The sequence below is a fragment of the Nicotiana tabacum genome, chromosome 14 (genome assembly GCF_000715075.1).
Source record: "Nicotiana tabacum cultivar K326 chromosome 14, ASM71507v2, whole genome shotgun sequence".
NCBI classification, from domain to species: Eukaryota; Viridiplantae; Streptophyta; class Magnoliopsida; order Solanales; family Solanaceae; genus Nicotiana; species Nicotiana tabacum.
In genome coordinates, this window is record NC_134093.1 from 102,079,617 (window position 1) to 102,151,705 (window position 72,089).

The 72,089-nt window shown below is 41.0% G+C and overlaps 1 long non-coding RNA gene across 1 annotated transcript; it reads left to right on the forward strand.

The window, feature by feature from the left end:
- The first annotated feature begins 38,602 nt into the window (after positions 1 to 38,602).
- Positions 38,603 to 45,984, forward strand: LOC142168773 (uncharacterized). Its single transcript, XR_012698816.1, has 2 exons — positions 38,603 to 41,969; positions 45,735 to 45,984. It is a non-coding gene; the product is annotated as an uncharacterized LOC142168773 (long non-coding RNA).
- The last annotated feature ends 26,105 nt before the right edge of the window (positions 45,985 to 72,089 follow it).

The window sequence follows — 72,089 nt, forward strand, 5'->3', positions numbered from 1 at the left end:
TTTTATAAGAGTTTGAACAATGGGTTCACCCACCACTTTAGAAAAATCCTTTATGCAGCGCCAGTAGAACCCCGCGTGACCCAAGAAACTTCGCACACCTTTCACCGAAGATGGAGGTGGAAGTTTATAAATCACCTCTAACTTCGCCTTGTCGAACTCTATGCCATTCTTTGAAATCTTGTGGCCAAGGACAATGCCTTCCTAGACCATGAAATGGCATTTCTCCCAATTCAACACCAAGTTTGTTTCTTCACACCTTGCCAATACTCTATCCAAATTTACCAAACAATCATCAAAGGAATCCCCGACTACCGAGAATTCATCCATGAAGACTTTAAGGTATTACTTAACCATATCCATAAAGATCGCTATCATACACCTTTGAAAAGTCGTTGGTGCATTGTATAAGCCAAATGGCATCCGCTTGAAAGCGAAAGTACCATAGGGACATGTGAAACTTGTTTTCTCTTGATCTTCCTGAGCAATAAGGATTTGGTTGTAGCCCGAATATCCATCTAGAAAGCAATAGAAAGAACGGCTGTCCAACTTATCAATCATTTGCTCAAGGAAGGGAAGTGGAAAATAGTCTTTCCTCGTGGCTTTGTTTAGTTTGCGATAGTCCATACACATTCTCCACCCGGTCGCCTTTCTTGTGGGAATCAACTCGTTCTTGTCATTGGTGACCACTATTATGCCCCCTTCTTTGGGACACATTGCACCGGAGAAGTCCATGAACTATCAGAAATAGGGTAGACAACCCTGACATCTAACCACTTGATGATTTCCTTTTTGACCACGTCTTGCATGGCTTCACTGAATCTCTTTTGATGTTAAATGGATGGTTGGTCATCTTCCTCCAAGTTAATCTTGTGCATGCAAAATGCAGGGTTTATCCCCCGAATATCTACCAAAGTCCACCTAATAGCTTTCTTCCTCTTATGAAGTACCGCCAATATAGAGTCAGCATGCACGTTAGTCAAAGAAGAGGAAAGAATAACCAGTAAAGTAGAACAAAGGCCAAGAAATTCATACCTAGGATGTGGAGGCAATGGCTTCAACTCCAAGGTAGGAGGCTCTTCAATTGAAGGCTTTGTAGGAGGAGTTTTCCTATTTTCAAGATCCAAGGAAAGGTTTTGGGGTGCATAGTTATACGACCCCATTCCTTGCAAAGAATTCACACATTCCATGAAGCCATCCATCCCGTCATCATCAAAGTTTAGCAAGACATCCTCCAACATATCACCCACATTAGTGGCACATCGGTCACCAAGTCCACGAAAGTACACAATTCATTGCTATTCAGTTGCCGCATAGTTGTGCACACGTGGAACACTACCTTTTCATCAACAACCCGAAAAGTGAGTTCTCCGGCTTCCACATAAACAAGAGACTTCCTCGTAGCAAAGAAAGGTCTTCCAAGAATAATAGGCACCTCATAGTCCACTTCGCAATTAAGAATAACAACATTCGTCGGGAGAATGAACTTATCAACATGAACCAATACATCTTCAATCACTCCCAACGGTCTCTTCATTGTACGATCGGCCATTTGTAATCTCATAGATGTGGGTCTTGGTTTCCCAATTCCCAAGGTCTTGAAAACTGAATAGGGCATCAAATTGATACTCGCCCCAAGATCACAAAGAGCTTTGAAAAACTCGGCACTTCCAATGGTATAATGGATTGTGAAAGCAACGAGATCTTCTAATTAAGGAGCCATCGAATGCACAATTGCACTCACTTGATGAGTGACTTCGATAGTTTCAAAATTCATCGACTGCTTCTTTGTCACCAAATCCTTCATAAACTTTGCATAACCGGGAATTTTCTCCAAGGTTTCAACTAATGGCACATTTATCGAGAGACTCTTTATCATGTCAATGAACGTTTTAAATTAGTTCTCGCCATATTGCTTGGCGAGCCTTTGAGGATATGGAGGAGGTGGCTTAGGCAATTGTGCCTTAGCCTTTTGCACTACCAGTACCGGTATGTCAATAACATAATCCCTAGACGGGTTTACTTCCTCTTGAGAGTCTTCCACCGTGTCATCCATATCAATCCGCACTTCATATTTTATTTGCACCACATTGTTCGAGATATCTTCTTCTTCTACCACTTGCTCATCATCCACAAGTTGCCTTTGACTTGAGGTGGGTGCATTCCCACCTCTTCCACTTCTTGTAGTAACGGCCATGGCATTCCCCGTGTTGTTCCCACCATTTGGGTTCACCACCGTGTCACTTGGTAATGCCCCCTTAGGGCGAGAATTTAAAGATTGAGAGATTTGCCCTATTTGCACTTCTAAGTTACAGATCGATGTGTTGTGTGAGGCAAGTTGGGCATCAGAATCAACATTCTTCTCCATCATTTGCTTGAACATGTTCTCAATACGGCCCATTTCATTGTTGGAAGAACCAGAACCATGGGAAGGATAATGATGTGGGTTGCTCAGTTGTTGATACATCGGGGGCCTTTGAGAACCCGACCGCCGATTTCCTTAATTGTTTTTCCACCCGCCTTGATTGTTGCTTCCCCAATTTCCTTGGTTATTGTTGTTATGCCAATTCCCTTGATTATTGACTTCACTCCAATTTCCTTGATTGTTGTTGTTATTCCAATTGCTTTGATTTTTCCACCACTCCAATTACCTTAATTGTGAGAATTCCAATTGCCTTGATTATTTTGAGGTGTCCATTGTTGTTGACTTGGGCCTTGGAAGTTGTTTCTTTCCCCTTGAAAGTTGTTCACATATTAGACCTATTCTTCTTGGTCGTTGTAAGAGTCATCTTGATCAAAACCACTATCATCTTGCACAAAATTGTCCACTCTTTGTTGCACTTGCGGGCTTCTTGTTCTTCGCTTGTTTACCATCATACTTACGCTCTCTATTGCATTGACTTGCCTGGGGTTTTGCACTTGTTAAAGTTGAGCCTTTTCTAATTAGTTCATGGTGGTAATCAACTCGGCTATGGCCTAACCATGGTCATGCAACTCTTTGTGAAGAATAATCACATTGGGATCACCTTGTGGAACATTGGCCCAAGATTGCCACGCCAATAAAGTATCCTCCATCTCATCCAAGATATCACACGCCTCCACATAAGGCGTAGTCATGAAGTTCCCACCGGCAAGTTGATTCACTACACATTGGTTGGTTGTATTGATCCCCTGATAGAACGTTTGTTGAATCATGTCCTCCGTCATATCATTTTTGGGGCACTCTTTCACCATTGTTTTATACCTTTCCCATATCTCATGTAGTCATTCATTGGGAACTTGCTTGAATGCTAGAATTTCATCCCGAAGAATAGCCATGTTCCCGGGAGAGAAGTATTTAGAAATAAATTTCTCTGTTAATTCATCCCAAGTATGAATGGAATGATTTGGCAAATATTCCAACCAATCTAAAGCCTTCCCCCGTAGAGAGAAGGGAAAAAATCTTATCCTCAAAGCATCCTCGGAGACATTTGTTTGTTTACTCCCCCAACACGTATCTACGAACCCCTTCAAGTATTTATATACATTTTGACCCGGTACACCGGTGAAGAACCCATGTTGCTCGATCAAAGTGAGCATCACGTTGGTTATTTGAAATTAGCCTATCCTAATATGGGGAGGGACTATTGAACTTGTGTACCTTTCATTCGGAAACAGTCGGTGTAGAGTCGCTCGTGGTGGAGGTGGGGGCAGAGCGGGCACATTATCTTGAGGCACTCGGCTTCGTCTATTGGCTTGAGGTTCAAGAGGGACCTCATCCATTTGATCATCCTAAACGTCCACATACCCCAAAGCTATGTTTTCGAGCTCGTTGTTTTCCATGATTGCACCTACAATAACTCAACACGTTAGTAACAAGAAAGGAAAAGAAGATATTCCCCGACAATGGCACCAAAAAATGATCTCGTCCAATTTCACACCGCAATTCAAGGTTATGAAACGGTCGAATGCAATGATAGTACCCAAAAAGAGTCGGGGTCGATTTCCACAGGGATCTATATATGGTAGTTAGGAGTGTATATTGTAGTATGTGAATTTGACTATCTCAATTTACTCTTTCACAAATTTGAGTTGTTTTTAAGTCTAATTTAAAACTAAGAGGGCACGTTGAGAAATAAAACTAAGAAATTATTTTTGTTGTTTTTCAAGTTTTGTAAAAAGCCTAAGGCTATGACCATCGCCTAGGTGTTTGCCTAATGGGATATAAACCTTAATGCTTGTCTTATTGATCGGGGTGTATTATAGTTATCAACACTCAATTACACACTCAAAACCTCTCAGTCAGAGAGTGATTTTGCCCAATTTGGCTTTCTCAAGTCCAAATTGGTATTGCACAAAACGGTTGATAAAACCTCAAGTCGGGTTATTACTATTTCTAGGTTGAACCCTTTAATTGGATTATCAATCTCTCGATTGACCCAATTTCTTGTTAGACAAGGTTTCCTAGACTAAGCCTGTCTTTTTAAAGTAGAGACCAAGTCAAATAGGCATGAACTAATATTTGCAACCATTAATTCCACAATTTAAAGCATGAACAAGGCTAAATAATAAAGACTCAACCATAAACAAGCATTAAATTTAATACCCATAAGGTTTACACACTAGGGTTGGGTCATAACCCTAGTGAAAATCTAGCTACTCATGCTTGAAATTGAAGAAAAAGAAAAAGAAATGATAATTAAACTCATGTTGCAAGATTAAAATGATAAAATATATGTTAAAATAGCTTAAAATATGAAAAACTACTAAAAGAAGTAAAGAGAAACGGCTACTGTAGCTGCTGATGTCAAAAATTAACCTAAAATTGTGAAACTCGTCTATTTATACAAGGCTGGAAATTTCGGACAAAAATGCCCTTCGAGAGATTCTGCGGCCCCACAATTTCATGTGCGGTCCTCAGATTTCTTCACTTGTAGGAACTGGAGGTCTGCGGCCGCATAATTCTGATTTGCGGCTGCGAGGCCTTCTTTCTGCGGTCCGCAGAATTGTAACTGTTGTGGCATCTTGCTCTTCTGCGGTCCGCATAATTACCTTTGCGGTCACGTAGCACTTCTTCTGCGACCGTACAATTCCTGTGCGCACCGCACTTCTGGGAGACTTGGAATACGCATTCTCTGAACTTTTGTTCCTAGCCATCTTCTGCGGCCGCAAAATTCATGTGCGAACCGCACTTTGCACAAAGATCTGCTGCCCTTTTCTTCATTATCTGCGTCCGCAGATGGTATTGTGCGATCCGCACTTCTAAGCTTTTGTGTATTTTATGGCCTTGAGTTTAGATTACTCCTTTGTTTTGTTGGATTTCATCTCGAGAGTCCATCTTCCAATATTCCTTCAATTTTGCTCATTTTATAAATTTTCGGAAACACAATTAAACGCTTTTGGACAAAAACAAAAGCTAAAAGGTGCTAATAAGTAGTTAAATCCCCACTTATCACTAGCCCAAGTCTGTATCTGTGGAGCCTCAACCGCTTTTGCGAGCGCGCAGATGCAAAACAACCCTTGCACCTGCGACCACCAAGCTCCATCCTCAGGTCCGCTTCTGCGACCGCCGGGCCGGACCTTCGAGTTCGCACCTGCGGCCCTTTCCATGCAGGGGCGATTGCACCATATCTGAAGCAGCAGCAGTTCCATCATGCCAATTGCGAGCCCGATTCCAATCCACTTCACACCCGGGCCCCCGGGATCCCATCCAATCACACTCACACATCCAACAATATAATACGGACCCGCTCGCACGATCGAAACACTAAAATAATATCTAGAATTACGAATTGAACACCAAAACGCATGAATTCAACATGAAACTCAAAAACTTCTAAAAACACTTTCGTTCGTCCGGTTCCTATCAAATCAACTCGGAATGACGCCAAATTTTGCGTGCAAGTCTTAAATCAGCATACAGAGCTATTCCCAGGCTCGTAGTCCCAAACGGACCTCGAGAACACCAAAACCTACATCAAACCAAATTTAAAGAACTTTAAAGCCTTCAATGCGCCAACTTTCAACTTTATATGCTGAAACGCTCCCGGGTCGTCCAATAACCGATCCGAACATACGCCCAAGTCCAAAGTCATCATACGAACCTATTGGAACCGTCAAATCTCGGTTCCTAGGTCGTTTACTACAAATATTGACCCAAGTCAAACTTAACCCTTTTTAAGCCAATAATAAGGAACTAAGTTTTTCGATTTCAACCCGAACCCTTTCAAATCCCGAACTAACCATCTCCGCAAGTCATAAAACAGTAAAAGCACATACGAGGAGTCTTATTTACGGAAACGGGGATCTAGAAAGAAAAACGACTGGTCGAATCGTTACAGGTTGTGCTTACGAGTTCAATAGATTCCAGTAACTTTGGCATAAAAATTGTATTTGCATTAAAAAAAGTTATTTAATATTTATAAAAAAATTATCCAGAACTTAACAAGTTACTCTCTCTAAAATTCAAAATCCTTACCCCATCTCTGCGCAAAAAGTAGTCCTCCATTATTTATTTTGAAAGAAGGTCTCGGGGCGTTTTCTAGTGTTGGTTTTCTTATCTCCCTTTTCTCATATCATAAAATGTATAAATAGATATAAAGGTACGTCAAGTGCTTTCCCAACGAGGGTCTTGTGAGTTGTCTGAAGAAAGTGGCGGCTGTATGTTCACAACTATCAATATGTGTATTAAAAACACAAGAAAATTAATAGTAACACTAAGTTTTAAGCTAAAATAGTTGTAATAAAACCAACCACTGTCCATAAAATAAGGAAATTCATTTTTCCTCTTTTGATAAAATAATATTGTTCTCGATGATATTTTTTTGGTAACCCAATAGGAGTACCAAAAAAAGACCTCTCATGAAAACATTTTCAGGACTTCCATTCTATAAAACACTATTTAGGAGGTAAAATAATTAACCATAAATACTAGATTAGATTACGTACGTGTTTCTCCGCAGCTGAAGTGAATTTATAGCAATCACAACTTGTGTTTCCAATCGTCGAGAATCCTCACAATAAGAGAGGATGAATTTTCTTTGTTTACAGCCTACTACCTCTCTTTAAGATGCAGGGAATCTAACCCCTGCCGTCGTTTGTTTCCCATAAAAAACCTTAGGAAAAAACACATTTTTCTGCAGGTGGACTTGACCCAATAATATTTTTCAACAGGCGAAGGGAAAAGGGATAAAATAGTGAAGTGTTACACCTAAGGAATTAAGAAAAATCATGCAGCACAATCTTTTTGTGAGTTTGTGTTAAATAATTATGAATGATATAAGACTAGTCTATTCCTCCTTTCTGCATGCATTACATATTATTATATCTCATGGGAGTTTTCGACTTTTTATAAGTTGACCACTATTAGAAAAACGCTAAATTTCGATCGAAATTTCCGACTGAATTATTTTGTCGGAAATTTTCGACAGAATCCGTCGGAATTTTAAAAAAAATATCTCCTATATATTTTTTTAAAAATTTCGATCACATTTTCGACCAAATCGATCGCAACCTTTGGCGGAAAATTTATTTTGACTTGTTTGACTTCATTTCCGACCGATTTCAACGGTAGATTTAAAAAACAAAAATTAAAATAACAATTCCGACCAAATCGATCGGAATATTTTTTAAAAATCCCTACACCCCATCCCCAAAAAACAGAAACTCACTTTTCTTCCTCCTTCTTCTCTCATCTCTCCCTCTCGTCCCCAAAAAACAGAAGCTCCTCTCTCCCTCTCGTCCCCAAAAAACAGAAGCTCCTCTCTCCCTCTCGTCCTTCTCCCCCATCCCCAAGAACAATGTATGTTTGCTCTCTCTCGTTTCCTCCTCCCTTCTCCCTCTCCTTCCTCCTCCCTTTTCCCCTTAATTTATTAATTTCTTTTTTTATTTGTTTTGCAGCAGTGGTTGGCGGCGGCGGCAGCAGCTCCTCAGTCGACTTCTCCGGCATTTTTTCAGTCGAGCTAAGTATTTCGTTGACATATACATCTTGTTTTCATTGTTAAATTTATAGTAATTTTCTATATATGAACATCCTAACTGGTTGAAGTCGGTATGGTTGAAATTTTAAGGATTTTAGTTTTTTAATGATTCTTAATATAAAACAAAAAGAGAGTATAATATGTTGAATTAAGTATGGTTGAAATAGTTAAACAAGAATATGTTAATAATAAATGTCCATTGATAAGCCCGGATTTAAATTTTATGTTAAATATTTTCTAAGCTTATAAGCTAATTAAACTAGCTTAATCATATCATAAAGATTAGAAAATTATTTAATCCTACAACTTCACAAGACAAATAATGATTTGTTTAAAGTGACAAAATGACTGATGAAGACATGAAGGTTTTTCTGATAAGGAAATCTATGTAAGATACAAGGCATTATTTTTGTGCATTTCTCTTTATCTATACTATATATACTTCTCATCAGATTCATCATAATTGTTTGGATTTTTCCTTTTGGTTTATTCTCTCTACTTTGGCAAACAAAAATTAAATATTATAATATCCTTAAAAAGATTAATTATGCACCTATTAATCTCTTCATCCCAAAATGATTTGCAAAGTTCAAAATACTTTGATCAAACTATTTATCTAGTTGTGTGAAATCAAACATTGATTCTTTAATATTTTAAAATAAGTTTTAAATATTTAAAACTCACATACAATATTATAAAGTATAAATCATAGTTTTGTATAACAAAACTATGCTATACTTTCAAAAGTATGTGGAATTTTTTCAAAAGGTATAATCAAAGAAACATATAAAATAATATAGTAATATTTCTATATTCACTTCTTTGAATGATATTAAATTTAAATTTTTTCAATTTCAACATTAAGATTAATTTGTAAATTTGAGAAATCATTAGTTAATTTGAATTATATGAACATTTAAGAAGCTATTCAAATTTAATTATTATATTTAAAGACTTATATTATTTAGAATAGGGATTAATGTGAGAATTCAAGTGTTAAAAATATTAATTTAAAAAATAAAATATATCTAAAATGAATCTTTGAAAGAGTATAACTTTGTAACCAGTTTAAATAAATCAAATTATTTTAGATTTCTATTTGTGTAGATGGAATTAGTGCATCGTAGATGGATGTATAATAGTAATTATCCTAATCGTGCGGGGTTGAGGGATGAATTTATTGAAGGGGTTGCTGAATTTATTGCTAAGGCTCAAACACTTGATGATTTTTTTATTGGAGGAAGGATTAGGTGCCCTTGTGTGAAATATAAGTGTGTTAAGATATCGAAAACAGACGAAGTTAAAGTTTATCTCTACAAAAAAGGCTTTGTAAAAAATTATTGTATATAGACTATTAAGTTATTGAAAACAGACAAAATTATTATAGAAACTTTCCAGTCCATCATCATCATCCATTCCCAGCATATCTAGGTTGCTTGTCATGACCCAAAATCTCACATGTCGTGATGGCGCCTATCTCAATACTAGGCAAGCCGACAATCTCAATAAACCACCATACCTTTTAAGTTTGAAAAATATAATATTTAATTTCAGCGGAAGAAAATCTCACAAATATAGATATAAACACTCTCAAAATCCGGTGTCACTAAGTACATAAGTATCTAATATGAATATAAAATCTGACTTATAAAAACACTGTCTAAAAGTATAGAACAATACAATAACTGAAAGAAAGAGAGTCAAGTTTAGCGGACTCCAGGCAGCTACCTTGATTGACTCCAACTGATAGCACTCTGAGATCTAACGGTCGCCATCTCTGATACCAACTTGTCACGACCTCAAATTCCCTCCGTAGAAGGTCGTGATGGCACCTAGTCTGTAAAACTAGGTAAGCCTATCAATGCGGAATAATCATAAATATCTGAAATAAATAAACTACAAACTTTTAAGAATTTATCCTCAATGTCTCTATATAACAGAGTCTAAGAAAATAAGGAAATAACATAACAAGAATAGAAGGGAACTCCGGAATCTGCGGACGCCGGCAGATATACCTTGAAGTCTCCGTGTACGGCTAGTTCACGAATGCCTGGTCTGATAAGAAGTACCTAAATCTGTACAAAAAGATGTGCAGAAGCGTAGTATGAGTACACCACAGCGGTACCCAGAAAGTGCCAAGCCTAATATTGGTAGAGTAGTGACGAGGTCAGGTCAGGCCCTACTGGAAAATAATAATAAATGACATAGTAAAATATTTCACAATATAATAAAATAAAATGACAATGGAAATGAATCAAGTAGTAGGTCACCATTTAATTACACAAATAATGGCAAATAATACCTCGTGGAACAAAACAAAATTTCTTTTCAACTTTAAGAAAAATCAAAACAAAATCAAAGGCAACTACGGCCATAAATCAAAATCAACAAGGGCACTCCCGAGGTATCGCCTCGTAGTCCCAATTCATAAATAAATTCACAATATCTCATATCTTTATCTCACCGTGGGAGCCTTCACAATTTATTTTAAAGAAAATATTTTTTCCCCGAAATAGCATCTCGCGTTTTAGCCATCCTTATCACACAGCATGACTTCTAGTAGTTTCCCCTACTAGCCACGCGTATCAAGCCACCCTTATCTCACCGCCATACGTTTCAATACCCAGACCTTATACCACCGCATGCGTATCAATATCACAATATATCACAATTTGTACCTCAAGTGCTCAAATAATTTAACTTGCCAAAATAATTCAACAATAATTTTTTCCACAATATAGAGCTCACGGCTCATGCCTAAATAAATCATCAATAATATTTTTCCACAATAAAAAGCTCACGGCTCCATCACAATGAGTACGAACATCTTACAAAAATATTCAGGAATAAATAATTCAGCAAAATAATATTTCAAAATTTTTAATACATTGCTTCAATACCAAATTTAAAATGTTAAATACTTCATATTAATAATATTTATTTTAAAGAAAATCAACCTTCAAATAATGCACAGAATAAAAGAAACCAAGTTCTAACTAAACAGGTAAAACAATTAGTAGGAAAAAGGCCAAGCAAATTTAAAGTATATAAATCAAATCAAAGATGGAGCATATAACAAGATATAATAATTTAATTAATATGCAACAGTGATCTACACAATTTAAAAACATAATCCTTCACTTTTAACCAGTGTACACACTCGTCACCTCATGTACACGACTTTCATCATATTACAATTAATACCAATCCTAAGGGAATTTTCCTCACACAAGGTTAGACAAGTCACTTACCTCGACTTGCTCCAATTTAATCAAGTAATATGCCTTTTCCTCGATTTTTCGACTCCGATCGACATAATTAATTCGATACAGTCAACAAAAATTAAAGGAATCAATTTCATAAGAAAATACTATATTTTTTAATAAAATTCGAAATTAACTCAAAAATTGTTCATGGGGCTCATGTCTTGGAATCCGACGAAACTTACAAAATCAGACAAACCCATTCAATTACGAGTCCAACCATACCAGTTTCACTCAAATCTGACTTTGAAAACACTAATTAAATGGTGAAAACAATGATATATTTGTGTATATAGACCAAATCCGAGTTAGAATCACTTACCCCAATGTCTTTCCTTGAAAATTTATCAAACATCGCCTCTGCTCAAGCTCCAGTTTGCTAAAAATGGCGAATGGGACGAATGCCCTCTTTTATAAATCTGCCCATGCAGCCTTCGAAACTGGGCCTCGATCGTGGATTCGATCATGGCCCTCGAGCCTAGTCCTCGATCATGGCTTCGATCGGTCATGGCCTCGATTATGGCATCGAGCCTGGTCCGTCGATCATGGCCTCGATCATTTCATCGATCCCGAGCCTTGTCTCTAGCTTCGACCCTGGCCGTTGACCCTGGGCTCGATATCTGGGCTCGATCTTGGGCTCGATCACAACCCAGAATATCCAGCAGAAGAGGAAAATTGCAGCAGCTTTTTAAGTCTAATTTTGGATCCGCTAACCATCCGAAACTCACCCGAGGCCCTCGGGACCTCAACCAAATATACCAATAAGTCCTAAAACATCATACGAACTTATTTTAAACCTCAAATCACATAAAACGACGCTAAAATCGCGAATCATGCTCCAATTCAAGCTTAATGAAACATAGAATTTCCAACTTCTACATTCAATGTCGAAACCTATCAAATCAAGTCCGATTGACCTCAAATTTTGCACACAAGTCATAAATGACATAACAGATCTATGAAAAGTTTTGGAACTGGATTTGAACCCCGATATCAAAAAGTTAACTCCCCGGTCAAACTTCCAAACTTAAATTCATATTTTAGCCATTTCAAGCCTAATTTCACTACGGACTTCCAAATAAAATTCCGACCATGCTCCTAAGTCCAAAATCATCATACGGAGCTGTTAAAATCATTAAAGTTCTATTTCGTGGTCGTTTGCATATAATTCGACATCCGGTCATTATTTGATTTAAGCTTTTAAAACCTTTAATTTTTTATCAAAATTTCATATCTCGGGCTAGGGACCTCGGAATTTGATTCTAGGCATACGCCCAAGTCCCGAATCACGATACGGACCTACCGAAACTATCAAATCACTGATCCGAATCTGTTTGCTCAAAATGTTGACCAAAGTCAACTTAGTTGAGTTTTAAAGCTCTAATTCACATTTTAATCCATTTTTCACATAAAAACTTTCCGGAAAATTTTACGGACTATGCACGCAAGTCGAGTAATGATAAATAGTATTTTTTGGTGTCTTAGAATATATAATTAATTATTAACTTTAAAGATGACATTTTGGGTCATCACATTCTCCACCTCTAAAACAAACGTTCATCCTTGAACGGAGTTAGAAAAAGTACCAGAGCTGATGAATAAGTGTGGATAACAGCTGCGCATATCATGTTCGGTCTCTCAAGTCCCCTTCTCGACCGGATGACCTCTCCATTGAACCTTCACTGAAGCAATATTTTTTGACCTCAGCTTTCGAACCTGCCTATCTAAAATAACCACTGGTTCTTCAATATACCTAGGGCTCAACTTGCCCTTCTTCCCGAACCTCATCACCCCCTTCATAGGCGAAACTCGGAGTAGGACCCGCTCACTAACCATGAATGCAACATCACGAACCTTCGATCCGCATAACTCTTTGTCTAGATTGGGATGTACGAAGTCGATCCTGAATCAACTTAACCTTTTACAGGGCATCCTGAACCAAGTCTGTACCCAATAGCCTAGCCTAGCCCCGTTCGAATCAACCCACTGGACACCGGCACTGCCTACCATACAAGGCCTCATACGAAACTATCTGAATGCTCGACTGGTAACTGTTGTTGTAAGCAAACTCAGAAAATGGTAAGAACTGGTCCCAAGCACCCCCAAAATCTATCACACACGCACGAAGCATATCCTCCAGTATCTAAATAACGCGTTCAGACTGCCCGTCTGTCTGAGGGTGACATGTTGTACTCAACTCCACATGAGTACCCAACTCTCGCTGTACAGTCCTCCAAAACCGTGAGGTAAACTGTGTACCCCGGTCAGAGATGATAAATTCCGGTACGTGAAGTCAGACAATCTCACGAATATAGATTCGAGCTAACTGCTCGGAAGAGTAGGTAGTTATCATAGGAACGAAATGAGCTGACTTGGTCAACCTATCCACAATAGCCCAAACTGCATCAAACTTCCGCTGAGTCCGTGGAAGTCCAACAACGAAATCCATAGTGATCCGCTCCCATTTCCATTCTGGAATCTCTATCTTCTGAAGCAATCCACCCGGTCGTTGATGCTCATATTTCACTTGTTGGCAATTTAGACACCGAGCTACATATTCCACTATGTCTTTCTTCATCTGCCTCCACCAATAGTGATGTCTCAAGTCCTGATACATCTTCGCAGCACCCGGATGAATGGAGTACCGCGAACTGTGAGCCTCTTGGAGAATCAACTCACGCAAACCATCTACATTAGGCACACATAGCCTGCCTTGCATCCGTAATACAACGTCATCTCCAATAGTGACTTCCTTGGCATCTCCGTGCTGAACTGTATCCTTAAGGACAAGCAGATTGGGGTCATCGTACTGACGTTCTCTGATCCGATCATAAAGAGAAGACTGAGAAACTACACAAGCCAAAACTCAGCTCGGCTTAGAAATATCCAACCTGACAAACTGGTTGGCTAAGGCTTGAACATCCAAGGCTAAAGGCCTCTCTGCTACCTGTAAATATGCTAAGCTGCCCAAACTCTCCGCCTTACGACTCAAGGCATCGGCCACTACATTGGCCTTCCCGGGATGATAGAGAATGGTGATATCATAATCCTTAAGCAACTCCAACTATCTCCGCTGCTGCAAATTAAGATCCTTCTATTTAAATAGATGTTGTAGACTCCGGTGATCGATGTATACCTCAAAATGAACACCGTATAAGTAATGCCGCCAAATCTTCAAGGCATGAACAATAGCTGCTAATTCAAGGTCGTGGACCGGATAATGTTTCTCATGTACCTTTAATTGTCTGGACGTGTAGGCAATCACCCTACCGTCTTGCATCAACACTGCGCCCAGACCAATACGCGACGCGTCACAATACACAGTATAAGACCCTGAACATGTAGGTAATACCAATACTGGAGCTGTAGTCAAAGCTGTCTTGAGCTTTTGGAAGATCTCCTCACATTCCTCGGTCCACCTGAACGGAGCACCCTTCTGGGTCAATTTGGCCATAGATGCAGCAATAGAAGAGAAACCCTTTACAAATCGGCGATAATACCCTGCCAAACCAAGGAAACGCCGGATTTTCGTAACTGAGGATGGTCTGGACCAACTCTACACTGCCTCAATCTTCTTCGGATCTACCTTGAGCCCCTCGCACGAAACTATATGGCCCAAAAACCCCACGGAATCAAGCCAGAATTCACACTTTGAAAATTTTGCATATAACTTCTTTTCTCTCAAAATCTGAAGCACAGTCCTCAGGTGCTGTTCATGATCTTCCCGACTACGGGAATATACTAGAATGTCGTCAATAAACACAATGATGAAAGAATCAAGATAGGGCTGAAATACACTATTCATTAAGTGCATAAATGTTGATGGGGCATTGGTCAGCCCAAAAGACATCATAAGGAACTCGTAATGACCGTACCGAGTCCTAAAAGCAGTCTTCGGAATATCTGGCTCCCGAATCCTCAACTGATGATAGCCTAACGTAAGTCGATCTTAGAGAACACTCTGGCACCCTGAAGCTGATCAAATAGGTCATCAGTACGTGGCATTGGATACCTGTTCTTCACTGTAACCTTGTTCAGCTGGCAGTAATCAATACACATCCGCATAGAACCATCCTTCTTCTTTACAAATAAGATAAAAGAACCCCAAGGCGATACACTAGGCCTAATGAAGCCCTTATCCAGTAATTCCTGTAATTGTTCTATTAATTCTTTCAACTCTGCTGGGGCCATATGATATGGTGGAATATAAATGGGTTGAGTGCCCGATAACAAATCAATACCAAAATCAATATCCCTTACTGTAGAAACTGACTCCACGGTATGAGTATCAATACTAACATCTCTCACATAGGCCAGATACGCATCACACCCCTTCTCAACCATTCGTTGAGCTTTAAGAAATAAAACAACCCTGCTAGGAACATGATCTGAGGTACCTTTCCACTCTAGCTGCGGTAGACCTAGCATTGCCAATGTCACCGGCTTGGCGTAACAATCAAGAATGGCATGATAGGGCGACAACCAGTCCATGCCCAAAATAATCGAAATCCACCATACTGAGCAATAATAAATCAGCTCTGGTCTTAAAACGACTAATAACAATTAAACACGACTGATACACGCGGCCCACAATAATAGATTCACCCACGGGTGTAGATACATAAATAGAAGAACTCAAGGAATCACGTGATACGCCCAAATACGGGGAAAAATAAGATGACACATAAGAATAAGTGGATCCTAGATCAAATAAGACTGATGCATCTCTATGACAGATAGGAATAATACCTGTGATAATAGAATTAGATACAACGACATCTGTCCTAGCATGAAGGGCATAATATCTGGTCTGGCCTCCCCCTCTAGGGCGACCTCTACCAGCCTGACCTCCACCTCTAGCTGGTTGTGCAGGTAGAGTGGCAACTGGTGCAGTAATCATGGCCTGAGAAACCTAAGGGCCCTGTGGAATAGGTGGGGTTTGAGAAATCTGTGGAGGTGCACCCTCCTAAATCTGGGGCAATCTCTCATAATACGACAAGTGTCACTACACTCAAAATAATCCCTCAGAAGACATGGCTGCTGGGACTGGCTCGGGCCTGATCGACTAGATTGTCCGCTGAAAGCACCCCGTACAGGAGGTACAGTAGACACTGGCGGTGCATAATATAGAACCTGAGGTCTGGGAGTAGCCGCAACACCACTGGAAGCTGGAAGTGCTGAATGAATAGGATGGCTCACATAACTTCTACCATGACGGGCTGCAACTGGGGCACGAGAATTATTATATGTGCCAGAATCCCGGGGTCTCTTAGCTTCCCTCTCCCGAGTCCGCATACCTTCAAATCTCTTAAAAATTAACACCACCTGTTGGTATGTGATGTCCATCTCTAACTCTCGGGCCATACTGTATCTGATAGTAAGGTGGAGACCCTCAATAAATCTACGAACCCGCTCTCGAATAGTAGCAACTAAGGCTGGTGCATGCCTAGCCAAATCACTGAATCGGGCTGTATACTCTGACATGGTCATAGAACCCTGGCGCATCTGCTGAAACTCTGCGCGCCATGTATCTCTAAGACTCTGAGGAACATACTCCCTTAAGAACATATCTGAAAATTGAGTCCAAGTGAGTGAAGCTGCCTCAGCCGGACTATCCAACTCATATGCCCGCCACCACTAGTAGGCTGCTCCTCTAAACTGGAATGCCCTGAAAGAAACCCCACTGGAATCCACAATACCCATAGTACGAAGGATACAATGACATTCCTCCAGAAAACCATGAGCATGCTCTGAAGCTAAACAGCTGAAAGTGGGAGGGTGGTACTTCTTGTACCTCTCGAGCTTGAGTTGCTCCCCCTCTGAAACTGTTGTCCTAATCTCAGGCCGAACTGGGATAACTGGCTACACTGGTATAACCTTTGGGGCATGGTCAACTTGGGCCCGTGGCTCTGGAGTACGGGCAGTGGGAGTCTGTACTCCTCCCTCGGCCTGGGATGTGGCAGAAGCAAGTGGAACTAACCCTGCCTGATCTAGAGCGCCAAACATGCTCAAAAACTGGGCAAGAATCTCCTGAAGTGTAGGAGTAGTAACAGGCGTCTCAGGTGCCTGCTCTCTAACTGGAGCTACTGGTGACTCTACTGCAGCAGCTCGTGCAGGTGCTCTAGCTGCACCATGTGGTCTTCCTTGGCCTCTGGCTCGACCTCTGCCCTGACCCCGGCCTCTTGCGGCTCCAACAGGGGGCACGGGTGTCTGATCATCGGATCGAGTTGTGCGTGTCCTCACCATCTGTGCGAGAAAAGAAAGATAATGGTTTAGAACTTTGAATTCAATAATTGTGCACGATAAGGAATCAAAGAAGTGAATATTTTTCTAACAGTTCCATAGTCTCTCGAAGATAAGTATTGACGTCTCTGTACCGATCCGCTAGACTCTACTAAACCTGCTTGTGACTCATAACACCTATGAACCTGTAGCTCTGATACCAACTTGTCATGACTCCAATTCCCTCCATAGGAGGTCGTGATGGCACCTAGTCTCTAAGACTAGGTAAGCCTATCAATGCGAAATAATCATAAATATCTGAAATAAATAAACTACAATTCAAATAATCATGACTCCCAAAACCCGGTAGAAATAAGTCACAAGCTTTTAAGAATTTATCCTCAATGTCTCTATATAACAGAGTCTAAAAAAATAAGGAAACAACATAACAAGAATAGAAGGGGACTCCAAAGTCTGCGGACGCTGGCAAATATACCTCAAAGTCTCCGTACACAGGTACTCACTGATGTCTGGGCTGGTGTGAAGTACTTGAACCTGCACAAAATGATGTGCAGAATCGTAGTATGAGTACATCACAACGGTACCCAGTAAATGCCAAGCCTAACCTCGGTAGAGTATTGACGAGGTTAGGTCAGGCCGTACTGGAAAATAATAATAAATGACAAGATAAAATATTTCATAATATAATAAAATAAAATGACAATGGAAATGAATCAAGTAGTAGGTCACAAATAAGAAAAATCACAACAAAATTAAAGGCAACTACGGCCATAAATCAACATCAACAAGGGCACTCCCGAGATATCGCCTCGTAGTCCCAAATCATAAAAAAATTCACAACATCTCATATCCTTATCTCACCATGGGAGCCTTCATAATTTATTTTAAAAAAAATATTTTTTTTCTAAATAGCATCTCGCGTTTTAGCCATCCTTATCACACCACATGACTTCTAGTAGTTCCCCCTACTAGCCACGCGTATCAAGCCACCCTTATCTCACCGCATGCGTTTCAAAACCCAGACCTTATACCACCGCATGCGTATCAATATCACAATATATCACAATTTGCACCTCAAGTGCTCAAATAATTTACTTGCCAAAATAATTCAACAACAATGTTTTCCACAATAAAGAGCTCGCGGCTCATGCCAAAATAAATTATCAATAATATTTTTCCATAATAAAGAGCTCACGGCTCCATCACAATGAATACGAATATCTTACAAAAATATTCAGGAATAAATAATTCAGCAAAATAATATTTTAAAATCTGTAATACGTTACTTCAATACCAAATTTAAAATGTCAAATACTTCATATTAATAATATTTATTTTAAAGAAAATCAACCTTCAAATAATGCACAGAATAAAATAAATCAAGTTCCAACTAAATAGGTAAAACAATTAGCAGGAAAAAGGCCAAGCAAATTTAAAGTATATAAATCAAATCAATGATGGAGCATATAACAAGATATAATAATTTAATTAATATGCAACCGTGATCTACACAATTTAAAAACATAATCCTTCACTTTTAACCCGTGTACACACTCGTCACCTCATGTACACGACTTTCATCACATTACAATTAATACCAATCCTAAGGGAATTTTCCTCACACAAGGTTAGACAAGTCACTTACCTCGACTTGCTCCAATTTAATCAAGTAATATGCCTTTTCCTCGATTTTCTGACTCCGATCGACATAGTTAATTCGATACAGTCAACAAAAATTAAAAGAATCAATTTCATAAGAAAATACTACATTTTTCAATAAAATCCGAAATTAACTCAAAAATTGTCCATGGGGCCCACATCTTGGAATTCGGCAAAACTTACAAAATCTGACAACCCATTCAATTACGAGTCCAACCATACCAGTTTCGCTCAAATCCGACTCTGAATCGACACCGAAATCTCAAAAATTTGTTTATATGAGATTTCTAAAGTTTTCCCAAATTTCAATCTCAAAACACTAATTAAATGGTGAAAACAATGATATATTTGTGTATATAGACCAAATCCGAGTTAGAATCACTTACCCCAATGTCTTTCCTTAAAAATCTATCAAACATCGCCTCTGCTCAAGCTCCAGTTTGCTAAAAATGGCGAATGGGACGAATGTCCTCTTTTATAAATCTGCCCAGGTAGCCTTCGAAACTGGGCCTCGATCGTGGCTTCGATCATGGCCCTCGAGCCTAGGCCTCGATCATGGCTTCGATCACAGGCTCGAGCCTGGACCTCAGTCATGGGCTCGATTATGGCATCGAGCCTGGTCCTTTGATCATGGCATCGATCCTGAGCCTCATCTTTGCTTCGACCCTGGCTGTCGACACTAGGCTCGATATCTAGGCTCGATCACAGCCTAGAATATCCAGCAGAAGAGGAAAATTGCAGCAGCTTTTTAAGTCCAATATTTAATCCGTTAACCATCCGAAACATACTCGAGGCCCTCGAGACCTCAACCAAATATACCAACAAGTCCTCAAATATCATACGAACTTATTTGAAACCTCAAATCACATAAATCGACGCTAAAATTGCAAATCATGCTCCAATTCAAGCTTAATGAAACTTAGAATTTCCAACTTCTACATTCGATGTCGAAACCTATCAAATCAAGTCCGATTGACCTCAAATTTTGCACACAAGTCATAAATGACCTAACGGAGCTATAAAAAGTTTTAGAACTGGATTCAGACCCCGATATCAAAAAGTCAACTCTCCGGTCAAACTTCCAAACTTAAATTTCTATTTTAGCCATTTCAAGCCTAATTTTACTACACACTTCCAAATAAAATTCCGATCACGTTCCTAAGTCCAAAATCACCATACATAGCTGTTGGAATCATCAAAATTCTATTCTGGGATCGTTTGCATATAATTCGACATCCGGTCACTATTTTACCTAAGCTTTTAAAACCTTTAATTTTTCATCAAAATTCCATATCTCGGGCTAGGGACCTCGGAATTTGATTCCGGGCATACGCCCAAGTCCCAAATCACGATACGGACCTACCAAAAATGTTAATATACTGATCCGAGTCCGTTTGCTCAAAATGCTAACCAAGTGAACTCAGTTGAGTTTTAAAGCTCTAAATCACATTTTAATCTATTTTTCACATAAAAACTTTTCGAAAAATTTCACGGACTACGCACGTAAGTCGCTAATGATAAATAGTGCTTTTTGGGGTCTTAGAATATAGAATTAATTATTAACTTTAAAGATGACATTTTGGGTCATCACACACCTGGATCTGCACAAGAGGTGCAGAGTGTAGTATGAGTACAACCAACTCAATAAGTAACAAGACTAACCTCTGGGCTGAAAGTAGTGACGAGCTCCGCAGGTACAATCTAGTATAAATAATGGTACAGAAATGAAGGCATGCTTTCAAGTTCAACAGTTAAACTTAGTACAAGTAAAATAGATCAATAGTGCATGATATGGGGAATATGACATCTCAGTAGAAAGACCTTATGTAATACTGGTCACAAATCATTCGGTCACTCGGTACTATTTTTGGCCAATCCGACCCAGGGATATTCCATCTGTATATATATACACATCGACTGACAGTCAGTCATTCAGTACCGTATAAGGTTAATCCAGCCATGGGGTAATTTATCCCCCAAATGTAAATGATACGAACAAGATAATAATAATAATAATAATAATAATAATAATAATAATAATAATAATAATAATAATAATAATAATAATAATAATAATAATAATAATAATAATAATAATAATAATAATAATAATAATAATAATAATAATAATAATAATAATAATAATAATAATAATAATAATAATAATAATAATAATAATAATAATAATAATAATAATAATAATAATAATAATAATAATAATAATAATAATAATAATAATAATAATAATAATAATAATAATAATAATAATAATAATAATAATAATAATAATAATAATAATAATAATAATAATAATAATAATAATAATAATGATAATAATAATAAAACACTGGTAAGTGTAGAGAAGATTAAGTGGGCGTTTGGACATAAGAATTGTAAAAATATTTTTTTTTAAAAGTGAAAAACAAATTCAAGTGAAAATAGTATTTGAAAATTAGAGTTGTGTTTGGACATGAATATAATTTTAACACGACCCCATGGGTCCTAAAATATCGGCACTTAGCCTAATCATAATCTTTAATAAGAGCCTCGGCTCAATTTCTCTAACACGTGGGAAATATTCAGATAATAACATGATTCTTTAATTTTTACAACTTCGCAGAATTTATTCAAGTCACAATTTCAATGGTGCGCGTCCACACGCTCGTCAACTATCGTGCGCGTCACCTCCAAACAATTTATATACCACCAATTCGGAGATTCATACCCTCAGAACCAAGTTTAGAAGTATTACTTATCTCAAATCGTGTAATTTCTTACTCCGCTATGCCCTTGCCTCGTGAATTGGCCTCCAAACACCCCGAATCTAGCCGTAAATAATATAATTCAGTCAATAAAAATACAAACATTGTCTCGGAACCCGATAAAAGTTACAAAATCTGAAAGCCCAGTCAACCACGAGTCTACCCATATCAATTTTACCAAATTCCGACATCAACTCGACCCTCAAATCTTCAAATTAAACCAAGAGAGTTTTCTAAAATTTCTAACTTAATTCACCCATTAAATGTTAAAAACAACCATAGATTCGGGTAATTTGACCAATAATAAGTTAAAAATACTTACCCCGTTATTTTTCTTGAAAATTTCCCGAAAAGCTTTACCCTCCGAGCTCCGAATCAGTAAAAATGGAAAATGGGACGAAGTCCCATTTTCAGAACTTAAACTCTCTGCCGAGTCATTTGCTCTACGTGATCGCGGACAACCACACGCGATCGCGAAGCACAATTTTTCACTGGCCAATTTTAACCCTACACGATCACGGATTCCTTCATGTGATCGCGAAGCACATAGTCCTCAACTCTACGCGATCGCGGACAATCACACGCGATCGCATAGAGCAAACCAATTGGAATAAAATGTGCATATTTGGTCAACCGGTCTACAATCACCCAAACAGCATCAAACTTCCTCAAGTTTCCGAAGTAATCCGCCTGGTCTCTGATGCTCATACTTTACATATTGATAATTTAAACACCGAGGTACAAATCCAACTCAATCTTTCTTCATTCGCCTCTACCAATAGTGCTACCTCAAATCCTGATACATCTTTGCGGGACCTAGATGAATGGAGTACCGCGAACTGTGAGCCTCCTAGAGAATCAACTCACGCAACCTATCTACATTAGGCACACATAGCCTGCCCTGCATCTACAATACGTCGTCATCCCCAATAGTGACTTCCTTGGCATCACCGTGTTGAACTGTGTCCTTAAGGACAAGTAGATGGGGGTCATCATACTGACATTCTCTGATACGATCATAGAGAGAAGACTGAGAAACCACACAAGTCAAAACTTGATTCGGCTCCGAAATATCCAATCTAACAAACTGGTTAGCCAAGGCCTGAACATCTAAGGCTAAAGGCCTCTCTGCTACTGGTAAGTATGCTAAGATGCCCAAACTCTCTGCCTTACTAGTCAAGGCATCGGCCACCACATTGGCCTTTCCGGGATGATAGAGAATGGTGATATCATAATCCTTAAGCAACTCTAACCATCTCTGATGCCGTAAATTAAGATCCTTCTATTTAAACTGATGTTGTAGACTTCGGTGATCGGTATAAACTTCATAATGGACACCATACAAATAATGCCGCCAAATCTTCAAGGCATGAACAATAGCTGCTAACTCAAGGTCGTGGACAGGATAATTCTGCTCATGTACCTTAAATTGTCTGGACGCATAGGAAACCACCCTACCATCTTGCATCAGCACTGCGCCTAGACCAATATGCGATGCGTCATAATACACAGTATAAGACTCTAAACATGTAGACAACACCAATACTGGGGCTGTAGTCAAAGCTGTCTTGAGCTTCTGAAAGCTCTCTTCACACTCATCTGACCACTGAACGGGGCACCTTTTTGGGTTAATTTAGTCAAAGGATATGCAATAGATGAGAAACCCACCACAAAGCGATGATAATAACCGGCCAAGTTGAGAAAAATCCGAATTTCAGTAGCTGAAGATGGCATGGGCCAACTCTGAACTACTTCTATTTTCTTCGGATCCACCTTAATTCCTTCACTGCACACTATGTGTCCCAAGAATGCCACCGAACTAAGTCAGAACTCACACTTAGAGAATTTTGCATAAAGTCTCTCATATCTTAGCCTTTGTAATACAATACCCAAGTGTTGTACATGCTCCTTATAGCTACGTGAGTACACCAGAAGATCATCAATAAATACAATGACAAATGAATCAAGATATGGATAGAATACACTATTCATCAAGTGCATAAATGTTGCTGGGGCGTTGGTTAGCCCAAACGACATCACAAGAAATTCATAGTGGTCATAACGAGTCCTGAATGTCGTCTTTAGAATATCTGAATCGCGAATTTTCAACTGATGATACCCATATCTCAAATCAATTTTGGAGAATGCCCTCGCTCCCTGGAAATTGTCAAATAAGTCATCAATACGCAGCAAATGATATTTATACTTGATTGTAACCTTGTTCAGTTGCCTGTAATCAATGCACATCTGCATAGTACCATCTTTCTTTTTTACAAACAGAATCGGTGCCCCCCAAGGTGACACACTAAGCCTAATAAACCCCTTATCAAGGAGTTCCTCAAATTTCTCTTTCAATTCTTTCAACTCAGCTGGTGTCATATGATACGGAGGAATATAAATGGGCTGAGTGCCCGGCACTAAGTCAATACCGAAATCAATATCCCTGTCGGGTGGCATACCCGGCAGGTCTGCAGGAAATACATCCGAAAAGTCTCGCACTACCACTACTGAATCAATAGGAGGAGTACCTACATCAACATCACTCACAAAGGACAAATATGACAAACATCCCCTCCCAACCATATGTAGGGCCTTCAAGTAAGAAATTACCCTGCTGGGAACATAATCTAGAGAACCTCTCCAATTGACCTTCGGCAACCCCGACATCGCCACGTCACGGTTTTTGTGTGACAGTCCAGAATAGCATGACAGTGAGACAACTAATCCATACCCAGGATTACATCAAAATCAACCATACTGAGCAATAAGAGATCAACTCTAGTCTCCAATCCCCAAATAGTTACCACACACGACCGACATACACGGTCCATAATAATAGTATCGCCCACCAGTGTAGATACACGAACAGGAGAAACTAAGGACTCATGGGGAATATCCAGATAATGAACAAAATACGATGATACATATGAATAAGTGGAACCAGGGTGAAATAATATAGAAGCCTCCCTATGACACACTGAAATAATAAGTGTGATCACTGCATCCGAAGCAACGACATCTAGCTTGGTAGGAAAAGCATAGAATCAGGCTTGACCACCACCTGATAGGCCTCCCCCTCTTAGGCGACCCCTAACTCTCTGAGCCCCACCCCGAGCAGGTTAGGCAAGTGGTGGCGCAACTGGTGCAGAAGTAGTAGCCTGACTCCTCTGCTGAACTGGACCTCGAGTAAGGCGGGGAAAACATTTCCTCACATGACCCAGCTCTCCACACTCATAGCACTCCCTCTCAAAGAATGGTGGCGAGTTCTGAGGCGGACCTCGAGAACCAGAATAACTACCAGAAGAACCTACTACAGATGATCCCTAAACTGAAGGAGCACGGGGCGTACTCTAGGCTGGAAGGGCACCAAAAGATGGCTGACCCTGATGAGAACTGTATGAACCATGGCTGGTTGATGCATCACGGTGAACTGGATGATCCGTCTGTATGCAACTAGCTGGGCTGGAAGTGCCCTCGGTATCTGAAGTCCCTGTACTACCTGATCTAGAGTACGGGTAACAGGGGTATGAGTACCTCCCCCGGCCTAAGAAGTGGCAGGTGCGGCCTGAGCCGAAACCACATGAGCAAGACTAGTGCAAACTGTCAATATCTAGGCTAGTTCCTCTTGAAGGCCTAGAATCACAATAGGTGCAGCTGGTGCCTGAGCTGGTCTTGTCGGCTCAGCTATATCTGGAATCTGCTCCTGAGTTAGAGCAATTGGTGGTGCTACAGGTGTTGTTCCAACTGATGTACGAGTTGCACCTCGACCTCAACCTCAGCCCCGGCCTCTACCACGGCCCCAGCCTCTCGCGGCCCTAATTGGTGGCATTGGTGGCTGACCATCCGATCCGGTAGTACGTGTCCTCACCATCTGTGAGAGAATAGAATAACAAAAATTTAGTTTCCGAAATCAACAAATTCGCACAACAGAATGCAAGAAGGTGAAATTTTCCTAAGGGTTCGGCTGCCTCTCAAAGATAAGTACAGACATCTCTGTACCGATCCGCAAGACACTACTCATCCTGCTCATGACTCGTGAGACCTATGTAACCTAGAGCTCTGATATCAACTTGCCACGACCCAAAATCTTACCTTTCGTGGTGGCGCCTATCTCAATACTAGGACAGACGACAATCTCAATAAATCACCATATCATTTAAGTTTGAAAAACATAATATTTAATTTCAGCGGAAGAAATCTCACAAATACAGATATAAATACTCCCAAAACCCGGTGTCACTGAGTACATGAGCATATAATATGAATACAAAGTCTGACTGATAAAAACTCTATCTGAAAGTATACAACAATACAATAACTGGAAAAAAAAAGAGTCAAGGTCAGCGGACTCCAGGCAGCTACCTTGATTAACTCCAACTGATAGCACTCTGAGATCTAACAGTCGCTGTGTCCGAAAGCACCTAGATCTGCACACGAGGTGCATAGTATAGTATGAATACAACCAACTCAATAAGTAACAAAACTAACCTCTGGGCTGAAAGTAGTGACGAGCTCCGCAGGTACAGTCCAGTATAAATAATGGTACAGAAATGTAGGCATGCTTTCAAGTTCAACAGTTAAACTCAGTACAAGTGAAATAGATCAATACTGCATGATATGAGAAATATGACATCTCAGTAGAAAGCCCTCATGTAATACTGATCACAAATCATTCGATCACTCGGTACTGTGTATGGTCAATCTGGCCCAGGGATATTCCATCTGTATATATATACACATCGACTAACAGTCAGTCACTCAGTATTATATAAGACCAATCCAGCCTTGGGGTAATTTATCCCACAAATGTAAATGATATGGACAAGATCCATGTCCAGGAAAATTCATCACAATATAAATAAGTAAGGCAAGTCCATGCCCTGGGAAGTCTATCCCGAATATATAATCATCTACGCTCACTAGGGGTGTGTATAGACTCCGAGTGGCTCCTTCAGCCCAAGCGCTATATAAAGCCGATATGGCCTACTGCGGCGTGCAGTCCGATCCCATAATAATAATAAAGCCTATAAGGCCTGCTGCAGGCGGGCAACCCCGATCCATATAATAATGATGTATAAAGCCAATAAGGCCTGCTGCGGCGCACAACTCGATCCCATAAATATCCTCACAATGGGTGAATATGACTGAGTGTGAAATGTACATTTTTAAAATAATTAATTTAACAGCAACACGAGCCCATGGATCCTAAAATATTGGCACGTAGCCTAATTATGATCAAGAGCCTTAGCAAAAATTTCTCTAACATGTGGGAAATATTCAGATAATAACATGATTCTTTAATTTTTACAACTTCGCAGAATTTATTCAAGTCACAATTTCAATAGTTCACGTCCACACACTCGTCAACTATAGTGTGTGTCACCTCCAAACAATTTATATAACACCAATTCGGGGATTCATACCCTCAGAACCACGTTTAGATGTATTACTTACCTCAAACAGTGTAATTTCTTACTCCGATATGCCCTAGCCTGTGAATTGGACTCCAAATGCCCCGAATCTAGCCACAAATAATCTGATTCAGTTAATAAAAATTATTGGAATTAATTCCATATAAAAATACAAATTTTCCAACAAAAATTTGAAATTTAACTCAAAAATCGCTTGTGGGGCCCACGTCTCGAAATCCGATAAAAGTTACAAAATCTGAAAGCCCATTCAACCACGAGTCTACCCATACCAATTTTACCTAATACCGACATCAACTCGACCCTCAAATCTTCAAATTAAACCAAGAGGGTTTTCTAAAATTTCTAACTTAATTCACTCATTAAATGTTAAAAACAACCATTGATTCGGGTAATTTGACCAATAATGAGTTAAAAACACTTACCCCATTATTTTCCTTGAAAATCTCCCGAATATCCTCAATCTCAGAGCTCCAAATCAGTAAAAATGGAAAATGGGACGAAGTCCTATTTTCATAACTTAAACTCTCTGCCCAGTCATTTGCTCTACGCGATCGCGAACAACCACACGCGATCGCGAAGCACAATTTTCCACTGCCATATTTTAACCCTATGCGATCGTGGATTCATTCATGCGATCGCGAAGCACAGAGTCCTCAGCTCTATGCGATCGTGGACAACCACACGCGATCGCATAGAGAAAACGCGTGGCCCATCTTCCCCTCCAATTCCCCTATGCGAATGCGGCATTTCCCACGCGTTCGCGTAGCACAGCCTGGCCAAACCCACGCGATCACGGATGTCTTCACACGATCACATAGCACAAAATCTCACTGCTCCAACTTAGCCTATGCGATCGCGGACATTCTCATGCGATCGCGTAAAAGGAAACCAGTGACAGAAAACCAGTATTCTTCAGCTGGAATGCCAAGTCCAAAATTGATCTGTTAGCCGTCTGAAACAAACCCGAGGTCCCCTAGACCTCAACCAAATATACTCTCAAGTCCCAAAACATCATACAAACTAAGTCGAACTCTCAAATCACCTCAAACAATGCTAAAATCACGAATCATACCCCCAATTCAAGCCTAATGAAACTAAGAACTTTCAACTTCTACATTCAACTTCAAAACCTATCAAATCAAGTCCGATTGACCTCAAATTTTGTATACAAGTCATAAATGATATAACGGACCTGTTCAAATTTCCAAAATCAGATTTCGACCCTGATATCAAAAGGTCAACTCCCTAGTCAAACTTTCCAAAAATTCAACTTTCGCCATTTCAAGCATAATTCCACTACGGACCTCCAAATAATTTTCTGTACACGCTCCTAAGTCCAAAATCACCATACGGAGCTAACGGAACCATAAAAATTCAAATCAGGGGTCATTTATACATAAGTCAATATCCTGTCAAATTTTTTAACTTAAGTTTTTAATTATGAGACTAAGTGTCTCATTTTACTCCGAAATCTTTTCGGACCCGAACCAGCTAACCCGGTAAGTCATAAAATAAATGTAAAGCATAAATTGAGCAGTAAATAGGAGAATGGGGTTAAAATACTCAAAACGACCGGCCGAGTTGTTATAGGAGGCTCTCGCCCAACTACATCTAGTGCTGCTTCTGCACCATCTAGTGGATACAGGCAGAATCTTGGAGGGGATGTACAATTTGATAGTTATAATCGATTGATAATCGTCCCCTGCGAGGATGGGTAAGAAGGTTCTTATACTATTTTTTAAGTTTTGAATGTACTTTTAGATATGTTAACATTAAGGAATATTTATTTATAATTAAAACTTTTGAAACTTTAAGATGTTTATTAATTATATATATGTTAACTTTAATGCAGGTTTTTGCCATCCTTTCAATCTACATATTTTATTGTGGATTCTATGAAGCCATTTTATCATGAGTCATGGAATTCTTGGAGACATATACCGTACAGAATCAGAGAGCAAATGTGGAATCAATTTAGGGTAAAAATTGATTACATTTATTTAATAATTATCGTCTTCATCTAATGTCACTTCTTTATATTGAAGACAAAGTGTACATGGAATTCTCAGCATCAAAATGAAATAAATAATATTTTCGAGAAGAAGGCTGCTAAGCGGATTAAAGATACTCTGTTCGCTGCTCGAAATGTTGGTAAAATGCCGGAGTGGTTAAGAGAAGATGTTTGGGATAAACTTCTTGAGAAATGGAATACCGTAGAATGGAAGAACAAGAGTGAACAAGCAAAGGCAAACCGTGCCTCCAATAAAGGTGGCTCATTGCACACAGGAGGTTCGATTAGTTTTGCGACCCAGAAACTAAGATTAGTAATTACTTATAAAGCAATTCTTAGTTTTACATATACAATTTTACGATTGTAATGTCTAACACATACTTTTGTTATCAAGGAATAGGAAAGAGGGCGAGATATGAGTAACGCTGAGGTCTTCGAGGAGACGCATAAGGAAAAAAAAAAGAAGGATGGTACAAGAGAACACTGGATGGATACGTGTGTGTCAGACACATGTAAAATACTAACTTCATAATTATTTATGATTTATTAATATTAGTTTGTTTACATGATAGTTATGTTTTCATTTCCGAAAAATTATCATAAAAGGGTGGGAAAATTGCAACAAACTCAGCCGCATTCAACTCAACCAACACCTGATGATTTGGCTTCATTGTGGACAGACGCAGCGGGTGGAGTAAACAAAGGCAGAGTCTACGAACTTGGCGTACGTCAACCTATAGGTCTGTGATGACCCAAAATGGCATCTTTAATTTAAATATTCATTTCTATGTTATAAGACCTCGAAAAGAACTATTCATCACTCCTCAACTTGCGTGCACAGTCCGTATTATTTTTCGGAAAGTTTTTATGTGAAAAATGGATTAAAATGTGAAATAGAGCCTTAAAACTCAACTGAGTTGACATTGGTCAATATTTTGAGCAAACGGACTCGGATCAGTGTTTTGAAAGCTTCGGTAGGTCCGTATCATGATTTGGGACTTGGGCGTATGCCCGGAATCAAATTCGGAGGTCCCTAGCTCAAATTGTCGCTATTTAACGGAAATTAAAAATTTAAAGGCTAAAGATTTCCAAAGTTTGACCAATGATTTGACTTTTGGATATCAGGGTCGGAATTCAATTTTGGAAATTTGAATAAGTCTGTTATGTCATTTATGACTTGTGTGCAAAATTTGAGGTCAATCGGACTTGATTTGATAAGTTTCGGCATCGAATGTAGAAGTTCAAAATTCTTAAGTTCCTTAAGCTTGATTGGGGTATGATTAGTGGTTTTAGCATTGTTTGATGTGATTTGAAGGTTTGACTAAGTTCGTAGGATGTTTTAGGACTTGTTGGTATACTTGGTTGAGGTCCCGGGGGCCTCGGGTGAGTTTCAGATGGTTAACAGATCAAATTTGGACTTAGAAGAAAAAGCTGAAGTTTCTGCCATCTGATGCAATCGCACTTGCGGATTTTAGACCGCATATGCGAGCTCGTAGAAGAGAGCAAGGACTCGCAGAAGCGGATGGGGCGCCGCAGAAGCGCGACCACAGAAGCGGCACAAGCATTGTAGAAGCGGGAAAAGGGGAAGGGCAGCCTTGTCGCAGAAGCGAGTCCGCAGAAATGATCCAACCCGCAAAAGTGACCCAGTCTCCTCAAAAGTGGAACCGCAGATGCGGTGAAGTATCCGTAGATCTGAAAAAGCCTAGATAGAACCGATAAAATCGGAAATTAATCATTTTTACTCATTTTTTAGTTTTGAGTCTCGGATTTAGGCGATTCCAAAGGGATTTTTCACGACTTTGAATTTGGTAAGTGTTCTATAACCAAAAGTGATTATATTTCATAAATCCATGTCTATATTTATCATTTATTTCAGATTTAGATGGAAGACATTGGAGTTTTTGTAAAACTTTTCAAAACCGAAAATTTTAAGATTTGAAGGTCCATTTGACATAGGAATTCGATAATTTTTGTATGGTTGGACTCCCTCGGAACGGGTGTTCGGATTTCGTATGTTTTTTGAGATTCGGGATGTGGGCCCCATTGTTGATTTTTGAGATAAATTTTGGATTTTAATCCGAAAATTAGTAAGTTCATATGGAATTAATTCCTACGATTTGTATTGAGTATATTGAATTGTTTATGACTAGATTGAGGATTTGGGACACGAATTCGCGAGGCAAATGTTTATTGGAATCTTGAATTTGGTTGCAAAGCGAGGTAAGTGTCGTGGTTAACCTTGACTTGAGGGAGTAGGATTTATTTGTCTATTTGCTACGTGATTTAATGTGCGGGTACAATGTATATGTGAGGTGACGAGTACTTATGCGTTGTGGTTGAGTCAAAGCATGTTGGAGGAATTTATTTCATTTTTAATAATTGCCTATTTAATTAAGATATTCCTGCTTAAGTTTATTATTGATTATTTGATCATTATTCATGAAATGTTTATTGATTTAATTATTGTTGAATATGGTGAGAAAAAGTGTAAAAGCACGAAGGGTGATGACGTGTCATTTTTTTAATTTATACTATCATTGTCATGGTGAGAAAGAGTGTAAAAGTACGAAGGGTGTTGCCATGTCATTTTTTAGTGTAAAAGCACGAAGGGTGATGTCGTGCCAAAAGAGAGTTAAAGCACGAAGGGTGATGCCGTGCCAATTATTATTATTATTTATCAATTTATGGGAGGAATGAGAGTAAAAGCATGAAGGATGGTTCCATGCCATTTCATATTATCAGTTGCTCATTTTATTATTGATGAATTAATTGGCTGCTAAGTGATATTTCTCCTGCTGAAATTATTATATCATTCCCCTTCGCATGTCCCCTCCCAATTTATAAATTGTTATTTATCGTATTTTGTTGCTTCGTATTTGTATATACTTGTTCTGTATGTGTCTTGTCATAGCCTCGTCACTACTTTGTCGAGGTTAGGCTCGACACTTACGAAGTATATGGTGTCGATTGTACTCATACTACACTCTGCACTTCTTGTGCAGATTTTGGAGTTGGTCCCAATGGCGTACCATAGTCGTGCTTGGATTCAGCTACTCAGAGGAGACTTGAGGTATAACTACACAGTGTTCACAGTTCTGAAGTCCCCTTCTATCTTATCTTTGTTGGGTATTATCTTTCAAACAACTTGAATTTTATTCAGACCTTATTTTTATTATTCTAGTAGCTCGTGCACTTATGACACCAGATTCGGGGATGTATTGTGATGATTCGGTAGTTATGGTCTTCCGCACTTTGTTTCAGTAATTGACTTCTGTTTAATTTAATTTTCTTTAAAAAAATGGTTGAGATTATTTTAACGTTGGCTTGCCTAGCAAGTGAAATGTTAGGAGCCATCACGGTCCTGAAGGTGGGAATTTCGGGTCGTGACAAGTTGGTATTAGAGCACTAGATTACATAGGTCTCACAAGTCACGAGCAAACTTAGTATAGTCTGCAAGATCGGTACGGAGACGTTTGTACTTATCTTTCAGAGGCTATGAAGTTTAGGAACAATATCACTTCTTTCTTATTCTATCATGTGATTTTATTCTATCGGCGATGATTGAACCATTCTATTCTTATTCTTTCGCAGATAGTGAGAACACGTAATACATCTACCGACGGACATGGACCAGAACCCCCGGTGGCAACTATGACCAGGGGTAGAGGTCGAGCCCGAGGTCGTGCTAGAGGCCGAGGCAGAGGCAGAGGTAGAACTCAGTCTAGAGCTCAAGCAATAACACCTGTTGTAGAACCTCAGGTAGATCTTCAGGAGGAGGTTCCAGCTTAGACTGTACCTGTTGTACCAATTCAGGTCCCGGAAGGATTCATAGCTACTCAAGTGCTTCAGGACGCTCTAGTCCGTTTGGTGAGCCTTATGGAGGGTATGGACCAGAATGGTACATTTCCAGTGGCACCAACCATCTCACATGCTGGGGGAGGAGCACAGACTCCCACTACTCTAGCTCCGGAGAAGATGACTCCCCAGTATCAGGCTCCAGAAGCCCTGCCAGTTGGGGTAGTTCAGTCAGTTGTTGCGGCACAGGCCGGTGATAGGCCCGCCATGTCTTCTGAGGCCTTATTGAGACTGGATAAGTTTACTAAGCTATTTCCAGTTCACTTCAGTGGTACACCTTCTGAGAACCCACAAGATTATCTTGACCGCTGCCATGAGGTATTGGGGAACATGGGTATAGTTGAGACCAATGTGTTCGCTTTTGCTATATTTTAGATGACGGGTTCCGCCAAGAGGTGGTGGAGAGATTATACTATGACCAGAATAGTTGGATAGCCTACATTGACTTGGGAGCAGTTCTCTCGGCTATTTCTAGAGAAGTTCCTCCCTATCATATTGAGAGAGGATTACCGCAAGCAATTTGAGCATCTCTAACAGGGAAGTATGACTGTTACTCAGTACGTGACCCATTTTGTGGATCTAGCCCGCCATGCTCTCCTTTTACTACCTACGAAGGGAGAGAGAGTGAGGAGGTTTATTGACGGACTCGCTCACCCCATCAGGCTTTATATGGCCAAGGAGACCGGAAGTGAGATTTCTATTCAGGAGGCTGCTAATGTTGAGAGGTGGATTGAGATGGTTTTTGCATAGGAGAGAGGGGAGGGGTCTGATAAGATGCCTCGTCAGTTCGGTGGGTTCAGTGGTGCCACATCTGGAGGCATGGGTAATGTTGGTAGAGGCCATCCTCCCAGTCCGTTTCATTCAGCACTCCATGCATCCCACAGTGCTTCAGGTGGTCACAGCCCTCACGTGTCTCATTCTGACCAGCTAGCTTACAGTGCACCACCAGCTCTTATTAATGCACCTCCGATCCGGAGTCATCAGAGTGGTTATCCAGGTCGACATGGCATGTTCCAAGGTCAGCAGTGATAATATACGAGGACATATTATACTTGTGGTGATCCGAGACACATTGCTAGATATTTCCCTCGAGCATCATGCAGTTCACAGCAGCAGAGTTCTCGTGCAATGATTCCAGCACCAGCTGTTCCGCCACCCGCCCAGCCAGCGAGGGGTAGGGGTCAGACAGCTAGAGGTGGAGTTCAGGCCGTTAGAGGTGGAGGCCAGCCAGTTAGAAGCCATCCCAGGGATGCGGTTTAGAGTGGTGGGGCCAGCCCCGATTTTATGCTTTTCTAGCTAAGCCTGAGGCTGAGTCATCCGATGCAGTGATCACAGGTATTGTTCCAGTTTTCCATAGAGATGCTTCAGTTCTATTTGATCCAGGATCTACTTATTCTTATGTGTCCTCCTATTTTGCTTCATATCTGGTTGTGCCTCGTGATTCTCTGAGTGCTTCTGTGTGTGTCCACACTAGTGGGAGATTCTATAGTAGTAGATCATGTCTATCATTCGTGTGTGGTTACTATTGGGAGTTTGAGACTAGCGCGGATCTTCTACTTCTTGATATGGTAGATTTTGATGTCATCTTGGGTATGGATTGGTTGTCACCTTATCATGCTATATTGGATTATCACGCCAAAATGGTGACCTTATCCATGTTGCGGTTACCTCGACTACAGTAGAAAGGGACTCTTGGCCATTCTACCAGCAAGGTCATCACTTATGTGAAAGCTCGGCGTATGGTCGAGAAGGGGTGTCTAGCTTATTTGGCTTATATTCGCGATCCCAGCGCGGAAGTTCCTTCTATGGATTTAGTTCCAGTTGTCCGTGAATTTCTAGATGTATTTCCTGCAGATCTGCCGGGGATGCCACCCGACAAAGATATTGACTTCTGTATTGATTTAACTCCGGGCACGCAGCCCATTTCTACTACACCATATCGTATGGACCCGCCGGATTTGAAAGAATTGAAGGAGCAGTTACAAGACTTTCTTGATCAGGGATTCATTAGACCCAGTGTCTCACCTTGGGGTACACCAGTACTATTTGTAAAGAAGAAAGATGGCTCTATGTGGATGTGTATAGATTATCGGTAGTTGAACAAGGACACTATCAAAAACAAATATCTGTTGCCAAGGATTAATGACTTATTCGATCATCTTCAGGGTGCCAAGGTATTTTCAAAGATCAACTTGAGGTCTGGTTACCATCAGTTGAATATTAGGGCACCTGATGTCCCTAAGATAGCTTTTCGGACTCGATATGGGCGTTACGAATTCCTAGTGATGTCATTTGGGCTGACAAATGCCCCAGCAACATTTATGGAATTGATAAATCGGGTGTTCAAACCCTATTTGGATTCTTTTGTAGATGTATTCATTGATGATATCTTGATTTACTCCAGCAGTCGAGAGGAGCATGAGAAACATCTTCGAATTGTGCTTCTGACTTTGAAGAATAATCAGTTATATGCCAAATTTTCAAAATGCGAATTTTGGTTAGACTCAGTTGCCTTTTTGGGTCATGTTGTATCGTCAGAAGGCATAAAAGTGGATCCTAAGAAGATTGAGGCAGTTCAGAATTGGCCTAGACCTACTTCAGCTACAGAGATCCGGAGTTTTCTGGATTTGGCAGGTTATTATCGTCGGTTTGTGGAGGGATTTTCATCCATAGCATCCCCACTGACCAAATTGACCCAAAAGGGTGCCCCATTCAGCTGGTCAGACGTGTGTGAGTTGAGCTTGCAGAAGTTAAAGACCGTTTTGACTACAGCGCCAGTATTGGTATTACCCACAGGTTCAGGATCTTATACGGTATATTGTGATGCATATCGCGTTGGGCTTGGTGCAGTATTGATGCAAGATGGCTGGGTGATTGTATATGCATCACGGCAGTTGAAATTTCACAAGAAGAATTATCCTGTCCATGACTTAGAATTGGCAGCTATTGTCCATGCACTGAAGATTTAGAGGCATTACCTTTACGGTGTCTCGTGTGAGGTATTCACTGATCATCATAGCCTACAGTATCTGTTTAGGCAAAAAGATCTCACTTTGAGGCAGAGATGATGGTTGGAGTTGTTGAAAGATTATGATATCACCATTTTGTATCACCCCGGAAAGGCCAATGTGGTGGCCGATACTTTGAGTAAAAAGGTTGTGAGTATGGGCAGTCTTGCGTATATTCCGGTTGGTGAGAGACTGTTAGCTGCAGATGTTCAGACTTTGGCTACTTAGTTCGTGAGGTTAGATGTTTCAGAACCCAGTCGAGTTCTAGCTTGCACAGTCGCTCAGTCTTCTTTATATGAGCGTATCAGAGAGTGACTGTATGATGATCCTCATTTGCTTGTCCTTAAGGACAAGGTACGGCATGGTGGTGCCAAACAGGTTGTTGTGGGGGTACTGTATTTTGACAAAGTATTCCTGCATTATTAAATTTGGTGTGTAAGTTTAAGACATTAGGGAAATAACAGTCTAATTACGGTACCTATTACTTTCATATATGTTGTCATTTGAAAGTTTTACAACTTTAGCTTCAGTCTTTCACTTTAACCGCTGCCCTGGACTCATCCGATGAAAATGATCCAAACGCCCATTTATTCATCTTTTTAAATGATAGTGTGTTTTACATGGATTAACTTTGTCATAGCCCTGTATTGAATTCATCTACCTTTCCAATGTCAGTAGAATAAACAACAAACGCTCATGCTTAAAGTCTACTGAGGTAACGTTTTGCTTGATTTTTTGAACTATTTGAAATGCAGATGTCTCACAGTAATAAGTTTGTGAAGGAATGTCTTCTGACCGAACGAACAAACATATACAAAAGATACAAAAGAGGAATCCTTGGTGGAAAAGTTGATTGCAGAAGCATCCGAAGGAGAAGATTGTTTTGCTATTATATTCACTAACGTCTGGTAATTGCCACAGTCCTTATTAAAAATTATAATCACTGACATCCCTACTGGTGCTAAAACATGTGAACTTCTTTAAAGGAAAACATGTGAATTTGTAGCTACATTTTTTCTGGGGTTAACAGCACTGCACAATTATGACATTCCTCAAACAAACACAAAGCACTTGGAGCAAATTAAAATGCATGTATAGCCCATCAAAGAAAAAAGCCTCAACAGTTTACGGTAAAGTGTTATTCACGAAATCAATCTTTTAACATTCTAATCAGAAAAGTTATAGAAACTATGTACAACAGATAAGATGGAATTGCATATTTAAACAACAAATAGAACCTTGCTGTGTTTTTACATATTAAAACTTGCTAGATTCTAAACCTGTTAAGGCTTCTCTCTTTTTGATTGAATAGTAAAAATGGATATTTATTTGTCTTAAGTTCTCGTTATATAGAAAAAACTATTGTTGTTGTTAGACTGTGGGTAGTTTTGATATTTTTTTATTCATCTCTAAATTAACCCCTAATAATTCACAGCAACGCTGCAATGATCACACTTACCGGGCAGTCTGATGATGCATTTATGACCATAATAGCTGGTGAACTGGTATATTCCATTTTATTTTCCTTGTACTCTAAACCGAAAATGTCATATATGATATGCAGCATGTGCTACATCTACATCTGTATGGTCATGAAGAATAACAATTACTATCTTTCATATTTTATTTCTTGTGCAACCGTCAGTTAAACCTTAATATTCTGTGCTACACATCAAATGTACAGGTGGTCTGTCAAAACCTAAACATAATGTTTACCTACACATTAAAGTAATTAATCCATGCCTACATCAAATGTGTTTTCTTTTTTGCTTCTTTTGAATTATCAACATGATCCAGAAGTGTTTTAACTAAAAACTGATTCTTACAATTATGTCTTCTAATTATATATTGGCTACATTTATTTCACTGTTGCTAGAGTTGATTTGAAATAGTTTATCATCTTTGTTGATAGCAATTCTAACTGTTGCTATCTTGCACAAATCCATATCAGCAGATACTGCTGGAAGACCATATGACTTTGGCATTATGGCTTCTGTATTTGTTGGTTTGTATATCCAAAGCATTTTACTGTGTTGAAATAACAAAATATTAGAAATAAATGGCTGATAAAGAGTAACATTTTTGTGGTAACTCTATAATCTTCTTTTTCTCTTTTGGACACAAGCTCATTCCTTGTGGATATTGTCACTATACCTCAATTTCTAATAGCAAAGCTTTGTTCATGTTGGGGCCAGGCAAAGCCCGGGCTACCCTTGCTAGTTTCTATTAAATAAAAATGAAGATGGTCGATCAAGGGTAGAAGAGTCATTTTGCTTAGCCATAAAAGTGCTTACCCGTCAATAACTACGTTATTGAGCCACCGCCTCTTTTCTTCTTCTTTTCTTACCTACTTTTCAGATCTATTCGCTCTTCTCAACTATGGTGATAAATTTTCAGGTTAGCTACTCTTTTGATTTTTGCCCAAATCTTCCTATTTGTTTTTGAATCTGTATGAACTTTTGTAGTTCTTTTTTAAAATCTTGTAGTATGAATCTTCATAGAAAATATTGGTGGACTTCTCATTATGGGTTAGAAAAACGAATTTTCAACTAAATCTGACCTCATTTTCCCCTCAATCTGTTAGATTCTCCATCCTTATCATATTTGACTTATATTTTCGTCTTTTTTAAAATATAAAATAAAAAGAAATTTTCATCGGATTTTTTTTGGGATTTAAAAGTAAGGCATGAGGGAGAAAAACTCCCTTAATTTGTTGGATATTCCATTTGTTCAAGTGAATGCAATCTAATCTTTAATTGACTTTTATGGGAGAACTGCAATTTACTATAAAGAGACCTATATGCTTTGGTTATAAGAAATTATAGTGACAATTATTTTTGTTTCAGCACCGGCCTTCCCGATATTCAATTTCTTATGAGAGGCATATTCATAGGGTAATGATTTTATTTACTTCAATAATATCACATTATTAGCTTAGGATTAACGTTGTATTTCGAAAGATTAAAACACATCCACTTTGTACAACCAAAGATAAGCAAGAAATAATGCCTCTCTTCTTGATTTCTCAGTTGGTATCCATTAACTTTATTTGTTGCTGTAAAATTTCGCCTTTCTCCAGCTTTTTGTTTGCGAATGTCTATTACTGATGCTTTTGTTACTTTATTTTGTTTCATCTTATTTACTTCAGCTTTTTGCTCTTTGTTGTGGTAGTTGTATGTTCGTTTGTCTGTTCAGCACTTCGCAGCCCGATAAAATATTACTCTTCTATTGACTTACATTTTTTCTTAGTTTCTTCGTATTGAGAAGTGAAAACGATTCTGTTTTAGCATTTATGTATGTACATTTGTGTGTATGATGTATGGTTCTGTCATGCTTATATAATAGGGACTGCACGTCTTATTTTATCTATTGAAAGACTAAATATCTATTTTCTATAAATACTGAAGTGCAATGATTTGCAGATGTTGTGACAAAGTCTATTGAGGGACTTATTGAGGCCTATTCCAGATTGCAATATCAGAATTATTTTTCTGAAGTGATTTATCTTTAGTTGCTTCGCTCTCCTTTTTCGGTTACATATGCATGACAAGATCGCATTAATATTAGGTCTCCCATTTGACCTATGTCCCATTTCTCTATTTCAATACTGAAATTTTCTTTTCATTAGTAGCACTATCAACTGTGCATTCAAAGCTCCATATATAATTTAAAAATGGATGAAGCTTGATAGATCAGTGTTTTTATCTCTGTAGTGCGAGATACATTATGCTATGTTCTCATACATAGGTCATACATTCATCTTATTGCATTTTATGGGTTTTCTCAATCTTATTTAATATTGTAGAAGGATGATACCTTGAAAAACTTAACTTTTTAGGGACTGTTTCAACATTTGATTACTTCTAAAAGATCATCTTATTATGTTGGTAGTCATTTTTATGTGAATTTTAAAGCTTTGATTGGAAGATTGTCCTATAGACCTATACTAATCAGGTTTTTATATTTAGCTATTTAATCTCCTTTCAACTATTTTGTATTTTTTTTATTGTTTTATATTACATTGACGTTTAGTATTCTGATATCTAGAGTCTCATTTGCTGAAGAAAAGAGAAAAACACGCGTAGAGCCGAAAGCTCTGTGTTTACAAAAAAAAAAAGAGCTTGCTTGGACTTAGTGGCTCTTGTGCTCAATAAAATTTCCAGTAATTGATAACTTTTGCTGTTGAAAATTTCTGGTAACCTTTTCTTTTCTTTTTAGAAGTATATTCTGTTGTATTAGATTTTTATTAGGTTAAAACTTTAGAAAATCCATTATGTTGGCAAGAAACAGAACTAATTCAGGAAAAGATTGGAGTGAAAAAGCTTGCAACTTTTCTGAAGCATGTATGTTTGTTTAATTATGTGTCGAGTTGTTAACCCAAAAATGTTATGAGTAAAAGTTGAAACAGTAACTTTAACAAGTTGTAGAATATTAAGTATGTGGAGGGGAAATGGGAAACATTGATAGACTTATGGAACTCAAGATGAGGTAATAATTTATGTAATATCTTGGTGAACTACCCTGCTCCTTCTTTTACTATGCATATCTAAGACCTCTAAGGGGTTAAAGGTTGTTATATAATAGGGTTCAAGAATTAGAACAAAATAGATTCTCAAAATTCTGATGCTTCATTCGAGAAAAGGGACCAAATACTTTGAATTTGCTATTGGAGCCACTCAAAATATAAACCATTGTTATCATCAAATTTTGAATTAGGTATCAATTGCTGTAATTATAACTAATGTGAACATATCAAAAAGGTAAGTGCTTTAATTGATGTTGTTACAAGAAAATCCCAGAATACCTGATCAATGAGGGTTGTAGAAATGACCTTTGCCCGCTAGAGCCTACAAGGTGAAAAGGCATTTGATAGTAGTTTTATTTCCTAAAGAACATTGTTTATGCGAACTGATCGCTTGGATACAATAGTATTTATTGTGCTAACTCCAATGTTAATTTATAGGCACCAAATCAACTAAACCTCATCTTGTAAAATAAAGATGTATTATCTCTATTCAAGAATGTTTAAGCTTAACCACAAATTTGAAAACACTCAACTCTAGTAAAAAATAATAAAATAAAAAGGGAGACACTGAGCTCTTGTAGGTCCATTTCAGTTAGCTTTAGTTTGCAGTAATTTAAATTTCTTTACAAGCTACTACTTCATAAGCACAACGTTGGACGCGTGCTCGGCACGCGCTTGATCTCATCTAGTCTTATATAGAAAAGCGAAGACGCTCGACCATCTGAGGGCTTTTTTGACTTTTCACAACTTATAACAGATGTGTCCTTTAGAAGTGGCATTTATTGACTAACCACCTCATCCAATTCATTATCGGTCTAGAATTTTCTCTTAGTCTACCTTATTCCTTGTCTTCTCTGTTGGGTCTCACTCTCACAGTGTTCAGGTTAGTATTTCACTACAAATTACTCTCTTCTTTATTCTTCCTTTTTATTATTTGATGCTCTTGAGTATAGCTTCTTTTTTCCCTTTTGTTTGTTATGCATATTTCGTGTGTATCTGTCATTTTGCCTCATTTACTTACGAATGCAGGTTCCTTTTTATTTTTCTTCTTTGGGAATATGTGCTTCTATGAGTTTTATGATTTTGACTTAGGATTTTACATTTGTGATTTTACCATAGAGTCTATTTTCTAATTTGTGGTTGTGATTTTTGAATCTAATTCCCTATAGGTTTTTTCCCTAATGAATTGAATGATTAGGAGTTCTTGTCACCAACAGATGTGAGTGGAATTCAGATTATCTCATTTCAATTGACAGGTATCGAAAATTACTCTATCTGGTATCGTTCTATGAGGGTAGCATTGCTGGATAGGAACAAATTGGGGTTGGTTGATGGGTCGTGTTATAAAGAAAAATTCCTAGAGGGTACTTGGAATCATTGGGAAAGGATGAATGCTATTGTGCTTTCTTGGATTATAAATTATGATGCTAGTGGTCTTCTTGGTGATATTATGTATGCGTCTAGTGCACATGCTGTGTGGAATGATTTACTTGAATGGTTTAACAAGGTAGATGGGTCTAGATTATTTAATTTGTATAAAGAAATTTCTACACTAAGTCAAGTAACAACTTTTGTCCCTGTGTACTTCTCACAACTCAAATATTTGTGGGACGCATTTGAAGCTTTAGTGTATACGGTCGAAACTGATTTCTGCCTTTGTACGACTGATCGAGATGGGAACATAATGGACTGAAGAGAGTCTTCATAATATCGAGATGGGATCAGAAGAAACAAACGAGCTTCGAGTTTTATGGACAGGTCAAATACCGAGCTCGAAGTCATTATCGAGCTCGAGTCCAAATCGAACTATGATGAGAAGAGATGGAATCGAGATTAAAAGGCCATAGGCCAACCAATACCGACCCTGGGTCAGTACTGGGCCCCGAGTCAATATCGAGCTCGGACCCACATCGAGCGCTAAACCTAAAAATCGACCGATAGCAAGTCTGATCATGATCGAGCCAAGAGACAACAGTCGTTACAACCGTACTAAGAGAGGGAATTTCGGTGGAAACTAGGGAAAAACTGATTTATCATGGGTTTCCCACTATATATTTTTAATTATATCCAAAATAGGATCCCTCCACTATAAGAGGGATGGCTATTATTCCTGTAAGGGGGGCAATCAAGTCACTAATACACTGTAACTCAAATACTATTGATACATTCCAATATTAAGAGATTATCCTTTTGAGCTTCATACATAATTTTATTTTGCTTGTTCATAAATCATCTTCCTTTCAACTCGGTTTGTATCTTTTTTTATAGTCAATATTCGATATTTCTACTTATTCTTACGATTTGTGTCAAGTTATAGCACGTACCCTTAGAACTACGTATAAATTCAACTCTATCCGTTTTCCGAGTAAACAGTTTGGCACCCACCGTGGGGCTGAGGATAATAGTGGTTATTTGATACGAATCTGCAAAACATACCATTTTACGCTTGTTGCTGAAAGTGTCTTTGATTTCGGATTAGCAACAACGAACTCTCAATTAGTGGCCTTACTTATCGACAACGAAGCTGGACTTCAAGGTGAGAAAAACAACTTGATGCCCAGGTCTGAAAGGTCGCTTGTCGATGCCATTGGGGCCCGAGTTGAAGTACCATTAGACGTTAATTCGCATGTGACTATTGAGGCAAACCAACGTTCTGAACCTGAAAACAGCATTCATGGTGGTACTCGATCTGCAGTTCGAGACATCCATAACGTTGAGAAAAATGGAATCAGCTTGTGTATGATTTTCAAAATATTGCAAGCTCAACAGGTAGTGATAGCTCAGTTGTAGAGTCAAACCCAGGTACCGAGCAGACCGGAGCCCAGTCCACCCCGAGAAATCACCCACAGAACGGGGCCAGCTGTAGTAAGGTCAAATGAGTAAGAATCGGGGACTAATCCCGAAATTGCTAAGATACTCAAGGAACTCACAAAACGGATCGAAGAAAATGATAAAAAGTTAAAACATATAACTCAAGGGTCGATTAGATCCTAGGGGCACCACCAGTATTGAAAGGGTTGGATTCCAAAACATTTGTGCAAAAGACTTTTCACCCGAGTGCATCTCCAAAACCGATCCCCAAAAAATTCTGCATGCCCGAGATTCCTAAATATAATGGGACGACTGACCCCAACAAACACGTCACCTCTTACACGTGTTCCATAAAGGGCAACGATTTAGAAGATGATGAAATCGAATCCGTCTGTTGAAAAAATTTTGAGAGACCCTTTCGAAGGGAGCAATGATTTGGTATCACAACCCGCCACCAAATTCCATCGACTCATTCGCCATGTTAGAAGATTCTTTCGTAAAGGCACATGCAGGGGCCATAAAGGTCGCAACAAGGAAATCAGTCCTTTTCAAGGTAAGGCAAAAGGATAATGAAATGCTGAGGGAGTTCGTGTACCGATTTCAAATAGAACGCATGGAATTGCCACCAGTCACAGAAGATTGGGTCATTCAAGCTTTCACCCGGTTGAACGAGCGGAGTTCGATAGCATCATGTCAGTTGAAACAAATTCTGATCGAATATTCGGTCGTGACCTGGGCCGAAGTGCACAATCTATATCAATCGAAGATCAAGGTCGAAGACGACCAACTAAGATCCCCCTCTGGTTCAGTACATCCAAGCAGATCGGTAGTTAAGAACCAGAGGGATATAAACATGGAGAAAAGGTTGAACATAGACCAATATCAACCATATACCGCAGATCGAAGGAACAATAGTTCAGGACGCAATTCCGTCCAGAACAATCGAAGAAGTAATCGAGGACAGAGTTCTCGGGGACTTATGAACAAAAGTGGTTTTGAAAAGTATGTCGATCCCACAGAGGCACCTCGATTATTGGAATATAACTTTAGCATCGATGCATCAGGCATTGTATCGGCAATCAGAAGGATCAAAGATACTAGGTGGCCCAGACCCATACAGACCGATCCTTCCCAAAGAAACCCAAATTTGATGTGCAAGTATCATGGCACGCATGGTCACAAGACCGAGGATTGTAGACAATTAAGGGAGGAGGTATCCCGTCTATTCAACAAGGGCCACCTTTGAGAGTTCCTCAGTGATTGAGACAAGAATCATTTCATAGAAAGAGATGCCAACAAGAAAATTGAACAGGAGGAACCCAAACATGTCATTCATATGATCGTCGGTGGGGTCGACATTCCACAGAGACCTATGTTCAAACACACTAAGGTATCAACCACTAGGGAAAAATGAACCCGAGATTATGTGCCCGAAGGCACTGTCATTCAATAACGAAGAAGCAGAAGGCATTTTTCAGCCCCACTACAACGTTGTGGTTATTTCTATCTTATTGAGTAAAGTTCAAGTTAAGCCTGTTTTAGTGGATCCAGGTAGTTCGGCGAATATCATCCGATCGAGGGTCGTTGAGCATCTTGGCCTACATAATCAAATCGTACCCGCAGCTCGGGTTTTAAACGGCTTCAATATGGCCAGTGAAACAACTAAAGGGGAGATTATTCTACCGGTGAACGTGGCTGGAACAATTCAAGACACCAAGTACCACCTAATCGAGGATGACATGAGATACAATGGCCTGCTCGGAAGACCTTGGATCCACAATATGACGGCAGTCCCTTCGACCCTCCACCAAGAGATGAAATTCTCGATGTCGGACGGTGTAAAATCAGTATATGGGGAACAGCATGTTGCAAAGGAAATGTTTGCGGTCGATGAGGTAAAAGCACAAAGGGTGGTTCCGTGCCATTTTTATATTATTAGTTGCTTATTTTATTGTTGATAAATTAAATGGCTACTAAGTGATACTACTCTTGCTGAAATTATTATATCATTCCCCTTTTGCGTGTTTCCTCCCAATTTATAAATGGTTATTGATTGTATTATTGTTACTTTGTATTTGTATATACTTGTACATGTGGTTTACGTACGTGTCTTGTCATAGCCTCGTCACTATTTCGTCGAGGTTAGGCTCGACACTTACAAGTACATGGGGTCGGTTGTACTGATACTATACTCTGTACTTCTTTTGCAGATTTCGGAGTTGGTCCCAACGGCTTACTGTAGAATTGCTCGGATACAGTTACCAGTGGAGACTTGAGGTATAACTGTACAGCGTTCGCAGTTCTGAAGTCTCCTTCTATATTATCTCAGCTATATATTATATTTCAAACAGCTTGAATTTTATTCAGACCTTTATTTGTATTATTCTAGAAGCTCGTGCAGTTGTGACTCCAGTTCTAGGATGGAACTTAGATATCGCGATTATTATGGATTATTCACTATATTTCAGACTTTATTTTTGCATTTATTTTCTTGTTATTAATTAATTTAAATTTTTTTGTTAAAATAGCTAATTATATTCTAACGTTGGCTTGCCTAGCAAGTAAAATATTAGGCGGCATCACGGTCCCGAAGGTGAGAATTTCGGGTCGTGACACTATGTATACCAGAACTGGACATGGAGGGAATCAGAAGTACAAGAAAAACTACAATATCGAGTGTGATTTTTGCAAAATGAAAGGATATAGCAATGAAAATTGCTATAAAATTATGGGGTATCCTCCTGAATTCAAGTATAGGAAGAAAAGGGGAGTTGGAAATGCAGCCTACAATGTGATAATTGAGAACAATACAATTGTCAGGAATACAAGTGGTAATGGTTCAACTGATGCAAACTCCCAGGAAAATCAGTTCCAAGCATTAGGAAATTCAGTTAGTCAAGTGCGAATGTATGCAAATACAAACACAGGAAAAGTAAATTACAATATGGGACAAGGGCCTACTACTCAGCTAAATTTACAAGGGTTGCCTCCAATAACCAACTGTATTTTTTCAAAGGAACAGCATAAGCAAATCCTGCAAATATTGAATAAGTCTTCAGGTGTTAGTTTGAGACTTCTACTGCAACAGGTATTAGCATTGCTTTTTTATCATCCACTAGTCCATAAGAGTGGATAATTGACACTGGTGCTACCAATCATATGGTAGGTGATTTAAGTCTGTTGAACCGAGCTTCCATTGTGCAACCAGAATATCCAAAGAGGGTGTTCTTACCTAATGGAGATATAACACATGTGGCTCACATTGGTTCTAGTAATATTACTAATAGAATCACAGTAACAAATGTGTTTCATATTCCACACTTCAAGTACAACTTACTTTCTGTATCTAAGGTCACCAAACAACTAAAGTGCTCAGTTCTTTTTTTCCTGATTTTTGTATTTTTCAAGATCTCTTCAATGGGCAGGTGAGAGCGATTGGTAGAGAAGATAGTGGACTATACATTCTAAATGGAAATTTTCAACCAGCTGGATCTAATGATGAAGTTCTATTAGCAGCAAAAGAACCATCAGTGATCATAGATCTATGGCATAAAAGATTTGGACATGTATCAGCTTCAGTACTTAAAAAATTACTACATGAGAAGACTGAAATAATAGCTGAAAGAGTAGATAGATGTATTGTATGTCCATATGCTAAACAAACAAGACTTCCATTCCAATCAGTAATACAAAAACAACTGTTTGTTTTGCGTTAGTACATGTTGATCTATGGGGGCCTTACAAAGTACCTACAACTGATGAAAACAAATACTTCTTATCAGTAGTGGATGAATACACTAAATTCACTTGGATATTTCTACTGAAATTAAAGTCTGATGCAAGTACTGTATTACAAAAATTCATTACATTAGTCAGAAATCAGTTTGATAAGTTAATCAAAGTAATCAGAACAGATAATGGCATTCAGTGTGTCAGATCGTGTTCAACAATCTAGGCATTATTCATCAAAAGTCATGTGCTTATACACCTCAGCAAAATGAAGTATGCTGAGAGGAAACACAGACATATTCTGGAAGTCACAAGGGCAATAAGATTTCAAGAAAATATACCAATCAAATTTTTGGGGTATTGTGTATTAGTTGCAGTTTACCTAATCAACAGGCTGCCAAGCATAGTCATAAATAATCAAACACCTTATGAGAGGCTGTTTGACAAGAAGTCTATCCTAACTCACCTGAGAGTACTGGGATGTCTAGCCTATGCAAAGATAGTTCAGGAACATGACAAAATGATACCTCGATAAAAAATGACAGTACATATGGGGTATTTAGCTGAACAAAAGGGATACATACTATATGATCTAGAAAATATATCATTTCTGGTACGTAGAGATGTCAGTTTTAGGGAAGACATATTTCCATTCAAACAAAATCAAAGCACATCTACCACTATATTCACTCAAAACAACAGTTTACACAAATTGTTCTATGAGACAAGTGGTCAATCATCTACAACTCTAAATCAGAGAATTTCTGAAACTACTGAGAATCATGATGCTGCTTCTCCTGAATCCTTTGTTCAACCAGCTGAATTTAATCCAGAAATATAACTCATGGATCAACAAGGTGAGGTAAATCAGCTGGATCAAAGCAGTGAACCTCAACCACCAACTATGTCATCCTCTGTTCAACCATCTCCTGTCACTATAGCCTCGACAAATTAAGATGAGCTCAGAAAGTCATAAAGGGAAAAAAGGCCAACTCTTTGGCTGAGAGAGTTTGTCTCTCTGAATATTCATCAAGACACACCCTATGGATTATCTAAGTATCTTACATATGATATCACCTAAATATCAAGCTTATACTACATCTATCTCTTCAATTAACTAGTAACTACTCACATGCTTGCAAGGATCCTCGGTGGATAGAAACAATGAAAGCTAAAATTAAAGCATTGCAAGACAATCACACATGGGCCATAATCAATCTACAAGAAGGCAAACATCCAATAGGATGCAAATGGATCTATAAGATTAAGTATAAATCTTCAGGGGGAATTGAAAGATTCAAAGCCAGATTAGTCGCAAAAATGTTATAGCCAACAAGAAGGCATTGATTATCAAGAAACATTCAGTCTGGTAGTTAAAATAAAGACAGTCAGAATAAAACTTGTTATTGTTGTCCAAAAACAGTGGCATATACATCAAATGAATGTATATAATGCCTTTCTACAAGGTGATCTCTATGATGAAATTTATTTGCAAATGCCACAAAGATTTACCAGTCAGGGGGAGAATAAATCAGTTTGTCGACTTGTTAAATCCTTATAGTGTTAGTATATGTTGATGACATTCTTATCACTAGAGACAGTCTTAGCTTGATACAAAACACCAAAATTGTCCTGCATAAGGCCTTCAAAATGAAAGACTTTGGTGAGCTAAAGTATTTCTTAGGGATTGAATTTGCCAGGTCCAAGCAAGGTATCTTAATGCACCAAAGGAAGTATGCACTAGAACTTATTTCTGAAACTGGACCGGGGGCTGCCAAACCTGCTATTACACCTCTAGATTACAATGTAAAGCTCACAACAAAGGAATATGATGATTGTGTCAAGACTACTAAATCAGACACAATCACTTATGACAAAGTAATGGAGGATCATACTCCATATCAAAGGTTGATAGGTAAGTTTTTGTATATTACCATGACTCGACCTGATATAGTTTTTAGTGTTCAAACTCTAAGTCAATTTCTTCAGAATCCTAAAAGGTCTCACATGAAGCTGCACTTAGAATTGTAAGATATCTGAAGAAACAGCCCGGTCAAGGTGTTCAACTATCTAGTAATATTAACAATACAGTTATGGGATTTTGTGATGCTGATTGGGCTTCCTGCCCACATACAAGAAAAATTGTCATAGGTTATATGATTAAACTTGGGGATTCTTTAGTTTCCTGGAAATATAAGAAGCAAACAACTATTTCAAGAAGCTCAGCAGAAACTGAATATAGAAGCATTGTTGCCACAGTTGCAGAGTTAATTTGGATGATTGGCTTACTAAAATAAGTTGATTTTCATATCAACCTACCTGTTGATATTTACAGTGATAGTAAAGCTGCTATGCAAATTGCAGCCAATCCAGTATAGCATGAGAGAACCAAACACATCGAAATTGATTGTCACTTCATTCGAGAAAAGATATTACAATGACTAATCACAACCAAGTACATTTCAACCAGAGAACAACCAGCAGACATCTTAACTAAAGGGCTCAACAAAGTTCAACATGAATATCTCAGTTCCAAGCTAAGAGTTAATAATATTTTTGCACTACCTAGCTTGAGGGGGAGTATAGATAAGGGTATTACATAATGGAGCATCGTTTTGGGTCAATCTAGTCAAGGGCGAAGCAATAGATGAAACTCCTTCCACAAAGCGACGGTAGTAACCTGCAAAACCAAGAAAACTCCTAATCTCTGTGGCTGAGGACGGTCTGGGCCAACTCTGCACCAACTCTATCTTCCTTGGGTCCACCTGAATACCCTCACTGCATACCACGTGTCCCAAGAATGCTACTGCACTGAGCCAAAACTCACACTTGGAGAACTTTGCATAAAGTTTCTCCTCCCTCAATCTCTGTAATACAATCCTCAAATGCTCAGCATGCTCCTCCTGGCTACGAGAGTACACCAGGATGTCGTCAATGAATACAACAACGAATGAGTCCAAATAGGGATGGAATACACTGTTCATCAAATGCATGAACGTTGTTGGGGCATTGGTCAGGCCAAAAGACATCACTAAGAACTCATAATGGCCATATCGGGTCCTGAAAGCTGTCTTAAGAATATCTGAATCCCAAATCTTTAGGTGGTGATAACCGGACCTCAAATCAATCTTGGAAAACACCCTCGCTCCAAATCAATCTTGGAAAACACCCTCGCTCCAAATCAATCTTGGAAAATATCCTCGCACCAAATCAATACCGAAGTCAATATCCGTGTCAGGCGGTATGCCCAATAGGTTTGCAGGAAACACATCCGGGAAATCACGTACCACCGGAACAGAATCAATAATAGGAGTCTCTGCACTAACATCCCTCACAAAAGCCAAATAAGATAGGAAACCCTTCTCAACCATACACTGAGCCTTCAAATATGAAATCATCCTACTTGGTACATAATCTACAAAACCGTTCCACTCAACCCTCGGAATTCTCGACATAGCCAATGTCACCGTCTTAGCGTGACAATCTAGAACAACTTGACATAGAGATAACCACTCCATACCCAATATCCCATCAAAGTCAATCATACTGAGCAGTAGAAGGTCCAATTTGGTCTCTAGACCCCCAATAATCACCACACAAGACCAATATATGCGGTCCACAACAATAGTATCGCCCACATGAGTAGATACATGAACATATGAAACTAAAGACTCACGAGGCAAATCCAGAAAATGGACGAAATATGAGGAAACATATGAATACGTGGAACCAGGGTCAAATAATACTAAGGCATCTCTGTGACAAACTAAGACAATACTTGTGATCACAGCATTTGAAGCAATAGCATCTGGTCTTGCAGGGAGGGCATAGAAACGGGTCTAGCCACCCTCAAAGGCAACCCCTAGCTGACTGACCTCCACCCCAAGTTGACTGGGCGGGTGATGAAATAACTGGTGCTGATGTTGAAGGCTAACTCCTTTGCTGAGATAGACCTCCATGACGATGAGGACACTCCCTCCACATATTCCCAAACTCCCCACACTCAAAACAACTCCCTGGTGCTGGTGGCGGGAACTGTAGGGAGCCCCGAGCATCGGGATAACCAGTAGAAGAACCTAGCATAGAAGAGCCCTGAACTAGTGGAGCACGGGACGAACTCTGAGCTAGAAGGGCACTAAGTGATGAGTGGCCCTGATGAGAACTATGAAAACCATGGCCAGATGATGCACCACGGTGAAATGGCCGAGCTGACTGAGCCTGTCTGAAATGACGACCTCTATCGTGCTGAAACTGACCCCCAAAATGAGCACCGTTGAATCCACCTTGTCCACAATGCCTCTTGACCTCCCTCTCGACTCTCTCCTGACCGCGAACCATCTCAATCTATCGAGCAATGTAGACAACCTCATCAAAGGTAACACCAGACACTCTCTCTCTGGTCATAAGCAACTGTATCTGAAACGTGATACCATCAATAAACCTCGTGATCCTCTCCCTATCAGTGGGAACTAACCATTTCGCATGACGGGCCAACTCGGAGAACCGCATCTCATACTGCGTCACAAACATATCACCCTGGCGAAGCCGCTCAAACTGTCTGCGCAGCTCCTCTCTACGGGATCGAGGCACGCACTTCTCCAAAAAGTCCACGGAGAACTGCTGCCAAGTAAGGGGTGATGCGCCAACAGGCCTACGCCTCTCATAAGTCTCCCACCATCTGAGTGCAGCCCCAGAAAACTGAAAGGTAGTGAATGAGACCCCACAAGTCTCCAGAATACCAGCAGTACGGAGTATCCTCTGACTTTTATCCAAGAAATCATGTGCATCCTCTCTCTCTATGCCACTGAAAGGTGGTGGCTGGAGTCTCCCAAACCTCTCCAACCTACGATAATCATCCTCAGGCATAGCAGGAACCATATAATCTTGTGCAGCTGCAACCGGTTGGGCTGGTGGTGTCCCCGGTGTCTGAAGTCCATGAACAACCTGCTCGGGTGTGCGAGCAACGGGAGTCTAAGTGCCTCCCCTGGCCTGAGAAGTGGCTGGGGCAGTCTAGATAGAGACCTCCTGAGCAAGGCCGGTACACGCAGTCAAAATCTGAGTTAGGTCCTCTTAAAGACCTGGCATCACAATAGGCACACGTGGTGCCTGAGCTGGTGCATCAACAACTGGAACCTTGTCCTGAACTGGGACAACTAGTGGATCTGCGGGTACTGCTCCAGCTGTTGTACGGGCTGCACATCTTCCCCTACCACGGCCTCGGCCTCTCACAGCCCTGGTTGGTGGTACTGGTGGCTGGCCCTCCTAACCGGTAGTATGAGTCCTCACCATCTGTGAGAGAATGAAACAACAAATATTTAGTTACTAGTATCAACAGATTCGCACGACAAGAATTCAAGAATCTGGAATCTTCCTAAAGGTTCTGCAGCCTCCCGAAGATAAGTACAGACGTCTCCGTACCGATCCGTAAGACTCTACTAAACCCGCTCATGACTCGTGAGACCTATGTAACCTAGGCTCTTATACCAATCTGTCACGACCCAAATACCTAACCTGTCGTGATGGCGCCTATCGTGGTACTAGGCAAGCCGACTCATTCCAAAACAAAATGATATTTTCATTTTGAAGATAAATTTTCAAGGCTATTTAACATAAAACCTTCGTAAAGGCGTTCAAATCAAACAAAAGTGTGGAAAAGAAAAGCCCGACATCGGGGTGTCACTAGTCATGAGCATCTACTACAATCTGTCTAACAATATCAAGGCTAACTCAGCCTGAAAAATAGCTAAATGCAACTAAAGGAAGATAAGAGGGAGAAGAGCAGAGCTGTTATCGCCAGGCAGCTACCTTGCTATCCCCGAGAAAGATCTGCAACCAGAATAATCAATAACGGTTGCCGTGTCAAGCTACACCTGGATCTGTACACAAGGTGCAGGGAGTAACGTGAGTACGCCATCTCAGTAAGTAACAACAATAAATAAAGACTGAGTAGTAGTGACGAGCAATAAAGCATATAACGTTCATATCATGAAATCTTAGTAAAATACCACATGCTTTAAAAATCAGGATTTGAATCAAACTCTCTCATTTAAACCCAGTTCTAGTGAAAATTGTTTAAAGATATTTTTCAATATTTTTCAAATAGAGGAAAATGCACAGATGAGCAAAAATGATGAAATCATAAACAGCCCCTCGGGCAAAGCATCACTCTTATACAGCCCCTCTAGCAAACCTCACAGTCACTCGTGCCACTCGGGCATACCTTACAATCACTCTTGCCACTCGGGCATACCTCACAATCACTCATGCCACACAGTCACTCAGCACTCGGCACTAAGTAGGTACCTACGCTCATTAGGAGGTGTACAGACTCCGGAGGGGCTCCTTCAGCCCAAGCGCTATATCAAGCTAAATCATGGCGTAAATCACTCAGGCCCTCGACCTATATCAAACATGCTTCGGCGTGCAACTCGATCCCGTAAATATCCTCACAAATAAGGCCCTCAGCCTCACTCAACCATAAACCTCTCAAGCCACTTGGGCATTTCAGTAAAAACAGGGCATTCGGCCCAAAACAACATTTATATGCATCAAAATAAAGTCATAAAACTGAGTTATGCAGTAAACAAGTATAACTATGACTGGGTATAGATTTTCCAATCAAAAACAATAAGAGGATAGTAAGAAAAGGCCCGTACGGGTTCAAACAGCACTGTCACAAGGCCCAAACATGGCATTCAGCCCAATTTACAGAAACTCTTTCTAAAACATATAAGTATCATATAATTTCAACAAAATATGCAACTTTACAGTTTCTACGGGACGAATCAAGTCACAATCCCCAACAGTGCACTCCCATCACCTAGCATGTGTGCCACCTCAAAATAGTAGAGTGATACAAAAATCTAGGGTTTGATACCCTCAGGACTAGATTTACAATCGTTACTTACCTCAAACCGGTCAAATCTCTACCCCGCAATGCTCTTGCCTCTCGACTCGGCCTCCAAATGCTCCGAATCTATTCACAATCAGTACAATACTATCAATATACACTAATGGAATGAATTCCACAAGAAAAACTATCAAATTAGCCCAAAACCCAAAAGTGGCTCAACCCGGCCCCTTGGCCCACATCTCAAAATCTGACAAAAATTACAAAACTAGGAAGCTCATCCACTCACGAGTCCATACATACATAATTTATCAAAATCCGACATCGTTTGGTCCCTCAAATCCTTAAATTAAACTCTCCAAAATCCCAAGCCCTAACCCCTCATTTTCACTAATTACGTGATTCAACAACGGGAAATCACCATACATACGAGTATTAGGGCTCAAGCAACTTACCTCACTGATAGCCCTTGAATCACCCTTCAAAATCACTCCAAAAGCTCCAAAACCCGACTTGAAAATGGTGGAAATGAACTAAATTCGCAAAGGGTTCTATTTATGGTTTCTACCCAGGTTTTTCGCACCTGCGGACAATTTCTCGCTTCTGCACCACCGCACCTGCGGTCCAAACAACTGCACCTGCGTAAGTCACTTAAACGCCCAGACTCCGCACCTGCACTCCATTTTCGCATCAGTGACCATGCAGGTGCGGAAAATATCTCGCACCTGCGGCCACTGCCTGACTTCCTCACTTCTGCTTCTGCGTCACCTATCCGCATCTGCGGACTCGCAGATGCGACCTATCCTACACATCTGCGGACCCAGCCTCCTTCAATATTGTCTGCACCTGTGACCTCTTGTGCGCTTCTGCGGCCTCGCAGGTGCGGGAACTTCATCGCACATGCGCCTTCTGTCCAGATCCTACAACCTCGCATCTGCGATATCTCGTCCGCTTATGTGGGCTCGCACCTGCGATGAGACATCCGCATGTGCGATTATGACAGCTGAGTTCTTACTTCAGCAATCCTCTAATTTCCAAACTTGTTTCGTTAATCACCCGAAATCACCCCGAGGCCCTCGGGCCTCAACCAAAAATACCATCAAGTCATATATCAACATACAGACTTAGTCGAACCATTGAATCACTCAAAACAACATCCAAATACTAAATTACCCTCGGATTCAAGCCTAAGGACTTTAAAATTTTTAAATTCGGCAACCGATGCCGAAACCAACCAAACCACGTCTGAATGACCTCAAATTTTGTACACACGTCACAAATGACACTACGAACCTACTCCAACTTCTGGAATTCCATTCCGACCCCGATATCAAATTTTCCACTGCCGACCGAAAATCGCCAAATTTCCAATTTCGCCAATTCAAGCCTAATTCTACCACGAACCTCCAACTCATATTCTGGATGCACTCCTAAGTCCAAAATCACCTAACGGGGCTAACGGAACCATCAAAATTAAATTCCGAGATCATTTACACATAGGTCAACATCCAGTTGATGTTTCCAACTTAATATTCTAAGTAAGAGACTACGTGTCTCATTCCACTCTGAAACCATTCCAGACCCGAACCAACCAACCCGATACAACATAATACGGCTAAATAACACATAAAGAAACAGAAGTGGGGGAAACGAGGCTATAACTCTCGAAACGATTACATCCTCCCCCTCTTAAACAACTGTTCTTCCTCGAACGGGTCTAGAAACATACCTGGAGTCTCAAATAGGCATGGATATCTGCTCTGCATCTCCCGCTCGGTCTCCCAGGTGGCCTCCTCCATAGGCTGACCTCTCCACTTCACCTTCACTGAACCTATATCCTTTGACCTCAACCTTCGAACCTCCCGATCCAAAATAGCCACCAGCTCCACATTATAAGTCATATCACCCTCCAACTGAACCGTGCTAAAATCCAAAACATAGGACGGATCTCTAATATACTTCCGGAGCATGAAAGAATGAAACACTAGGTGCACACTCGACAAGTTGGGTGGCAAGGAAAGCTTATAAGCCACCTCCTCAATCCTCTGAAGCACCTCAAATGACCCAATGAACCGGGGGCTCAACTTGTCCCTCTTCCTAAACCTCATAACACCCTTCATGGGTAATACCTTCAGCAAAACCTTCTCGCTAACCATGAAATATACATCATAGACCTTCCTGTCTGCATAGCTCTTTTTCCTAGACTGTGCCATGCGAAGCTGCTCCTAAATCAATATCACCTTATCTAATGCATCCTTGACCAAGTCTGTACCCAAGAGCCTAGCCTCACCCGGCTCAAACCATCCAACCGGAGATCTACACCTCCTTCCATATAAAGCCTCGTATGGATCCATCTGAATACTCGACTGATAACTGTTGTTATATGCAAACTCCGTGAGTGGCAGAAACGGGTCCCATGAACCCCCAAAGTCAATGACACAAGCGCACAACATGTCCTCCAATATATCAATAGTGCGCTCGGATTGCCCGTTTGTTTGAGTGTGAAAAGTTGTGCTCAACTCAACCTGAGTACCCAACGCTCGCTGCACGGCCCTCCAAAATTGTGATGTGAACTGAGTGCCCCTATCTGAAATGATGGAAACTAGGACAACATGCAGGCGAACAATCTCTCGGATGTAAATCTCAGCCAACCGCTCTGAAGTGTAAGTAGTACCAACTGGAATGAAGTGTGCGGACTTGGTCAGTCGATCCACAATAACCCAAATAGCATCGAACTTCCTCGAAGTCCGTGGGAGCCCAACTACAAAGTCCATGGTGATCCGCTCCTTCTTCCACTCCGGAATGTCTAATCTCTAAAGCAAGTCACCCGGTCTCTGATGCTCATACTTAACATGCTGATAGTTGAGATACCGAGCTACAAACCCAACTATATCCTTTTTTATATGCCTCCACCAATAGTGATGTCTCAAATACTGGTACATCTTCGCGGCACCCAGATGGATGGAATACCGCGAGTTGTAGGCCTCCCAAAGAATCAACTCCCAAAGCACATCTATATTAGGCACACATATCCGGCCTTGCATCCTCAACACGTTGTCCTCACCAATAGTCATATCTCTAGCATCACCTCACCGAACCCTGTCCTGAAGAATGAGCAGGTGGGGGTCATCATACTGACGCTCCCTGATACGGTCATAAAGAGAAGACCTTGAGACCACGCAAGCCAATACCCGACAAGGCTCAGAAATATCTATTCTGACAAGCTGGCCTGCTAAGGCCTGAACATCCAATGCCAAAGGTCTCTCTGCTACTAGAAGATATACTAAACTCCCCAAACTCTCTGCCCGGCGACTCAAAGCATCAGCCACCACATTGGCCTTCCCCGGATGGTACAAGATAGTGATATCACAGTCCTTAAGAAGCTCCAACCATCTCCGATGATGCAAATTAAGATCCTTCTGCTTGAACAGATGCGGCAGACTCCGGTGATCAGCATAGATCTCACAATGAACCCCATACAAATAATGACGCCAAATCTTCAAGGCGTGAACAATGGCTGCTAACTCAAGATCATAGATAGGATAGTTCTTCTCATGGGTCTTCAACTGGCGCGAGGCATAGGCAATCACCCTACCCTACTACATTAAAACACAACCAATGCCTATCCTCAAGGCATCATAATACACAGTGTAAGAACCTGAAGCTGATGGCAGAACTAACACTGGAGTTGTGGTAAAAGTTGTGGTAGTTGTGGTAAATGGAGCACCCTTTTGGGTCAATCTGGTCAAAGGAGAAGCAATAGATGAAAATCCTTCCACAAAGCGACGGTAGTAACCTGCCAAACCAAGAAAGCTCCTAATCTCCGTGACTGAGGACGGTCTGGGCCAACTCTACACCGCCTCTATCTTCTTCGGTTCCACTTGAATACCCTCACTAGACACCATGTGTCCCAAGAATGCTACAACACTGAGCCAAAACTCACACTTGGAGAACTTTGCATAAAGCTTCTCCTCTCTTAATCTCTATAATACAATCCTCAAATACTGAGCATGATCCTACTGGCTACGAGAGTACACCAGGATGTCATCAATGAATACAACAACGAATAAGTCCAAATAGGGCTGGAATGCATGAACGTTGTTGGGGCATTGGTCAGCCCAAAAGACATCACTAAGAACTCATAATGTCCATATCGGGTCCTAAAAGTTGTTTTCAGAATATCTGAATCTCGAATCTTCAGCTGGTGATAACCGGATCTCAAATCAATCTTGGAGAACACCCTCGCTCCCTAAAGCTGGTCGAATAAATCATTAATACGAGGTGAAGGATACTTGTTCTTGAATGTGACCTTGTTCAACTGCTTGTAATCAATGCACATCCTCATGGAATCATCCTTCTTCTTCACAAATAGAACCGGTGCACCCCAAGGGGACACACTAGGCCGAATAAACCCCTTATCAAGGAGTTCCTGAAGTTGTTCTTTCAATTCCCTCAACTCCGTCGGTGCCAGAAAATCACGTACCATCGGAACAGAATCAATGACAGGAGTATCTGCACTAACATCCCTCACAAAAGCCAAATAAGATAGGCAACCCTTCTCAACCATGCGTTGCGCCTTCAAATATGAAATCACCCTACTTGGTACATAATCTACATAACCGCTCCACTCAACCCTCGGAATTCCCAGCATAGCCAACATCACCGTCTTAGCATGACAATCTAGAACAGCATGACATGGAGATAACCAATCCATACCTAATATCACATCAAAGTCAACCATAGTGAGCAGCAAAAGGTCCACTTGGGTCTCCAGACCCCCAATAGTCACCACACATTACGAACCTACAGCCACTTTCGGAATTCCATTCCGAGCTTAATATCAAAATTTCCACTATCGGTCGAAGTTGCCGAAAAACTAACTTTCGCCAATTCAAGCCTAAATCTACTACAGACCTCCAAAACACATTCCATACGCACTCTTAACCCAAAATCACTCAACGGAGCTAACGGAGTTGACAAAATTCCATTCCGGATCCGTCTTCACACAGTTCCGACTACGGTCCAAACTCTAAGGTTTACACTCACAACTAGGGACTTAGTATCCCAAAACTCCCCGAATTCCATAACCAAATACTCCGGCAAATCCCAAAAGCAGAAATAAATATGGGGAAAGCAGATATTAGGGGATCGGGGCTCAAATTCTCAAAATGACCGCCTGGGTCGTTACATTCTCCCCCTCTTAAAACAATCGTTCGTCCTCGAACGAGTATAAAGACATACTTGAAACTGTGAAAAGATGAGGGTACTGGTTGCGCATATCCTGCTCGGTCTCCCAGGTCGCCTCCTCGACCGGCTGACCCCTCCACTGGACCTTTACTGAAGCAATATTCTTTGACCTCAGCTTTCTGACCTGCCTGTCCATAATAACTACTTGCTCTTCAACATAAGATAGATCTTTGTCCAACTGGACTGAGATGAAATCCAATACATGAGTCGGATCACTATGATACTTACGGAGCATAGACACGTGGAATATCGGGTGAACTCCTGCTAGGCTGGGAGGCAAGGCAAGCGCATAAGCAACCTCCCCAACTCGCCGCAATATCTCAAAAGGACCAATGAACCTCGGGCTCAGCTTTCCCTTCTTCCCGAACCTCATGACGCCCTTCATAGGCGATACCCGAAGCAAGACCTGCTCACTAACCATAAATGCCAAGTCACGAACCTTCCGGTCCGCATAACTCTTCTGCCTGGACTGGGCTGTGCGAAGTCTCTCCTGAATCACCTTCACCTTATACAGTGCATGCTAGACCAAATATGTACCCAACAATCAGGCCTCGCCCGACTCAAACCATCCCACAAGGGACCGGCACCGCCTACCATACAAAGCCTCATACGGTTCCATTTGAATGCTGGACTGGTAACTGTTGTTGTAAGCGAACTCTGCAAGTGGCAAGTATTGGTCCCATGTCCCTCCGAACTCTATCACACAAGCACAGAGCACATCCTCAAGAATATGAATCGTGCGCTCGGACTTCCCATCCGTCTGAGGATGAAAGGTTGTGCTCAACTCCACCCTAGTACCCAACTCCTGTTGTACGGCTCTCCAAAACCGTGATGTGAACTATGTACCTTTATCTGAAATGATGAATACTGGAATACCATGAAGGCAGACAATCTCTCTGATATAAATCTTAGCTAACCTCTTAGAAGAATAAGTGGTCAACACTGGAATAAAATGAGCTGACTTGGTCAGCCGATCCACGATCACAAATAGCATCAAACCTTCTTAAAGTCCATGGAATTCCAACTACAAAGTCCATGGTGATTCGCTCCCACTTCGACTCTGGGGTCTATAACCTCTGAAGTAATTCACCCCGCCTCTGGTGCTCATATTTGACCTGATGACAGTTGAGACACTTGGCCACAAACCCAACTATGTCCTTCTTCATCCTCCTCTACCAGTAGTGTTGTCTCAAATCCTGATACATCTTCGCGGCACCGGGATGAATGGAGTACCGCGAGCTATGGGCCTCCTCGAGAATCAACTCCCGAAGCCCATCTACATTGGGCACATAGATCCGGTCCTGCATCCTCATCACACCGTCATCACCAATAGTCACATCTCTGGCATCACCTCGCCGAACCCTGTCCTGTAGAACTAGAAGATGAGAATCATCATACTTGCGCTCCCTGATACGGTCATAAAGAGAATACTGAGCAACCATACAAGCTAATACCCGGCTAGGCTCTGAAATATCCAATCTCATGAACTGTTTGGCTAAGTCCTGAACATCCAAGGCTAAGGGCCTCTCAGCTGCCAAAAGGTATGCCAAACTCCCCAAACTCACTTCTCGGCGACTCAAGGCGTCGGCCACTACATTGGCCTTCCCCGGGTGGTATAATATAGTGATATCATAGTCTTTAAGTAGCTCCAACCACCTCCGCTGACGTAAATTAAGATCCTTTTGCCTGGACAAGTACTGCAAACTCCAGTGATCAGTGTAAATCTCACAGGGAACCCCGTACAAATAATGACGCCAGATCTTCAGGGCGTGAACAATAGCTGGTAACTCGAGATCATGAACCAGATAATTCTTCTCATGTACCTTCAACTGTCTAGACGCGTAGGCAATCACCCTACTGTCCTGCATCAATACCGCTCCAAGGCCAATCCTCGAGGCATCACAATAGACAGTGTAGGACCCCGAACCTGTAGGCAATACTAATACTGGGGTTGTAGTCAAAGTTGTCTTGAGCTTCTGAAAGCTCTCCTCACACTCCTCGGTCCACCTGAACGGAGCACCCTTCTGGGTCAGCCTGGTCATAGGTGCTGCAATGGATGAAAATCCCCCCACAAAGCGACTGTAATACCCCACCAAACCAAGAAAACTATGGATATCCGTAGCTGATGACGGTCTGGGCCAACTATGCACTACCTCCACCTTCTTAGGATCTAACTTGATCCCATCACAAGACGCTATGTGGCCCAAGAATGCCACTGAATCAAGCCAAAATTCACACTTAGAAAATTTTGCATACAATTTCTTCTCCCTCAAAGTCTGAAGCGCGGTCCTCAGCTGCTGCTCATGATCATCTCGAGATCGGGAATATACCAGGATGTCGTCAATAAACACAACGACGAAAGAATCAAAATAAGGCTGGAACAAACTGTGCATCAAATGCATAAAGGCTGCTGGGGCATTAGTCAGCCCAAATGACATGACAAGAAACTCATAGTGACAATATCCGGTCCTAAAAGCAGTCTTCGGGATGTCCGGCTCCCGAATCTTTAGCTGATGATAGCCAGAACGCAAGTCAACCTTGGAAAACACCTTGGCACCCTGTAACTGATCAAATAAATCATCGATGCGAGGCAAAGGATACATGTTCTTCACTGTAACCTTGTTCAACTACCGATAATCAATACACACACGCATAGAACCACCCTTCTTCTTCACAAATAAGACCGGATCACCCCAAGGTGATACACTAGGCCTGATGAAACCCTTATCAAGAAACTCCTACAACTGCTCCTTCAACACAGGAAGAGTCATACGGTAAGGAGGAATAGATATGGGCTGAGTGCCCAGCAACAAATCAATGCCGATATCAATATCTCTGTCGGGCGGCATGCCCCGAAGATCAGCTGGAAACACATTTGGAAAGTCCCTCACTACTAGAACTAACTCAACTGTAGGGGTATCAATACCTACATCTCTCACATAGGCCAAATACGCATCACACTCCTTCTCAACCATTCACTAAGCCTTAAGAAATGAAATGACCCTACGGGGAGTATACTCTAAGGTACCTCTCCACTGTAATCTCGGCAAGTTTGGCATAGCCAGCGTCACGGTCTTAGCGTGATAATCAAGAATAGAATAATGAGGTGGCAACCAGTCCATGCCCAAGATAACATCGAAATCTACCATACTTGGTAATAACAAATTGGCTCTGGTCTCAAAACCACTAAGGGCAATCAAACACGACCGATATACGCAGTCCACAATGAGAGAATCTCCAACATGAGTAGATACATAAGCAGGGGAACTCAAAGAATCCCGAGATATCCCCAAATATGGAGCAAATTAAGAAGACACATATGAATACATAGGGCCTGGGTCAAATAATATTGATGCATCCCTATGATAGACATGGACGATACCTGTGATGACTGAATCTGAAGCAACGGCCTCTGAACGGGATGGAAGGGCATAGTACTTGGCCTGGCCTCCCCTTCTAAGGTGACCTCGACCTCCCCGACCTCCACCTTGAGCTGGCTGAGGAGGTGGGGTGGCAGCTGGTGCTGGAAGAATGGTCAGAGGACCCGGTGGAGCATGTGGAGGCTGATAAGTCTGTGGAGGTGCACCCCTCCTGGCTCTGGGCAATCTCTAACCAGGTGATGAGTGTCACCACACTCACACCAACCTCCCGGAGGACGCAGCAGTTGAGACTGACTCAGACCTGGCCTGCTGGACTGGCCGGTAATAGAACCTCGAGTAGGAGGCATATTGGATACTGGCGGTGCATAATAGGGCTCGTGAGGTCTAGGAGGAGCTAGAACACCACTGGCTGCTGGAAGAGCTGAATGAACAGGGTGAAACCCAAAACCCCTACCATAGCGTGTTGCTGGTGCACCAGCTCCTAAATAATGACCAGTCTCTCGAGACCTCTTGACCACTCTCTCCTCTCTATCCCGAGCAAACATGCCCTCCACCTTCCTGGCAATGCTCACTGCCTGCTGATAAGTGATGTCCATCTCCAACTCCCTGGCCATACTGGTCCGAATAATGGGGTGGAGTCCCTTAATAAAGCGACAAACGCTCTCTCTGACTATAGCAACCAGAGCCGGTGCATGGTGAGCTAACTCATTGAAACGGACTGCATACTCCGACACAGTCATAGCACCAAGACATAGCTGCTTACACTCTTTGCGCCAAGCATCCTTGAGGCTCTGAGGAACATACTCACGCAAGAACATCTCTAAAAGCTGAGTCCAAGTGAGTGAGGCTGCCTCGTCTGGACTACTCAGCTCATAGGCACGCCACCACTGATATGCTACTCCCCTTAGCTGGAAAGCGGTGAAAGAAACCCCACTCATCTCCACAATGCCCATAGTGCGGAGAATACAATGACACTCCTAAAGAAAACCCAGAGCATCATCTGAAGCTAGTCCGCTGAAAGTATGTGGGTGGTACTTCTTGTACCTCTCAAGTCTGAGCTGATCTGCCTCAGAAGAAGCTACCCTGATCTCATGCTGAACCAGAGCCACTAGGGGCATAGGAATATACTCTGGGGCCTGATCAACCTGGACCCTTTGCTCAGGAATGCGGGCTGCGGGAGTCTGTGCCCCTACCCCAGCCTGAGATGTAGCGGGAGCTATCGGAAATAGTCCATCCTGAGCCAGAGTGTTGAACATGCTCATGAATAGAGCTAAAGTCTCCTGGAGGGCTAGAGTAGCAATAGGGATCTCTGGTGCTGGCCCTCCAGCTAGAGCTGCTGGGGGCTCCTCTGATGCAGCTCTCGCATGTGCTTGGGCTGCACCGCGTGGCCGTCCTCTACCCCGACCCCGGCCTCTGGCGGCTCTGACAGGGGGCTCGGGTGCTTGATCGCCGGTCCTCCCAGTACAGGTCCTCACCATCTGTGAGAAAGAATAGAATAGAATCTTAGAATTTCTTGGCGTCAATAACTCGGACGACAAGGAAATCAAAGAAATATGATTGTTCTTAACAGTTACATAGCCTCCCGAAGATAAGTACGGACGTCTCCGCACCGATCCACGAGACTCTAATAAATCGGCTTGTGACTCGCGACTCCTAAAAACCTAATGCTCTGATACCAACTTGTCACTACCCAAATTATCCCTCTGCAAGGTGTCGTGCAGGCACCTAGTATTTACAACTAGGTACGCCTAATATATCAAAAACTATAAAGAAAACACATCATTTTAAAGATATATAACATATTGTGAATAACCAAGCGTAGTATCACTCGGCATATACAAAAAAAAAATTCCTAAGACCCGGAATGTCACTAAATCACAAGCTGCTATAATCTATGTAGCTTTATACAAAAGTATGAAGATAATAAAGAAAGTCTCTAGGAGAGGGAGTAGAAGGGGACTCTAAAGATCTGCGGACGCAAGCAGTAGTACCTTGAAGTCTCCTAAAATCAGCAACACGCATTAACCACGAGGTTGATAGCTCGCACCTGGATCTGCACACGAAAACATGTGTAGGAAAGGGCATGAGTACACCACAATGGTACCCAGTAAGTGTCAAGCCTAACCTCGGTCGAGTAGTGACGAGGTTAGGTCAAGGCCCTACCGGAGTAAATATAATAAATTAAACAGTAAAAGATATAAGTAAAATTTACGGTAACACAGTTAAAGAAATTCTCAAAAATTTAACAGTTAAGGGAGTCCTCGACTCAGAACAAGGTAAACATAGTAGGGAATCTCCCGGGATAGCGTCCCGTAGTTCCAAATGAATATGTAGTACAAAAGGGGATGTCCCGGAATACGTCCGTAGTACCAAAATAAATATGCAGTGCTGGGGGATCTCCCGGAATACGTCTGTAGTCCCAAAGTAAATATGCAGTGCTGGGGGATCTCCCGGAATACGTCTGTAGTCCCAAAGTAAATATGCAGTACAGGGAGATCTCCCGGAATACGTCCGTAGTCCCAATTTAAATATGCAACGCAAGATGAAATGACAGGCATGGCATCGAGTAAAAACGTTTATACTGAACACATATAAGTAAAATTGGGACTTAACTAAGCATGGCACACAGAATGTCAAATAGGCAGTTAAAACACGTAAGCATGCGTCTCTATTCTAAGTTTAACAATTAAACGTGTTGGTGTAATTTAATAAGGAAAAACAGTTTATGATTTAGAAGGGAAAAATGGGATTTTTGCAATAATATCACGTGTACGTACTCGTCATCTCACATACACGACGCCCACACATCAATTAATATCAAACATCTTAAAGGAAAGTCCCCAACACAAGGTTAGGCCACTTACCTCAACCGCATAATATAAATATAACTACAAGTAACTAATTTAACTAATTAATTCGAAGTTAAAGCGTGAAATTAGGAAAAACACCCAAAACGTCTCCCCGGGCCCACGTCTTGGATTCGGGTAAAAATTACAAATACGACATCAAATTCCCATTCAAATCTCAGATTTTCAATTGGGGATCCTTTTCCCCCATTTCCAAACTTCTACCCTCAATTTCCTTAATTAGACGAGGAAAATAATAATAGATTAATGTATTTTGATCAAAATATAGTTAGAATTAGTTACCCAATAGTTCTCTTTCAAAATCCCTCAGAGAAATCGTCTCCCATCGAGCTCTAAATCGAATTGGTGAAGAATGAGGGATGAACCCTCGAAGTTGCCTCTTCAACCCAGCGATTTCCGCACCTGCGCTCATGGAGCCATATCTGTGGTCCTGCACCTGCAGAAAGATCATTGCAGGTGCGAAGGTCACTTATCCAGGCTGGATCCACACCTGCGCGCTTGAATCCGCATCTGCGGATGCGCTTCTGCGCTCAATCGTCCGCGTCTGCGCAGCCTTGGGTCCTTTTCACCTCCGCATCTGCGACTGCCTTTCCACAGATGCGGCTCCGTTCCAGTGACTCACTCGTCACATCTGCGACCACTGACTCCCCATCCTAAAAGCGCACCTGCGATCCAAGCCTTGCTTCTGCGAGGCCGCACCTGCGGACTCCCCACCGCAGGTGCAAAAACACCAGAACCAGCAACTCCAAAAATTCCTCTAAGTCCAAGTCCAAGTCCATTCCGTTAAGAATCTGAAACACACCCGAGGCCCCCCGGACCTCAACCAAACATACCAACCAATCCTAAAATACCATACGAACATAGTCGAGCCTTCAAACCATGTCGAACAATACCAAAATCATGAATTAAGCACGGATTCAAGCCTAAGAATTTAAAATTTTCCAAATTCTACAAACGACGCCGAACCACATCAAATCTAGTCTGAATGACTTCAAATTGTACACAGAGGTCACAAATGACATTACGAACTTACTGCCACTTTCGGAATTCCATTCCGAGCTCGATATCAAAATTTCCACTATCGGCCAAAATCGCCGAAAAACTTGCTTTCGCCAATTCAAGCCTAAATCTACTACAAACCTACAAAGTACATTCCGGACGCGCTCCTAATCCCAAAATCACTCAACGGAGCTAACGTAATTCCATTCCGAATTTGTCTTCACACAGTTCCGAGTACGATCCAAACATTAATGCTTAAACTCACAACTAGGGACTAAGTGTCCCAAAACTCCCAAAATTCCATAACCAAACACTCCAGCAAATCCCAAATGTAGAAACCAATATGGGGAAAGTAGATATTAGGGGATCGGGGCTCAAATTCTCAAAACGATCGGCCGGGTAGTTACATGAGATAAACCTCCATGACGACTAGGACACTACCACCACATATGCCCAAACTCCCCACACTCAAAACAACTCCCTGGTGCTGGTTGCGAGAACTGTAGGGAGCCCCGAGCACCAGGATAACCAGTAGAAGAACCTGGCATAGAGGAGCCCTGAACTGGTGGAGCACGGGATGAACTCTGAGCTAGAAGGGTACTAAGTGATGAGTGGACCTGATGAGAACCGTGAGAACCATGGCCAGATGATGCATCACGTTGAAATGGCCGAGCTGACTGAGCCTGTCAGAAATAACGACCTCTATCGTGCTGAAACTGACCCCCAAAAGGAGCACCACTGAATCCACCCTGTCCACGATGCCTCTTAACCTCCCTCTCGACCCTCTCCTAACCGCGAACCATCTCAATCTATCGAGAAATGTCGACAACCTCATCAAAGGTAGCACCAGACACTCTCTCTGGCCATAAGCAACTGTATCTGAAAAGTGATACCATCAATAAACCTCGTGATCCTCTCCCTATCCGTGGGAACTAACCATATCGCATGACGGTCCAACTCGGAGAACCGCATCTCATACTGCGTCACAGACTTATCATCTTGGCGAAGCAGCTCAAACTGTCTACGCAGCTCCTCTCTGCAGGATCGAGGCACGAACTTCTCCAAAAAGACCACGGAAAACTGCTGCCAAGTAAGGGGTGTTGCGCCAACAGGCCTACGCCTCTCGTAAGTCTCCTACCATCTGAGTGAAGCCCTAGAAAACTGAAAGGTAGTGAATGAGACCCCACAAGTCTCCAGAATACCAACAATACAGAGTATCCTCTGACATCTGTCCAAGAAATCCTGGGCATCCTCTCTCTCTGTGCCACTGAAAGGTGGTGGATGGTGTCTCCCAAACCTCTCCAACCTACGCTAATCATCCTCAGGCATAGCAGAATCCACATAATCCTATGTAGTTGTAACCGGCTGGGCTAGTGGTGCCCCCGATGTATGAAGTCCCTGAACAACCTGCTCGGGTGTGCGGGCAACGGGAGTCTGAGTGCCTCCCCCGAACTGAGAAGTGGTTGCGGCCGTAGAGATAGAGACCGCCTGAGCAAGGACGGTACATGCTGTCAGAATCTAAGTTAGGGCCTCCTGAAGGCCTAGGATCACAATAGTGACAGGTGGTGCCTGGGCTGGTACATCAACAACTGGATCTGTGGGTACTGCCCCAGCTGTTGTACGGGCTTCACCTCTGCCCCTACCACGGCCTCGGCATCTCGCAGCCCTGGCTGGTGGTACTGGTGGTTGGACCTCCTAATGGGTAGTACGAGTCCTGACCATCTGTGAGAGAATGAAATAATAGATGTTTAGTTAATAGAATCAACAGATTCGCACGACAAGTATACAAGAATGTGGAATCTTCCTAAAGGTTTTGCTTCCTCTCGAAGATAAGTACAGACGTCTCCATACCGATCCGCAAGACTGTACTAAACCCGTTCATGACTCGTGAGAACTGTGTAACCTAGGCTCTGATACCAATCTGTCATGACCCAAATACCTAACCTGGCGTGATGGTGCCTATCGTGGTACTAGGCAAGCCGACTCATTAAAAAACCAACTGATATTTTCATTTCAAAGATAAATTTTCAAGGCTATTTAACATAAAACCTTCGTAAAGGAGTTCAAATCAAACAAAAGTGCAGAAAAGAAAAACCCGACATCGGAGTGTCACTAGTCATGAGCATCTAGTTCAATCTGTCTAACAATATCAAGGCTAACTCAGCCTGGAAAATAGCTAAATACAACTAAAGGAAGATAAGAGGGAGAAGAGCAGGGCTGCGATCTCCAGGAAGCTACCTTGCTATCCCCGAAAAAGATCTGCAACCAGAATAATCAATAATGGCTGCCGTGTCCAGCTACACCTGGATCTGCACACAAGGTGAAGGGAGTAACGTAAGTATGCCATCTCAGTAAGTAACAACAATAAATAAAGATTGAGCAATAGTGACGAGCAATAAAGCATATAACGTTCATATCATGAAATCTCAGTAAAATACCACATGCTTTAAAAATTAGGATTTGAATCAAACCCTCTCGTTTAAATCGAGTTCCAGTAAAAATCATTTAAAGATATTTTTCAACAGTTTTCAAACAGAGGAAAAATGCACATATGAGCAAAAATGATGAAATCATAAATAGCCCCTCAGGCAAAGCATTACTCATATATAGCCCATCGGGCAAACCTCACAGTCACTCGTGTCACTCGTGCCACTCGGGCATACCTCACAATCATTCTTGCCACTCGGGCATACCTCACAATCATTCTTGCCACTCGGGCATACCTCACAATCACTCATGCCTCACAGTTACTCAGCACTTGACACTCGACACTCGCACTCAGAAGGTACCTGCGCTCAATGGGGGTGTGTACAGACTCTGGAGGGGCTCCTTCAGCCCAAGCACTATATCAAGCCAAATCATGGCATAAATCACTCAGGCCCTCGGCCTATATCAAACTCGCTGCGGCGTGCATCCCGATACCATAAATATCCTCACAAATCAAGCCCTCGGCCTCACTCAGTCATAAACCTCTCAATCCACTCGGGCATTTCAGTAAAAACAGGACATTCGGCCCAAAACAACATTTATATTCATCAAAATAAAGTCATAAAACTGAGTTATGCAATTAACAATTATAACTATGACTGAGTATAGATTTTTCAATCGAAAACAGTGAGAGGATAGTAAGAAAAGGCCCGTAAGGGTCCAAACAGCACTAGCACAAGGCCCAAACATGGCATTCAACCCAATTTACAGAAACTTTTTCTAAAACATATAAGTATCATATAATTTCAACAAAATATGCAACTTTACAGTTGTTACGGGATGGACCAAGTCACAATCCCCAACAGTGCACGCCTACACGCCCGTCACCTAGCATGTGCGTCACCTCAAAATAGTAGAGTGATACAAAAATTCGGTGTTTCATACCCTCGGGACTAGATTTACAATCATTACTTACCACAAACCGGTCAAATCTCTATCTCGCAATGCTCTTGCCTCTCGACTCGGCCTCCAAATACTCCGAATCTATTCACAATCAGTACAATACCATCAATATACGCTAATGGAATGAATTCCACAAGAAAAACTATCAAATTAGCCCAAAACCCTAAATTGGCTCAATCTGGCCCCGGTCCCACGTCTCAAAATCCGATAAAATTTACAAAACTAGGAAGCTCATCCACTCACGAGTCCATACATATGAAATTTATCAAAAATCGACATCATTTGGTCCCTCAAATCCTTAACTTAAACTCTCCAAAATCCCAAGCCTGAACCCCTCATTTTCACTAATTATGTAATTAAACAACGAAAAATCACCATACATACGAGTATTAGGGCTCAAGCAACTTACCTCACTGATATCCCTTGAATCACCTTTCAAAATCACTCCAAAAGCTCCAAAAGCCGACTTAAAAATAGTGGAAATGAATTAAATTCGCGGAGGGTTTTATTTATAGCTTCTGCCCAGGTTTTTCTCATATGCGGACAATTTCTCGCTTCTGCGCCACCGCACCTGCGGTCCAAACAACCGCACCTGCGTAAGTCACTTAAAAGCCCATACTCCACACCTGCGCTCCATTTCCACATCTGCGACCACACAGGTGCAGAAAATACCTCGCACATGCGGCCACTGCCTGACTTCCTCACTTCCGCTTCTGCGTCACCTATCCGCATCTGCGAACTCGGAGTTGCGACCTATCCTACGCACCTGCGGACCAAGCCTCCCTTGACATTGTCCGCACCTGCTACCTCTTGTGCGCTTCTGCGGCCTCACAGGTGCGGGAACTTCATAGCACCTGCACCTTCTGCCAGCTCCTCCAACCTCGCATCTGCGACATCCCCCTCACTTTTGCAGGCTCACACCTGCGATGAGACATCCGCATGTGCGATTATGACAGCTGAGTTCCAACTTCAGCAATCCTCCAATTTCCATACTTGTTCCGTTAATCACCCGAAATCACCCCGAGGCCCTCGGGACCTCAACCAAAAATACCAACAAGTTGTATATCAACATACAAACTTAGTCGAATCTTCGAATCACTCAAAACAACATCCAAACACCAAATTACCCTCGGATTCAAGCCTAAGAGCTTCTAAATTTTCAAACTCGACAACTGATGACGAAACTAACCAAACCACGTACGAATGACCTCAAATTTTGCACATACGTCACAAATGACACTACGAACCTACTCCAACTTTCAGAATTTCATTCCGACCCCGATATCAAATTTTCCACTGCCGACCGAAAATTATCAAATTTTCAATTTGGCCAATTCAAGCCTAATTCTACCACGAACCTCCAAATCACATTACGGACGCACTCCTAAGTCTAAAATCACCTAACGGAGCTAATAGAACCATCAGAATTAAATTCCGAGATCGTTTACACATAGGTCAACATTCGGCTGACTTTTTCAACTTAAGGTTCTAAGTAAGAGACTATGTGTCTCATTCCACTCCGAAACCACTCCAGACCCGAACCAACCAACCCGATACAACACAATACGGCTAAATAACACATAAAGAAATAAAAATGGTGGAAACGGGGCTATAACTCTCGAAACGACCGGCCGGGTCGTTGCAAGTTTAGTCATTAGCTATGTATCTGTTAGTATTAATAAATTAGTTAGAAGTTAGTTAGGATATTAAAATATTATTAATTCTATTTTAGTCCATATAAAGTAAAATAATTTAAGCAATTACGTACCAATCTTCTTTTTATTGTCCCTAGGCTGATCGTACCTCCAGTAGGGCTACTTATCGGGCGAATTGGGCGGTTAATTACTCTTAACGGTTTGGCTTAACGGTTAGCGGCTTTTAAATATATTTAATCTGCTAGCCACCCGATAAGATATCGGGTGGATTGGTATCGATTTAGCTCTTATCAGGCGGTTTATCGGCCTAATTAAATCTATATTGCGTGCATTAATTGTTTGTTGACCGCCTAGCATACAAATTCATAATAGGAAACTACACATTGAGTCCCGACAAACATGTCTGCTAACGCCTACATAAGAATGATGTAGTGTTTTATGTGTTGTA